This window comes from Oncorhynchus clarkii, chromosome 10 (genome assembly GCF_045791955.1).
Source record: "Oncorhynchus clarkii lewisi isolate Uvic-CL-2024 chromosome 10, UVic_Ocla_1.0, whole genome shotgun sequence".
NCBI lineage: Eukaryota > Metazoa > Chordata > Actinopteri > Salmoniformes > Salmonidae > Oncorhynchus > Oncorhynchus clarkii.
The window spans coordinates 53,778,298-53,844,660 of NC_092156.1; the positions used below are offsets into that span (position 1 = coordinate 53,778,298).

General features: G+C 42.8%; 3 protein-coding genes, 2 non-coding genes and 1 pseudogene across 6 annotated transcripts; 3 read left to right on the forward strand and 3 right to left on the reverse strand.

Moving 5' to 3' along the window:
• Positions 1 to 6,833: 6,833 nt before the first annotated feature.
• On the reverse strand, positions 6,834 to 7,948 carry LOC139419659 (glycoprotein hormones alpha chain 2). The gene is made up of 4 exons (XM_071169643.1): positions 7,857 to 7,948; positions 7,613 to 7,725; positions 7,188 to 7,363; positions 6,834 to 6,979 (listed from the first exon to the last, which is right to left on the reverse strand). The coding sequence occupies exons 1-4, from the start codon at positions 7,946 to 7,948 to the stop codon at positions 6,902 to 6,904; spliced, it is 459 nt and encodes a 152-aa protein (XP_071025744.1). The 3' UTR covers positions 6,834 to 6,901.
• A 3,269-nt stretch (positions 7,949 to 11,217) lies between these two features.
• LOC139419270 (secretory calcium-binding phosphoprotein 1) lies at positions 11,218 to 16,094 on the forward strand. The gene is made up of 9 exons (XM_071169224.1): positions 11,218 to 11,288; positions 11,641 to 11,695; positions 11,832 to 11,882; positions 12,239 to 12,307; positions 12,520 to 12,549; positions 12,850 to 12,891; positions 14,054 to 14,104; positions 14,241 to 14,309; positions 15,474 to 16,094. Exons 2-9 carry the CDS (start codon positions 11,642 to 11,644, stop codon positions 16,092 to 16,094), a joined length of 987 nt encoding a protein of 328 aa, XP_071025325.1. The 5' UTR covers positions 11,218 to 11,288; position 11,641.
• On the reverse strand, positions 13,460 to 13,512 carry LOC139419833 (U7 small nuclear RNA). The gene has a single exon (XR_011635447.1). It is a non-coding gene; the product is annotated as a U7 small nuclear RNA (small nuclear RNA).
• A 5,565-nt stretch (positions 16,095 to 21,659) lies between the features above and the next one.
• Positions 21,660 to 21,733, forward strand: trnai-aau (transfer RNA isoleucine (anticodon AAU)). The gene has a single exon. It is a non-coding gene; the product is annotated as a tRNA-Ile (tRNA).
• Positions 21,734 to 22,120: 387 nt separating this feature from the next.
• On the forward strand, positions 22,121 to 29,956 carry LOC139418785 (TNFAIP3-interacting protein 2-like; annotated as a pseudogene).
• A 7,247-nt stretch (positions 29,957 to 37,203) lies between these two features.
• On the reverse strand, positions 37,204 to 65,756 carry LOC139418786 (protein FAM193A-like). 2 transcript variants are annotated; one of them, XM_071168485.1, is made up of 23 exons: positions 65,367 to 65,756; positions 63,197 to 63,271; positions 62,560 to 62,814; positions 60,778 to 60,962; positions 58,357 to 58,524; positions 57,543 to 57,774; positions 55,636 to 55,760; positions 55,223 to 55,370; positions 54,931 to 55,005; positions 54,606 to 54,680; positions 54,377 to 54,489; positions 53,694 to 53,948; positions 52,823 to 52,976; positions 52,234 to 52,386; positions 51,673 to 51,957; positions 48,221 to 48,437; positions 46,808 to 47,095; positions 45,662 to 45,968; positions 40,724 to 40,910; positions 40,107 to 40,358; positions 38,882 to 39,767; positions 38,634 to 38,715; positions 37,204 to 38,213 (listed from the first exon to the last, which is right to left on the reverse strand). In XM_071168485.1, the coding sequence occupies exons 1-23, from the start codon at positions 65,592 to 65,594 to the stop codon at positions 38,120 to 38,122; spliced, it is 4,839 nt and encodes a 1,612-aa protein (XP_071024586.1). In that variant the 5' UTR covers positions 65,595 to 65,756; the 3' UTR covers positions 37,204 to 38,119. The 2 variants fall into 2 exon arrangements, with proteins under 2 accessions (XP_071024586.1, XP_071024585.1); XM_071168484.1 differs by having other exon boundaries at positions 46,763 to 47,095.
• Between the last annotated feature and the right edge of the window lie 607 nt (positions 65,757 to 66,363).

Sequence of the window (66,363 nt, forward strand, 5' to 3'; positions counted from 1 at the left end):
ATTAGATGGGGGAGGAGAGTAGTTGGGGGGCCCACGTGGGTAACTGGGGGTCCTGCCTTGATTGGGTAACTTATTAATAAAAAGTAAAAAGAATAAACTGCAAAATAAGTACAATTAACTGGTCAATTGTGTGAGTCATGTGTCATTCATAATCAAATCAGAAAGCTGTTACCAAATATGGCATAGGACATCTTGCTAGCTAGCCTGCCTACTGAAAATGTGGGCAAAAGTGATAGTGGCCTGAGTGGGGCCCAGAAAATAAAATTACAGAAAATAAATCAACAGCACGAGCAACAACTTAAACAATACCCAAACTGACAGGTTATTTTCTGAGCAAAATAAAGGCACAACAACCAAAATGCCTGCAATCAAGCATATGAGAGATCAGCCCATTGGCAGAGTGGGTACCTTGCACTGCACATACTCTGAATTTGGTTGGGGTAAATATTGTAAACTGCTGCCTTGACACATTTGTTTTTCATGCAGTCAGTATTTAACTTCAGCCCCAAATCCACTTGGCGATGGCAGATTATTACATCAGGTTTACAACCAAATGAAAACAGTTGAATTGAAACCCACAAAACTCTTTCTGGTATGATGTGGTCTGCCCATGCACAAGCCACAATTATGCCAATGTTAGTCAGTCTCTTCTACAATAACCTAAGGACGAAAATCACACTCTGGCCATGTGTAACAAGGCTCTAACGCACTATACCCAACTGGATAAACTTGTGATTGCTTTACAGTGTAACTTGTGGAACACAATACTCCAACGTTTTAAGAATATAAGCAGTGCACTTCAGGCATTCCGACTGAACCTCTCTAACGCTGTTCATTTGGTGGCCTCGAGATATTTTGTTGCTGGGCTCCGGGATCAGTTTGATAGCTTTGAGGCAAAAGGAATACTCCCAGACTGTTTAGTGATTTGCTCTCAAATGTAGGCCAAGCAAGTACCGGTAGACCCCTCAAAGGATTGAGAGGACCCAGCATCCCAGTTAGCAGACACGGGGGTTTGCTATGCTAGGGGAGGTGCGGGACCCCTTTCAATTCAAGCGGAAGGTTTTCGTTGAGGAACAACGGAAGGACCCTACCATGGCCCCTCTGATCGATACCGCATCATCGCTCAAGGAGAGTCAGGAGATAGAAGAGGGGTGTAATGGTGTCCGAGCTGTGTGTTGGTAGTTTAAACAGACAGCTCGGTGCATTCAGCATGTCAATACTTCTCACAAAAACAAATGATTTGTATCCTATTCCCCGGCTGGAGGATTACATCGATCGGATTGGGAAAGCTCAGTGTGTCTCAAAGTTTTATTTGCTGAAAGGATACTGGCAGGTGTCCCTGTCAAAACATGTTAAAGAGGTATCTGCCTTTGTGAAACCAGAGGGCTTGTATCGGTGTCAGGTTCTTCCGTTTGGGATGAAAAATGCCCTAGCCACATTCCAACGTTTGATAAATACAGTGACAGCAGGGTTGAACAATGTGGTCCCTTACATTGACGAAGTGGTAGTGTACAGCGACTCATGAGCAGAGTATGTGGACCATATATGTGGATGGTTGCAGTGTTTGGAAGGGGCAGGGTTGGTGGTAAACTTACCCAAGTGTGAGATCGCACAACCCCAAGGTGAATTTTTGGGTCATGTGGTAGGGTTGGGGAAGGTGAAGCCAAGGACAGCCAAGATCCAGGCCATACTTGACTTGCCGGTGCCACAGACACGGAAGCAGATGTTGAGAGTTCTGACAATGAGTGGGTTCGATCAGAGATTTTTACCCAACTTCGCAGCAGTGACTGAACCCCTGACAAATCTGTTGAAAAAAAGGGGCTAGGGTTTGCTGGACGGAGCAGTGTGAGCAGGCACTGGAACAGGCCAAGGCCATCTTATCATGTGAGCCAGTGTATGGGGCACCACATTTCACAGTACCATTCAAGCTGGCGGCTGAGGCACGTGATGTGGGGGTAGGGGCTGTGTTGCTGAAGAAGAACTCGTCTGGGGTCGAATAGCTTATTAACAGTGGTTACCAACCAGTCTAGCTCGATCGACTGGTCGGCTTTCCTAGGCTTTCCTATTCGATCGCCAAACTTTTCTGTAAAAATCCCAACAATAAAGCTTTACGTTCCTATTTTTGTATTTGTTTCACACTGTTTGCTGTAGGGCCACTTGATTCAGCAGCCCTGCCCATCAGGTAGTCAAGTGTCCCATTTTTAACCATTTTGACTGGTACAAACTCTACATACTCAGTGGGCTCAGAGAGCAAATCAAGTACGCCTATAGGCCTACCGCTGGCCAATGAGATAGCTCAGATCACCGTGTCTGATGCTTCCATGAGCTCACAGCAAAGTTGACTCTACTGTGTGAGATTTCAAGAGAGACTATAGAGAGACTGTCAACGAGTACAGCAAAGTTCTGCTGTCATGAGTCTGTTAATGTTTAAGGTGTTATTCAGCACTGTCAACATTTTATTCATAATTTTTATAAGCCATAAAACGTCGTCTCCCTATCCACTTGTGCTACAAAGTGTATTGATAGACTTGCATTGTTATTAACGGCTTGTGTCTTTCTAATATCAAAGAGTATTTCATACAAGTAAGGGTAAAAACATAAATTAATGCCAGAGTCAGAAATAATCAAGTGCGACTTGAATTTCGCCATCAGCTGGAAGACAGTTTCTCCTTTTTGGTCAGTCTGTGGAGAGAGGAGCGGAGAGAGGAAGAGCTGAGGGATGGTGGGAGGCAGTGTCTCTCTCCCTCCCTCTCCCCCTCCTTCCATCTGCTGCGACTGACTATCAGAAGAATGGTACTGACCGCTAAGCACTTTAAAGTGTATGTGTCCTGGGTGGGCGCGGATTTGGTTGTATATACAGATAATAATCCGCTCACGTTCTTGGAGAAAAGTTCAAGATTAACAATCAGTGGTTGTTCCGCTGGAGTTCGGCTTTGAAGCCGAATAATCTGGTTATTTGTCATGTAGGAGGCAAGGATAACGTGATAGCCGATGCCTTGTCCCGAGTTGGGAGTGACCGATAGGAAAAAGGGGAGGCCTACTGTTTACGCCAGTCAGGTCTAGTTAAGGTCTACAGTGTTATACATGTCATAGGAACATACTGTAGTTGTAAAAATGGCCAGCTCATCTCCTTTGCAAGAACCTAACTTTCTTTTGTTTTTTTTTTATGAAAAAGGTCACGCCAAATCATCATAATTTTATTAGCCGATCAGCAACCTTTTTTCCTGGGACTTAAGTGTAAAATCCGACCAAGCAGGGCTTCAGGCAGTCTGTAGTTTCCATTCTGACCAACCGGTTTTACTCTCCTGCTTTTTCTATCTCCTTAGAAATATGTTGTTATTACTGATGTTTTATTGTATGTGCAGCTAAATGTAAATTCCAAAATCCTGATGTCTTGTTGTTTGGAGCTAAATAGTGTCTGTTGTAAATATGTACCATTTGTGTTAAACTTGCTAGCTATCATTAGCATTAGCATTGTCATCCAGAATGCATTACTATTTAGCATGCTTATCAGCGATTAGAATTTGTCTGTGGTGCTAGGTTATTTTCGGTTGCAGATCGCTCATGCTTATGTTTTATAATGTGTAGATGTTTCTACATTGCTCTATTGTTTCTCTGTGCATCAAGCATGTGTTTGGCTCCACATAGTTTGTTAACATGCAAATAGGCATATTTTTCCAGTACTGTGCTAGAGCCTAAGTTCTCTTTTCTTTACAGAACCACAATTAATATCAGAGAGAGTGGTGTTGTATGTGTGTGTGTGTGTGTGGATCTTCATGAAACCATGAACTGGAACTACTGCTTCCTCATGTTTTGAACATACATGGTGTGGTGGTTGCTGTAAGTGGAACTAATTACTCTCACAACAAGACCAGCTGCAGCTACCCTCCTGTACAAGATGAGAGAGAAACCGGTTCTTCTTTCAAAACAGTCATAACGCGCCTGAAGCTGATAGGAGAGGAAACTGTGGAGTTGACACGGGAGATACTGGAGCTATCGGAAGAGCTAAATTCAACCGCTTAAATGGATCCCCAACAGTCTCTTCCCAGTCTGACCCACAACAGTGAGGATGGAGCCTCACCTTCATCGGTTGCCAACTCACCGGCCCCCCCATAGCACGCGCACCTTCAACTAGAGATCGGAACAGCTGGTGACAACCAGAGATGATAAACTGCAGTCACAAAGGCAGCGTGATAAGAGAACAGCTCATTTAAACCTTGGGATCAGCCTACACCTGATCGAAAACATCAGCCTTCAACTAACCGCTGCGGTCAGCCTACACTGATCGCCATTGTCAACCCACACCTGACAGTCAAGTCTACTTACCTGACCGTTACGGTTAGCCTACATCTGATCACCATCATCAGCTCATACCTGACTGTCGCCACCGCAACTACTCACCTGACCGCTGCGGTCGGCCCGCACCTGATTACCGTCGTAAACCCTCAGCTGATTGCCATTGTCAGCCCACACCTGACTGTCGCCGCCATGACTTCTCACCTGACCGTTGTCATCAGGCCTTACCTGACCATCGCTGATGCGACTACTTGCCTGACCATCGCCACCGGGCCTAATGTAGACCAACTCGTACCATCCCCAACTGAACCCATGGAGATAGGGGTCACACACCTCCCCGCGGCAGAGTGATATCGCCTGAGACAGATGGGGCTGTGTCCCTATTGTGGCCAAGAAGAACCTTTTGGTGGCAATTTTCAGAGCCAAGAACCCTAAGGTTCTTCGAGAAACATCTAGGATCTTAGAAGAACCCTTGTTGGATCCCTAACTTTTAGAACATAGAGAGCCTAGACTTTGCGAGTATGGTGTAATTGTAGGTTTGTCTAATTGATTCCGTATAACAATTGTATTACGTCATTCGATTGAAGATTAACAATAGAACAGCTGGACTTCCGCTTTATGCTGGTTGTTGTTCTCTTGTTTCAACTCATGTATTACACCTACTTTAACCAACAGTGGAGCAGGAAAGTGAACACGGGTAGCTGGCGTGAAAGGCAAACTCCCTATACATCACGCCAATAGGGTTAACTCAATTTGTGAGAATTCTAACGTGGCTAATATAGCAAAGATTGCTACACTGCCCACTCCGAACAGGGAAGGCGCATCCCACTCTGACGCCAAAGTAGCAAACAGCTGGACAGGAAAGCAAACCAGGTCGCTAAAGTGAAAGGCAAACACCCTATGCAGCACACCAGGGAATTATAACATGGCTCATATAGCGAGGATGAAGTGTTGATGTTGCCACTTTGCACCACTAGATGTCCATATGTATCAAGTTCCTCAGTCACCCTGAAAGTAAGTGGGTCAGCTAAGAAAGTTTCCTTACATTCCATTTAATATAATTCAGTAATTAGTTTTGTGCAATCTTCATTTGGTGATAGTGGCAACTATCAATATGTGATAGTTTTGGGGCCTGTAAAAAATATAAAATGGATTTCTCTCAAAATGGGGTTGGTCAATACAGGTAATCTACATGGGTAAAAATGGATTCTTACAATAAGAGAACTGTTTCCAAAGGGTGTGTGCCGACATGTTTAGCTAAAATGTTTAATTAGGTTGTTTACCAAAGAGACCAAAATAAAATAGATTTTGTGAGCTGTGGGTTTTTTGCCCCCCCCCCCACCTCCACCCTAAACTAAACCACGTTGCCTACACAAGCCACAGCCAGACACACACATGCATGCATGCACGTGCACACCCATACACACACAAACATATGCTTGAACACCCACAAACACACACCCATGGTGTGGTGAGAGACAAAAGGCTCTCTCCCAGAATAGTGCACTGTTCTGAGAATCAGTCCCCTCCCCACACACATGGAATTCCATAGGCCAATTTAGGATGAGCCAAATATGGATATCCAGGAAAGAATTTATTACATGAGCTTCTAGAGGAAAGTGACTGTAGTCAGCATTTAGACCGACTGTGCTATGTTTATAGCATGAGAATTCCACTCATATCCATCGTGTTACTGTGTATGACTCATATTATATGCGTTAAATAATGTACTTCCGACATTCAGAAAGAAAACAATACACTTGAAGTAAAATTGTCTGTCCAAAAATGTTGAGATATGTACAATGATTTTGGTATCCTCATCATAACAACAAGTATGAACGTATAATCCACCCTCTCATCTACACTGAGACAGGCTCATGGCTGGAATGATGATCTATGTATGTTCAGTGTGTGTTTACTGTATTTCTTTGAGGAAATTGAATAGTTTCACAGAAAGGAGACATGTTCTTATTTGACCTTCCGTCTTCCGTTCCAGGAGTGGGCACGCTTGTTTTTACAAGAAGCTGCCCACCCTATAGTTTAGCATCCTAAATTATATTGACTTAAGTCAGTGAGGGGGAGGAGGTAGAAGAAGAAAGACTGAATGGAGTAACTCTTGGAAGCACGCATGTGTTTGTGTGTGTGTGTTTGTGTGTGTGTGTGTGTGTGTGTGTGTGTGTGTGTGTGTGTGTGTGTGTGTGTGTGTGTGTGTGTGTGTGTGTGTGTGTGTGTGTGTGTGTGTGTGTGTGTGTGTGTGTGTGTGTGTGTGTGCATTCAGCATCCGACACCAATACAGTGATGAAGCTGAGTTGGCTAGGAGGAAGTGATGCAATCATGTTAATTGGCATTTTAATCAGTATTCAATTCATACAGTAAAGTCTACACTGATTAACACAGTACAGGAATACAACTTTATATCATTGCTACCATAAGAGCACTATAAATATTATCCGTAGAATATTATATTTTGTGGATCACAATGATTTCCTAATATGTGATTTCTCTTAAAACACAAGGAACTTCAGGAATAAGTTGTGCAAAATATATGATCTTTTGCCAAGCTTTTACTTCTACAACAAGGAGATTTCCAACCCGTACAGACAGCTTATGATTTATGGTAATAGCAGGTGCTGCAGTGACACTCTGTGTGGTTCGTCACCGGGAAGCCATCCTTGGTGGTGACCTGAGAGAGGAGAAGGAGAGAAAGAATCAAGTGAGAGAGAGACGGTTTAAAATAAAATAAAAACATTCAGGTTAATTGGAGTTGTTGTTAAATGATACGTTTAGACGTTATGTGCGTTACACTAGGAATGTCGTCAGGTCAGATGATCAAACTTTCGGTGGTAGAGAATATCATTCCCAACTACTTTATTAGCTAAATATTGTCTTACCCTTTCCCCTTCTTTTGCAACGCAGCACGTGGCTTCAGAGGTGATGTTCTTGGGGACCAGCATGGTTTGCTTGGACCGTAGTGGGGTTGGATAAGCTCTGGAGAAGCAGCAGCCTGTACACTGCATGATGTTGGTGAAGATTGTGTTCGGCTTCAGTGTGCATTCCTCACAGCCCACTGTGAAGATAATGACATACATTCATTGAGAATCTATTGAATAGTCTGATCTTAAGCTTGGTGCACTATTCATCACCAATGTGTGGCTCTCTTCCTTGTAAACACACCATTTGGGAATAAGGAGGTAGTATACCAATTTATATTCTCTCTCTCTCTCTCTCTCTGTAATGACAACAGAACTCACTGCTAATTTTGTTCCCAGAACATATAAACCATCAACAAAAACAGTTATTGAAATGTAAAACTTACTGTTTGTCTTGTCACTGTTTGGATAAGAGTCTGCGATGACTAGAAGTGCGGACAGGATGAGGAATAGTCCAGTTGATTTCAACAAGCACATTTTAGTGACGGGTGGCAATATCCTGACAGGAAACATGAACAAAACCATTCAAAACCAGCATATTCATCTCAGAAGTTGAAAACTCATAAACACAAAACACAGCAGTGAAACAATACATTGGAAACACAACACAGTGAATGGGAAAAGTATTACCTGCGTATGTTGTGTATCTTGGTGGAAGCCTGGTCAGTGTTCAGTGTGTAGACCCTATTGCTCCCTCCATTAACTTTTATACCTCTGCCCATGTGCTCGACTGGGATTAAGTAAACCCCTCCAACCTTATCAGTGATATCTGTGAGGCATTGGCCACTTGACTACCTGCTCTAATCCTTTAAATGAAAAAAGGAACTGCACACATGGTCGAAAGTCAAAACACGCTTCCATCCTTCCATCCTGACTATGGATGGAAGCTTCTAATCCCTTAAACAGGTGGGATGTTGCTAGGTAACTGCTGTTATGTCATGCAGAAGGCAAGGCAAGGTCATTGGTTCATTAGTTTAACTTATGTTCATGGTCTTTTGCTTTGTAAATCAATACATCTAAAGACAAGTTTAATACTTTGAATATCTGATTCATCTTTCCATGCTGAATTATATCTCCCAAAAATAAGTAAATATGTAAGCTACACAGAAAAGTGAAATATTTCAAATGAAATAAATGGGGTTTCTTATATAAACCATGAGGACTAGTCCCAGGCCATGCTTTATTATCATCTGGGGCAGTGCTAACATGAGTGCAAGCAATGAATACGGTATATGAAATAATACTATCCTCTCAGAGATCCAAACAGATACACTACATGGCCAATGGTATGTGGACACCTCTTCCAACTAGTGGATTCGGCTATTTCAGCCACACCTGTTGCTGACAGGTGTATATAATTGAGCACACTTCAATGCAATCTCCATAGACAAACATTGGCAGTAGAACGGCCTTACTGAAAAGCTCAGTGACTTTCAACATGGCATCATCATAGGATGCCACCTTTCCAACAAGTCAGTTCGTCAAATTTCTGCCCTGCTAGAGCTGCCCCGGTCAACTGTAAGTTGTGTTATTGTGAAGCGGAATTGTCTAGGAGCTCACAGAACGGGACCGCCAAGTGCTGAAGTGAGTAGCGCGTAAAAATCATCTGTCCTCAGTTGAAACACTCACTACCCAGTTCCAAACTGCCTCTGGACGCAACGTTAGCACGAAAACTGTTTTTTGGGAGCTTCATAAAACGGTTTTTCATTGTCGAGTGGTGTAAACCTCGCCGTCATTGGACTCTGGAGCAGTGGAAACGCGTTTTCTGGAGTGATTAATCACGCTTCACCATCTGGCAGTCTGACAGACGAATATGGGTTTGGCGAATGCCAGGAGAACGCTACCTGCCCCAATGCATAGTGCCAACTGTAAAGATTGGTGGAGGAGGAATAATGGTCTGGGGCTGTTTTTCATGGTTCCAGAGAAGGGAAATCTTAAAGCTACAGCATACAATGACATTCTAGGCAACTTTGTGGGAATAGTTTGGGAAAGGCCCTTTCCTGTTTCATTATGCCAGTGCCTCCTTGCACAAACCGAGGTCCATACAGAAATGGTTTGTTGAAATCGGTGTGGAAGAACTTGACTGGCCTGCACAGAGCCCTGACCTCAACACCTTTGGGGATGAATTGGAACGCCGACTGCGAGCCGGGCCTAATTGCCCAACATCTGTGCCTGACCTCACTAATGCTCTTGTGGCAGCAATGTTCCAACATCTAGTGGAAAGCTTTCCCAGAAGAGTAGAGCTTGTTATAACAACAAGGAGGACCAACTCCATATTATGTGGTGGTCATGTCGTGTATTTCCCTCAGAGATGCAGAGCAATGATATGTTTATATTCATGTAATAACATTAATGAGTCGGTGTATCCTCAATTAAATTAGAGGTATGCTAATGAATGTGTACTCTAAATTAAAGGTACACTATGCAGAAATCTGTCAGGTGGATGGATTATTTTCACAAAGGAGAAATGCTCACTAACAGTGATGCAAACAAATGTGTTCACCAAATTTTTTTGAAAAGCGTTTTTTTTGTGGTATGGACATTTTCAGGGATTGTTTATTTTAGCTCAAGAAACATGGGACCAACACTTTATACATGATAAGACACACACTCTACACACATGAGATGTTGTATTGTAAATATGTAAATATGTGATAGTGGAGGAGTGGCCTGAGGAAACACACTAAATGTATTTGGTGAAGTGGTAGGAAATGTCATGTCATGTAATATTTTAAACTGTATATAACTGTCTTAATGTTGCTGGACGCCAGAAAGAGTAGCTGCAGCCTTGGCAGCAGCTAATGGGGATCCTTAATAAATATTAAAACAAGATACGCATGTTGCGTTTATATTTTTTGATCAGTGTAAGAACAGCTACACCACAGTATCTTTTTATCTTTCCGTTTACCTATGTTTTAAAATTTCCCGACCTTGGTTGCATTGGAGACTAGACCCAGGCAGGTGTAACTCAATATGCATGGAGGATGGTACATGAAATCTCAGAGATTTAAAGGCTTATGGTGCAACCATGTCATGAGCAATAACTGCTCTTCAATCCTGCACTCTTAGTGTAATTGTATTTCTCCATTCAAAATGGCAATTGTATAGCCTACTGTAAAACATTAAGACTAATTGCAACGGTGTTTTTTTATTGATGTTTTCATTAACAAAAAGAGGAAAAGATGAAAACCATATTGTCAACTAAATGCATTCTCAAATAAAAATATGTGGGTAAACACTGATCGCCAGTCAGTGTGAGTAAAGTAATGTTCACTTTACTTTCAATGCATTTTTCTGCAAAAGGTAGGTACACGCATGTGCAAAATAATTTGCATATGAACAGCATTTGTGTGCATTTACCCTCCACTACACCACTGGTAACATTCTGTAAATGATCTGTTATATACTCTTCTCTAATACCGCTCTGGATAAAGGCAATCTACAATTTTCTAAGTACAAATGAAAAACGCTTTTATTCCCCCAAAATGTTGCCATTTTCTATGGTTTAGCATAGCATCTTTAATACATTGTTTACTTGCCGATTAACAATCAGTCCAGACATAGCCATCGAAAGCAGTCCTAGTGAAGCATTTGTGTGACGCGGTAGCTACTGAGGTAATTGTGGTTGCTGGCTCTGTTTGTGGTACAAGGTCCAGGCCGCGATGAAGATCCTGTAGTAGAAAATGAAGATGAGGCCATGGAGATGTAGAAGGCCCTGAAGGTGGAGGATATGGTGTGGCCGATGTGGTCATGCTCTTGTAATCACGTGTGGTGTGTGTGCGTTCGGTATCCGGCACCCATACACTTTCACAAAACGTGTGGTGAAGCTGAGTTGGCTGGGAGGAAGTGAGGCGATCATGTTAATTGAGGGTTCTGGTTAGTATATAGCCCTGTCTGTCTCCTCAACTCACCACATCCACTTAATCCCTCTCTTATTGTCTCAACATCCAGTGGGATAGTAGTGCCTGGCGTTCCAAACTACTACCGTACACAGTACACGGACTATTGGCAGAGTTGGGTTTACAGCTACAAACATCTGATTCTGGTGGAACTGGGGAAAAGGTAAAGAACCATGGTTGATTTCAACACATACACAATACACAGGTTTAGCACAGAATTTATACACTAAAGTGTATATAGTTGTAGTATATAGATTGGATATAGCTATAGTACATAAAATGTAAATGAAAAATCTGCATGTGGGAAATTAATTGAACTGCAACTGTCTCACTTGTTTGGGTTGGCAACATTTTTATGCTTTCCTTTTAACAGCACATCTAGGACAAACTATTGATGGTTTTATTCAGACGCTTGATACATGTTATTAGAAATACAAAAAATAATTCCAGTAGGCCTAATGCATCAATCCACAGTTACTATAATCAACCATGTTAATATTCTGTGTTCATTGTAGAATGAAGATTACAATAGTGATTTTTTGCTTGGTTGGGGCGGTTTATGCCAACCCAGTAAGTACCCTGTTTTTTTTATTGAACAATCTTAATTTATTCACAATAAAATGTAAATGATGAGTTGATATAGATTTAACACATCAGACTTTTGCATTATTTTGTGTTCTCCTACTGTATTTGTTTCTTTTGACAGATTCTGTACAAAGCTATTTTGGAGCAGAGCGAACTGGAATCATCAAACATGGTAAGTGAAGAAGCAATCAAAAGTATCTGCAGTTTGATTGTTGTGTTGGGGTGTGGGTCTGAAAAATGCACACAAACGCAAGCCTGTTGACTGCAATCACGTTGACAACCTCCACCACAGTCCATGTCAGAAAAGCTCACAGTTACGGTAGTTCCTCACTCCTGTGCCAAACCTCAAGTTTAGATTGTAGTCGAGGTAGAGGTCATTGCACTGTATACACCCATATTTATCCCTACAATGAGTTTTTTGGGCAATGGTGGACTTGTTAAGATTTTAAATAAGCATGATGATTGTTGATGCTGGCACACAGGTTGTCATTAAATGCATTGCGGATTTCTGCTGGCATTGTGTTTCAGACTCAAACGCAAAGGTTAAGTTCATCCGCCTCACAATCTCCGCATCAAAGTGACACTTCAGAGCTCAAGGTGGGTTGAATGGAATAATATTAAAATGTCAACAGGTGTAGAATGTAACACATACAATTGTAAGTGCATTGGCGAAAATCAGAATAGGTCTTTATCTAACACATATCCGTTACACTTTATAATTACTTGCATGAATAAGACATAAATGTACTATGCTTATTATTTGTAATACATATAAATGTTTATAATAACCCACATCTCTTTTCTTATAGAGCTCTGAAGAAAGTACCTCAGAGGACCAAGTAAGTTCATCTTTTTAAAAAAAGGCTCATTATTTTCTGCTCAAAAGTATTGACATTACAAGCAATGCCTAAATATATCTGGGGGCGTATTTACACAGCGTTTCAAAGCAGTAGTGCTGATCTAGGATCAGGTCCCCATTGTCCATGTAACCTTATTCATTAGGATCTACAAGACAAAACTGATCATAGATCAGCATACTCTGAGACGCTTGATACATACGCTTGATACAGACGCCCCTGTTCTCCTTTATCAAGTGGCTCTAATCTTTAATGTTCAATCTGTGTTAAATTGCGTTTCAGAGTTCAGAGTCTGAGTCCGAATCATTGGAATCCAATTCAGAGGTGAGTGACAACAACAGTATTCCTACTCCAGTATTATCCTTCCCACTTGAAAAAATACTGTATTATTAACTGGGTGGTTCGAGCCCTGAATGCTGATTGGCTGACAGCCGTGGTAAGCAGAGTATGACAAAACATATGTTTTTACTGCTCTAAATACATTGGTAACAAGTTTATAATAGGAATAAGACACCTCGGGGTTTATAGTACATGGCCATTATACCACGGCTAAGGGCTGTATCTAGCCACTCCGAGTCGCATCCTGCATAAGAACACCCCTTAGCCGTGTTATATTGGTCATATACCACACCCCCCCGGGCCTTATTGCTTAAGTATACTATGGTATAAATACTATATTATTCACTGTAGTTTTTACTGTAGTATACTGTAGTATTCACAGTAAAATATAGTACAAACACTGTAGTAAAATACATTTGTAGTATATACTATAGTAATTAATGTAGTGTTTTTGCGGACTGTAGTATACTGTAGTATTTACTGTTGTGTTTTTGCGGATATTAATATAGTATTTACTATAGTGTTTTAGTTGTATTATCTTTGACATAGAAGTGGAGGCTTTCTCCTTCAGGAAACCTACTGGAGAAATACTAAAAGAGCACATTTTCCATAACCTGTACGTAGGTAGGACTGGGGTCTGAACGGATAGTTCAGAGCTTCTGCTCTTTTCTATACCCTGTAGAGAACGCAATATATGTTCTATACTTGGCATGTAGGTTTCTGCTATATGGGGAGGGGAATAGGCAGAGTAAATGCAAATGAAATACTGTAATATAAAAAGTGCAGTATTTTGCACATTGTGGTGTTTTTGCAGACATTACTGTAGTATTTACTACGTAGCTTTTTTTTGCAGATAATACTGTAGTATTTACTATAGTATTCTACAGTATACTACAATGTTGTATAGTAAGTACTAGAAATGATTGAGGGACACTACAGTGTGTAGTATAGTATTCTACAGTATCCTACAGTTTACTATAGAATTCTATAGTAAGTATTGTAGTATTCTACAGTAAACTGTAGTATTGTATCTAATGTGAGTTCTTCTGGTTGTGCAAATACTAGGGCTGTTAGTCGATACAAAAATAAATACATTGAAAAATACCTCCTTGGTCCATTTTGTTGTAATCTGTTCCCCTTCACACAGTCTTCCGAGAGCCATTCTTTAGAGAGTGAGAGCCAATCACTGGAGGACAGGGTAAAGATCCTCAGATTTACATCATTTCACAGATTGCATATCAAAACAATAAAATGAGAAAGATGCAATCAATTTACAACATGTCGGGAAAATGACAATGGTTGCATTTACTGTATCTTCTGTTGGTTTGTTTCAGCAGACTGACTCCAATGCTATTGGGGATACAAGAGACAACAGCCAAGGCAGTGAAGAAAACGTTCGAAAGGTTCGTCTTGCACTTGTCATAATATCCTGTGTCCTGTTATGTCATGTACTTATAATAAGAACGCATTTTTACACAATGCTAAGCCTGTCAAAATCTTAGTTTGACATTTATATTTAGTCTGCACAGAGCACTTACTACATACAGTATGTGCTTACGAGTCATTCCCAAAAAAGCCCTCGAGCGCCAGAGAGGGTGAGCGGGAGCAGGCGTGACAGTCACATCTGGAGGAAACCTGGCACCATCCCTACAGTGAAGCACGGTGGTGGCAGCATCATGCTGTGAGGATGTTTTTCAGCGGCAGGGACTGGGAGACTCGTCAGGATCGAGGGAAACATGAACGAAGCACAGTTCAGAGAAATCCTTGATGAAAACCTGCTTCAGAGCACTCAGGACCTCAGACTGGGGTGAAGGTTCACCTTCCAATAGGACAACAACCCTAAGCACACAGCCAAGACAACACAGGAGTGGCTTCGGGACAGGTCTCTGAATGTCCTTGAGTGACCCATCCAGAGCCCTGACTTTAATCAGATCTAGCATCTCTGGAGAGACCTGAAAATAGCTGTGCAGCAACGCTCCCATCCAACCCGACAGAGCTTGAGAGGATCTGCAGAGAAGAATGTGAGAAACTCCCCAAATACAGGTGTGCCAAGCTTGTAGCGTCATACTCAAAAAGACTCGAGGCTGTAATAGCTGCCAAAGATGCTTCAACAAAGTCCTGAGTAAAGGGTCTGAAGACTTATGTAAATGTGATATTTCTGTTGTTGTTTTTTTATAAATTTGCAAAGAAATCTAAAAACCTGTTTTTGCTTTGTCATTATGGGGTATTGTGTGTAGATTGATGAGAAAAAAATTGACTTAATAAATGTTATAATAACACTGTAATGTAACAAAATGTGGAAAAAGTCAAGGGGTCTGAATACTTTCCGAATGCACTGTAGCTCCATTCTTGTGTATTTTATTTTATTCCGCTTGTGTTAGTTGCTATTTTTGAAACTCTGCATCGTTGGGAAAGGTTCGGGAAGCAAGAAATTTCACTGTACAGTCATATTCGGTGCATGTTATCAACAAAGTTTGATTTGATTTAAAATGAAGGATTACCATTCTGTATGAACTGACGACAACCAACCTTTATTTCACCCATCTGTGTCTTGTCCACTTCTCTAGAATTGGATCCGAGTGTTTGCCGTCCGAGTCTTGAGTGCAGAGGACAACAGCAGCTTTGAGGTCAAAGGGCAGCTGGACCTACCCACTAATCAGGGGGCAGTGAAACAGAGCACACTCTCTCCCACCACTTTGACAACCAACCACAGCCAGCCTGGCGATACAGTTCAGAGCAATGCAGCCTTGGCATTGGTAGAAAGCTTCCTCAAAGCCTCTGGTTCTCTCAGTGAGACCAGTGTCAGCATTGATACCAGTGACGTCAGTGCTGTTACTGGTAATGTCAGTACTGTTACCAGTGACGTCAGTACTGTTAACTTTGACATAAGAGACACAAGTAACATCAAGGATACCAGCGATAGTAGCGAAAGCAGTGAAAGTAGCGAGAGCAGTGACACTAGTGAGACCAGTGATAGCAGCAATACCAGTGACAGTAAAGAGAGTGATACCAGTGAGAGTGAGGAGAGACACCAGAGCCAAGCTACAGACTGCCAGCAGGGTGTCCACAGCACTGCCTGTGACAGTGAGGAGTATTTCATCCAAGATATAGGTGACGATGGTCATTATCCAATGGATGATTTGCTCATGCCTGAAGAGGAGCATAGAGAGTTGAGTTTACGGAGATAATGCTAACATCCCCCATTTGACTGTATCAGGTTGGATGCATTTCAAATTAAGCAAGGGGAGGGAGTACAGTGTAGATCAAGTAATATAGTATGACATTGACTTCTATGATTGGTTTTGATGTTGGCATGAAATAAAAAATTTAACAAACTGTTCGGCCTACTGCTTGGAAATATAGGTTTAAGTGTTGTAGTAGATGGTTTGAAGTCATGGTTGCAAATATTTTTCCTATTCATTTGCATTTTTCACTCATTTTCACGAAGAGTTTAATTCCAAAATGCTATATATCCATTTTCAGAAATGTTGGTAAATTATCTTTTATTGTTTATAGAAATTATGATAGAGATGGATGTGTTTTTTCACTATCTAATTATGGCATGGGGTTGTTCGACTCTGATCTGGATTACTGACCTCTGCCTGCCCTTGACCTGTTGTTTTGCCTGCCCCCTGTTCTAGTAATAAACTTTTGTTACTTCGACACTGCCTGCATCTGGGTCTTCCCTAAAACATGATAAATGCTATATATTTGCCTCAATCTCAGATAAATAGGTAGTAGTGCTAGGTTTTACACAGTCAAATATAACAAATATCTATTTTCTTTTATAAAGAACAGTACAAATTATACATATGGGTCCCAAATATATATATATACAGTACCAGTCAAAAAAATGTACACCTACTTATTCAAGGGTTTTTGTTTATTTGTACTATTTTCTACATTGTAGAATAATAGTGAAGACATCAAAACTATGAAATAACACATTAAATCATGTAGTAACCAAAAAAAGTGTTTAACAAATTAAATTATACTTTAGATTCTTCAAAGTACCCTACCTTGCCTTGATGACAGCTTTGCCCACTCTTGGCATTCGCTCAACCAACTGTGAGAACTCCTTCAAGACTGTTGCTTTTCCAGCAGTCTTGAAGGAGTTCCCACATATGCTGAGCACTTGTTGCTTTTCCTTCACTCCACTGTCAAACTCTTCCCAAACCATCTCAATTGGGTTGAGGTCGGGTGATTGTGGAGGCCAGGTCATCTGATTCAGCACTCCCTCACTCTCCTTCTTGGTGAAATAGCCCTTACACAGCCTGGAGGTGTGTTGGGTCATTGTCCTGTTGAAAAACAAATGATAGTCCCACTAAGTGAAAACCAGATTGGATGGTGTATTGCGGCAGAATATCGTGGTAGCCATGCTGGTTAAGTGTGCCTTGAATTCTAAATAAATCACAGACAGTGTCACCAGCAAAGCACCCCCACACCATCACACCTCCTCCTCCATGTTTCACGGTGGGAACCACACATGCAGAGACCATCCATTCACCTACTCTGCATCTCACAAAGACACAGCGGTTGGAACCAAATATCTCAAATTTGGACTCATTTAACCAAAGGACAGATTTTGACTGATCTAATGTCCATTGTTCGTGTTTCTTGGCCCAAGCAAGTCTCTTCTTATTATTGGTGTCCTTTGGTAGTGGTTTCTTTGCAGCAATTTGACCATGAAGGCCAGATTCACACAGTCTCCTCCGAACAGTTGATGTTGAGATGTGTATGTCTACTTCTGAGGCTGGTAACTCTTATGAATTTATCCTCTGCAGCAGATGTAACTCTGGGTCTTCCTTTCCTGTGGCGGTCCTAATGAGAGCCAGTTTCATCATAGTGCTTGATGGTTTTTGCGACTGCACTTGAAGAAACTTTCAAAGTTCTTGAAATGTTCCGTATTGACTGACATTCATGTCTTAAAGTAATGACGGACTGTCGTTTCTCTTTTCCTATTTGAGTTGTTCTTGCCATAAAATGGACTTGGTCTTTTACCAATTAGGGCTATCTTCTGTATACCACCCCTACCTTGTCACAACATAACGGACTGGCACAAACGCATTAAGAAGGAAAAAAATTCCACAAATGAACTTTTACCTAGGCACACCTGTTAATTTAAATGCATTCCAGGTGACTAACTCATGAAGCTGGTTGAGAGAATGCCAAGAGTGTGCAAAGTTGTCATCAAGGCAAAGGGTGGTGTAACGTTCGTCGTTGGGAGAGAGAGAGGAGGACCAAGGTGCAGCGTGGTAAGTATTCATATTCTCTTTTAATGAAAACGAATACTCGAACAAAAACAACAAAACACGAGAACGAAACGAAAACAGTCCTGAACGGTGAAATGCAAACACAGAACAGAAAATAAACACCCACGAAACACAAGTGGGAAAAGGCTACCTAAGTATGATTCTCAATCAGAGACAACTAACGACACCTGCCTCTGATTGAGAACCATCCCAGGCCAAACGCAAACACAACATAGAAAACGGAACATAGACAACCCACCCATCTCACGCCCTGACCATACTAAAACAAAGACAAATCAAAGGAACTAAGGTCAGAACGTGACAGTACCTCCCTCCCCAAAGGTGCGGACTCCGGTCGCAAAACCTGAATCTATAGGGTAGGGTCTGGGTGGGTGTCTGTCCGCGGTGGCGGCTCTGGCGCAGGATGTGGACCCCACTCCACCATAGTCTTTGTCCGCCTCCTCAACCACCTCCGGGGCCTCTATCGAGCGGCGACCCTCGCCGCCGACCTCGGACTGGGGACCCTAGCAATGGGTCCCGAATGGACAGGAGGTTCCGGCAGCACCGGACAGGCGGGAGTGAAGGACGACTCCGGCAGCACCAGAGTGACGGGCGATTCCGGCAGCTTCTGGCTGACGGATGGCTCTGGAAGCTCCTGGCTGACGGACGGCTCTGGAAGCTCCTGGCTGACGGACGGCTCTGGCAGCTCCTGGCTGACGGACGGCTCTGGCAGCTCCTGGCTGACGGACGGCTCTGGCAGCTCCTGGCTGACGTACGGCTCTGGCAGCTCCTGGCTGACGGACGGCTCTGGCAGCTCAGGACAGACGGGCGACTCTGGCAGCTCAGGACAGACGGGTGACTCTGGCAGCTCAGGACAGACAGGCGACTCTGGCAGCACAGGACAGACGGGAGACTCTGGCAGCACAGGACATACGGGAGACTCTGCAAGGCTCAGGACAGATGGGAAACTCTGGCAGCGCTGGGCATGAGGAAGACTCTGGCAGCACTGGACAGGCGGGAGCACCTGTAGGGAGGAGACGGAGAGACAGCCTGGTGCGAGGGGCTGCCACCGGAGGGCTGGTGCGTGGAGGCAGCACCAGATAGACCGGACAGTGGAGGCGCACTGCAGGTCTCGAGCACCGAGCCTGCCCAACCCTACCTGTCTGAATGCTCCCCGTAGCCAGGCCAGTGCGGCGAGGTGGAATAGCCCGCACTGGGCTGTGCTGGCGAACCGGGGACACCATGCATAGGGCTGGTGCCATGTACCCCGGCCCGAGGAGACGCACTGGAGACCAGATGCGCTGAGCCGGCTTCATGGCAACTGGCTTGATGCCCAACCTAGCCCGGCCGATACGAGGCGCTGCTATGTACCGCACCGGGCTATGCCTGCGCACCGGGGACACTGTGCGCCTCACGGCATAACACGGTGCCTGCCCGGTCCCTCTCTCTCCACGGTAAGCACGGGAAGTTGGCGCAGGTCTCCTACCTGACTTCGCCACACTCCCCATGTGCTCCCCCCAATAAATGTTTGGGTCTGCCTCTCGGGCTTCCAGCCGCGCTGCCGTGCTGCCTCCTCATACCACCGCCTCTCGGCTTTCGCTGCCTCCAGCTCAGCCTTGGGGCGGCGATATTCTCCAGCCTGTGCCCAGGGTCCCTTGCCGTCCAGAACCTCCTCCCATGTCCAGGAGTCCTGAGAGCGCTGCTGTTGCTGCTGCTGCCTGTTACCACGCTGCTTGGTCCTTTGGTGGTGGGTGTTTCTGTAACGTTCGTCGTTGGGAGAGAGAGAGGAGGACCAAGGTGCAGCGTGGTAAGTATTCATATTCTCTTTTAATGGAAACGAATACTCGAACAAAAACAACAAAACACGAGAACGAAACGAAAACAGTCCTGAACGGTGAAATACAAACACAGAACAGAAAATAAACACCCACGAAACACAAGTGGGAAAAGGCTACCTAAGTATGATTCTCAATCAGAGACAACTAACGACACCTGCCTCTGATTGAGAACCATACCAGGCCAAACGCAAACACAACATAGAAAACGGAACATAGACAACCCACCCAACTCACGCCCTGACCATACTAAAGCAAAGACAAATCAAAGGAACTAAGGTCAGAACGTGGCTACTTTGAAGAATCTCAAATCTAAAATATATTTTGATTTGTTTAACACTTTTTGTTAGCACATGATTCCATATGTGTTACTTCATAGTTTTGATGTCTTCACTATTATTATACAATGTAGAAAATATATTTGTTAATTAAGAAAGACCCTTGAATAAGTAGGTGTGTCCAAATTTGACTAGTACTGTATATATATATATATATATATATAGTTGTATTTGTATTTTGTTGTATTTTCTGTATTTTACATGCAATTTTCGAATTGTATTGCACTGTAATGAGAATGGTATTGATATTATTGTGTAATTTATCTAATAATCACTGATTAAAAATACAAATAATTACCAATCCATCAGTTTTCTTGCATAAACTTAACTTCATTAAAGAGCATTGGGATGCCATAATTCTCTCCACTTAGTGAGTTCTCAGTCATCTAACCTGATAAAATAATGGTCAATAAATAAATCTGTCTCTTGTCTGAACCAATGTTTTGACTCATTTTCGTGTTTATTTGAGTTCATAGCCTTGGGCAGTGGTGGAAAAAGTACTCAATTGTCATACTTAAAAAAAGGTAAAAATACCTTAATAGAAAATGACTCAAGTATAAGTGAAAGTCACCTAGTAAAATACTACTTGAGTAAAAGTCGAAAAGTATTTGGTTTTATGTATCAAAAGTAAATTGAATAGCTAAAATGTACTTAAGTATTAAAAGTATAAATCGTTTCAAATTCCTTTTATTAAGAAAACCAGACGGCACAATTTTTTATATTTTTTATTGATGGATAGCCAGGGACACACTTCAACACTCAGACATCATTTACAAACGAAGCATTTGTGTTTGATGAGTCTGCCAGATCAGAAGCAGCAGATGACCAGGGATGTTCTCTTGATAAGTATATGAATTGGACCATTTTCCTGTCAAAATGTAACGAGTACTTTAGGGTGTCCGGGAAAATGTATGGAGTAAAAAGTACATTGTTTTCTTTAGGAATGTAGTGAAGTACAAGTAAAAGTTGGCAAAAATAGAAATGGTAAAGTAAAGTACAGATACCCCAAAAAACTACTTAAGTAGTACTTTAAAGTCGTTTTACTTTAGTACTTTACACCACTGTCCTTCGGCAATAATTCTACCCATGGACCCCAGTGCCTAGAAAATTGTGATGAGCTGTTACCCACTCAGCTCTAACTTTCTTTAGGGCAGTGGCCTACATCGACACGGAAAATAAATGTGACATTGGTAACCGATTTTGTTACAATTGTATCATGATTTGTTACGCCTTGGAGCGACCTGCCGTTGTTACAATATATCATCATGAACTCGGCCTTAGGAGTGAACACATGTTATTTTTTATTTTCTCACTTTCTGGTCTCATCTGGCCGGTTAGCTCAGTTGGTTAGAGCGTCGTGCTAATAACGCGAAGGTCGCGGGTTCGATACCCGTACTGGCCATACATTTTTGGCTCGAGGTTCAATGCCTACGTTCATTGCCATTCATTGCCATAAACTCATTTATCACATCATGTTGAATACAACATCTGGTTTGTAAACAATTGAATTAAACACTAGATTAGGGGTACATAAATTAATTTAATTAAATTTATCGGAATTGTCATTCAGGAAAATAGAGCTACCGGCAACTCATTTACATTCCATCCGATAAAACAGTTGCTTCACGGATTTTTACCAAGGCGGATTACTCAAGCAAAGGCAGTTAGTTTAGAAACCGTCAAACCAGAATTGCATGATCTGTGGATTTACGCATGTCACAAGAGGGAGGTAACGTTAGCCTACTATGTTACCGGAAAAGTCGTACGCATGTGCAAATAGTTCAAGCAGCTGCGTTTTTTTATTTTGCTCCAGTCAAATTGTGTCAATTTAGTCCAGTGTCCTTTATTGTTAGAACATTAAGGAACGAAAGCATATAATTTAGATTGTTACTGGAATGGATGATTGATCAACTCGGAAAGGAGTTGTCAATTTACCCGACGTTGTTTAAAAGGTAAAGTACAAGAAAAATCCACCTATTGTGTCGGGGAAGCCCCTCTTGGAAATCCCCTGTAATTGTCGGAATTATATATTTCCAAATTCAGATGAGGCACATCCTTTAGGCTACATAGTTGACATCCTCCTCAACCTAATCTTGAAGACATGTTGCATAACCTACGAACACAAACTCTGTCGAACTAATAAACAGAATCATTTCAGAAGCTGATGGAATATTGAAGATTTTTCCCATCCACATCTGTCAGAAGCAACAGCGATAAATGACCTCTGGAATAAGGAACATGACTGGAATAAAGAACACGATGGATGTCGATTTGGATAATGATACGCTGAAATCAAAAATACGGAGCTGCCATACATTGACTACTTTCTACCACGAAACTCGGCTGGAGATTGACACATTAAGTAAGAAAATCAAGAAAAGGGACAATTTAATCGCAGATTTGAAGGCTAGGTTAGGCAAATACGAAAATACCTGTATCAATGTGGAAGGGTATGACCCTGTTGTCATAGCACCGGCCGAATCTTTGCTGGAAAGTTTATGCAAAGAAATCTGCAAACTGAAGCTAAAATTGAAAGACACAGAAATGAATGCGGTTCAGCAAGCAGAGTTGAGACAACAAGTGAGTAGAATTTACTGTATGTTATGTGTTCTTAATGTGTATCATGTGCATTTAATGTTTAGGCTAACCCTGTGAAACATAGTTGTGCTTTTTAATATTAGGTTATAGCCCTACTTAATTTCAAAGTCTGCTCTGCAAGTATTAAAACGATCATTGATGACAAATATATGTATTTTCTTTCTTTCATTTTCAATTTACACATTATGAAAGCAGGGTAGTTTAGGCCTACTGTAAATGGTCTTCTCTGAAAATAGCCACTAGCCTACACCATTCCTATACGCACTTGGTCTATTGGGAAGACTATTAGTGTAGGCCTAACCTACCACCAAACTTGCCAACCAGGCTTGATAAAAATGTCCCTGCTTCAAAACCACCTTGCAGTACAGAGAGGATGTTGCTTTTTCCATTTCAATGTGTACAACTGCAGCGGTGCAGGTGTCAGTGTTGTTTCGCCTTAACTTCATAAAACAAACACATCTGTGTCAGATACAAGTCATAATTCAATACAATAAAACATTCCAAAAAGCTATATTGTCCATCAATAATAATAATATATATTTTTTAAGTATCTTCTGCATTTGACACACATTTGACACTGAAGCCTATTCTATTCTTTTCTCCCACCCCTGAAGGAGATACAGAGGTTGCAGAAGCTGCTGAGGGAGATGGAGCGAGAGCTGGAGAGTGTGATCCGTCAATCAGACCACGAGAAGGACCAGGATATCCAGAGGCTCCGCTCTGCCCTGGCCGAGAGGGACCGTGCCCAGGCCACCCGTGCCGTCCTGTGCACCTCGCTGGCTGGAGAGGCCGACCAGCTCCGGGGCCAACTGGGAGCCACAGTCAGGGTGTGTCAGGAGTTACTGGGCCGACTAGAGAGAGAGAAGGGAGGAGAGAGAGTGACGGAGGAGGTGAAAATGCAGCAGAAGGCAAAAGAGGTGTGTATGAAGGTTGTATAATTAAGCAATAAGGCCCGAGGAGATGTGGTATAAGGCCAATATAGCACGGCTAAGGGCAGTTCTGGACACAGCCCTTAGCCGTGTTATATTGGCCATATACCACAAACCCCTGAGGTGCCTTATTGCTATTGCTATCTGCATTCAGGGCTCGACTCACCCAGTTTATAATAAGTGTGTAATAGCATAGTTATCAAGCACTTTTATGCAAGGCAAATTATAGTTAACCCCTTACACTCGTGGGAATTGGCCTAAAGATAGGGCTAAGTTGAAATGTTTCTTACAGAAGAAATGTGGAAAGCACATGCGTAAACAGGGTAGCAATCAAAAGGGGAACCGTTTGGAGATTATGGAAAAAATAAATATTAGACTAAAGGGTGAGGACAAAACAGTTAATCTGACACAAGACTGAATCCAAACATTACACTGTTGATTTTACGTGCGTTTTACATTTACTGTACTTTTCGCCGCAGTTGTTGAATACGAACTCTGAAAATGCTCTGGATACATTCAGTAACACGATAAGAACATTCACGGTAAAATTGGGGTAGGTGCAACATAAGACAAAGAAATGACAAGTGAGAGGTCTAGCTGGTGTCTCCATGTGGAAACACACCTCTCCAAAGTGTGCACAGTTCCTACGTAATATCCTACGTAATTGTTTACGCATTCAAAAATGGTCCATTCTAAATCGCAATCTGGTCAGGTGGGCATGATTTGAAAGCGTGTTCTATTGCTAGCTAAGTTACGAAATACGATCTTACAGTGTTAGGCTTTCACAAGGCAATTCAGAGAAGCAAATACTAATTTTGGTACGACTATAAAAGAATCACGAGTGCATTTAGATCCGTGTTTCCTGCCAAATTTCGTCACAATTCGCCATGTCATCTTGTAACTAACTGTACATCAAACATTGTGATCATAATCGTTGGCACTGTATTTTACATGAGTTTTATGATATGGAATGGGGAAGTGCACATTTGAACTAAGGGGTGTTTGGCTTGCTTGTGTGACATCAAAGTGGTATTATAATCCTCAATGTCTCATCTTTCAAAATACATTGAGTCCTCTTTATTTATAGCATTTCCCTCACTCAGACAACATTTGCGGGAGAGATGGGGGTAACTTATTGTCACGCGCGGTGTTCAAGTTCAGTCAAAACCAGTACTGCGCTGGGAAGCAGAGACCTTGCATTTTGACTTCACATATAGCATGTTACTGTACATTCACTGTGTTCCAATTTAGGCATTTATCATCACCCATATCTGCTATTTTGAACCTGTAGAGGGGTACGAGTGTAAATAGCTAACTCATATCCACAAACTGTGTATATACTGAATGTTATATTCAGTATATGTGGCCTATGCGGGAATCGAACCCAAAAGCCCACAATCCTGGGGTTGCAAGCACTAAACTCCAACTGAGAGAGGAGAACAGCAGTAGCTACATCCGAGCTACAACCCCATCGGCAAATTACGTATTTTCAATGTCTTGTGCTCACTGGGAAGAGCACTGTAACTGTCTTTCAAACATAACAAATGAAAGCAATGAAAAAGAGGTGTGTGTACTAAAGCATTTGGAATCGCTCTGTCTCTGCCATTATGTGCTTTTCAGCCAAGTTATTTGTGTTTGTTTCTGTTGGATTTCTAAATGGATAGTATCATTTTGAGCTCTTGTTTCCCCTTTTCATGGTCAGATATTGGATTATACGGAAGCTGGTCGCGTTGACATTCGAGTCAGCAAACTCCAAGAAGAGAACCAAAAGCTAACTCAAAGAGTGGAATATGTAAGCAGAAACACACTGTAGAAACCCCATTCTACCCACATGAAAAAATACTATAGTATACAATGGTATTCACTGTTTTTGTAGACTTTACAGCACTATGCACAGCAGTGTTTTTGCAAAAACACTACAGTGAATACTGTAGTATTGAATATACATGACTCTAGTATACTGTACTATTTACAGTTTATTAAAGTATAAATACTATAGTAAAGAAACTGTAGTACACATATACTGTAGTAATTACTGTCGTGTTTTTGCAGACTGTAGTTATCCAACATTGTCATAGCATATGGGCTATCAGAACCAAAGTTGAACATCCTTCTGTGTGTGTGTTTGTGTGAAGCTGTGTGTGCGCAAGTGTGTGTACATGTTTTTGACTAATGTCTCCCTCTTCCCCTCCCTCCCTCCTTCATTTTCCCAGGTGGAAGGTCTAAACTCCAAATGGCAAAAGTATGACTCGAGCAGGGAACAGTATGTGAGGTACCTGTGTCAGAAGCTGAATGAGTCTAGTGCCCTGGCTGTTTCCTCCAGCCCTGCTCCAGGTATGGGGCATATGTTAGGGCCCAGACCTACACAAGAGCCTGGGCCTGGCCTGGGCTTGTTCCCAGAGTTGGCCTCAGCCAAAGCTGGGTTGCTCCAGCAGGAGATAGCCAGGCTCAACGGCCTACTGGAGGAGAAGTTGGGGGACTGTGGGAGATTGGGGAGAGAGCTGGATGAGAGCAGGAGACGATACAAGGACCGCATCCAGATGCTAGAGCAACAGGTTAGTGTGGTCTAGGATCGTCTGACTCCTCTCTCTTTCAATTTCTCTTTCTTTCTCTCTCTCACGTTCTCTATCTTTATTTTTCTCTTTCAATCTCTCTGTTTGTTTGTCCCTCTGTCTCCCCACTCTTGCTCTCCCTCTTCCTTCTCTCTCTCTCTGACACATACACATCAGAAACATATCCCTCTCTCTTTCTCACACACACCCTCACCCTTTCCCTCTCTTCTTCACAGGTTCTCATCTACACAGATGACTTTAAGTCGGAGCGGGCAGACAGGGAGAGAGCGCAGGGCAGGATCCAGGACCTCCGAGAGGAAGTATCTCGACTACAGGAGCAGCTACACACACAGGCACAGGTAAGGCCACACACACACATAGTCATTACTAACATACATTACATACAAACGTGTTACAGTAGTAAAATAAATAGCCATGAAAGGAAGCTTTTGTGTCCCTCCCCTATTTGCCATTTATTGAGAATTGATGATACAATGACGTTTCGACAGACATGTTCTTCATACAGTTCGCTATCGGCTAATAAGATACAGTATTTGTATTTATTAGGGATCCCCATTAGCTGTTGCCAAGGCAGCAGCTACTCTTCCTGGAGGCAAAACACTCTAAGACACTTACATTACATATAAAGAAAATATAAAATAGTACATCATAAAACATTATTACACCACTACATATCTACAATACAAAATGTATAATACAACAATATTACAATGTACATGTGTGTAAAGTGGGTGTGCTAGCGCTTGTGTGCGTATGCGTGTGTACCTTCCGAGCTACTATGCCTGTTGTATCAATATATTTTGACGATAACAGTTTACAATCCTGGGTTACTCCAAGCAGTTTAGTCACCTCAACTTACTCAATTTCCACATTATTCATTACAAGATTTCGTTGAGGTTTAGGGTTTAGTGAATGACTTATCCCAATACAATGCTTTTAGTTGTAGAAATATTTAGGACTAACTTATTCCTTGCCACCCATTCTGAAACTCACTGCAGCTTTTTGTTAAGTGTTGCAGTCATTTCAGTCGCTGTAGTAGCTAACGCGTATAGTGTTGAGTCATCCGCATACATATACACACTGGTTTTACATGTCATTAGTAAAGATTGTGAAAAGTAAGGGGCCTAGACAGCTGCCCTGGGGAATTCCTGATTCTACCTGGATTATGTTGGAGATCTGGATTATGTGTTCTGTTAGACAGGTACCTCTTTATCCACAATATAGCAGGGGTTGTAAAGCCATAACACATGTTTTTCCAGCAGCAGACTATGATCGATAATGTCAAAAGCAGCACTGAAGTCTAACAAGACGGCCCTCACATTATTTTATCATCAATTTCTCTTAGACAATCATCAGTCATTTGTGTAAGTGCTGTGCTTGTTGAATGTCTTTCCCTATAAGCGTGCTGAAAGTCTGTTGTCAATTTGTTTACTGTAAAATAGCATTGTATCGGGTCAAAAAAGTTTACTAAGGTTTGGTAACAGGCTGATTGGTCAGCTATCACATTAGGGAACAACAAAGAGCACTTCCCTAAAATAATAATAATGCTATAATGATCATTTTATTTATTTGGAGTGTTTCATACATTATCCTCAAAGTGCTACTATGCCTAGTTAGGCTATGGGAAGGAACACTTTTACTCATGATCATCATTCATTTATCTTCCAGAGCCCTACTAGAGATGCCAACTCCACGTGCCGAGTCCATAAAGGACACCGGATCTCCCCACGCATGAGCACGGACTCGGCCGAATCACTGCTGAGGAACAGCGCCAATCCACCTGTGACAAAAATCAAAAACTAAAAGTGGGCCTTCACCTGGGGCGGCGTCAGCGGTAATTAGCACCCAGTCCCACCTGGACAAAGTGCCAGAGTTCGTCAGAACTCCAATGCCCAAGATGACATATGATGACACACATGCGGTGGAGTACCTCAAACACTGCATGGAGTGTGTCAGGCTATGAGCTCTGGCGTGAAGTTTCCCCTAGGTACAGCTATAGGATAATTTTCCGTTCCCCAATCCAAACCATAAAGTGGGGAAAATGCAAAACTGACCCAACATCTAGGGGCAACTTTGCCCTACTCCCAAGCTATGAGAGTTACTGCCCCTCCCACCCCATGGGGGTGTTAAGGCAAATATCGCTAACTGACGATAATTGAGCACTGAAAAAAAAGCACTACATGCACCCTAAGAAGGGTTGGGACCGGGGAGCTTAGAAAACTGACTAGTTCAACTGGGTTGTGTTCATTAGGCACTAAATGGAAGAAAATGGACTGAAACAGGGAGGTACTACCTGGACTTCAGACGCTGCCATGCTTTTTGGTTGTTAAAAGACTGAATTGAATAGATTAGCGATGCAGAGTTGGAGTGTCAGTACTAGCTTGGTGGTCGTAGTGGGAGAAATAGCGCTAGCACTTTATTTTACAGTACATAAAAGACCAGGTATTTACCAGGATACTACATGGTAAAATGATAACACAGTAGTGACTTTGAATTATCTGTTTCTTTCGGATTCGTAACAACAAACACCACTGGCCACCATTTGAATGGGTTGAGTTCCTTGAAGGAAATACCATAAAGTACCCATTGTTACCATATAATTTCTGATAAATAAGTAAATACCTGATAAATACCAGTGGAAAAAGTAAGTAAGTGTAAAATATTTTTGGGTGAAATACCTTTGGTTTGGCAAGATGAAGCGATTTCCAGTGCAAACCCCACTCATGTTTGACTACATGAACCATATGAATTATCACATGATACTGCATGGTTGTGTTTCTGTGTGGAGATGGTTGATTGCGTGGTCTGTAGAAAATCTAGATGGGAAATTGGATGTTAATCACGATATTTGAATGTCACATACCTCAATTCAATATTCAGGCATCAAATTGTTAACCTGTTGCACTTTCCTAACCTGTTTACCAAAGTAGTCATTAATGCACATATTTATTTTTTTAGATTTATTGAATTTGAAATACATAAGCTTCTTTCCGGTTGAAGATACTGTAATAACGTTGTCTGTCGTTAGCATGGCGCTATTTGTTGTACTGTATATTTGGATGTTGTTCACGTTTTGAGTAAGTCATCTATTTTAAATTTAACCTATATATGTTGACCTATGATATTTGTGCCTGGAAATATGTATTCACCGTATTATATATGATTGAATATTTATTTGCTATTAGTGGGGCTTTTTCAAATCTTTATAGTGCTGTATCAAAATGAATATCACATAATGTGTTTTGAGGTGTCGTCTGAATCCTGGTACACCTAAGCAGGATGTTTCCCACATCCTGGTAAGACAAGACAGTGTGGGAGACAAATTCTCCGCAACATGGCAACCTTAAAAAAAGTGCCATTTCAGATCTGACATTTGAAACTACATTTGGAGAAATTACCTCCGAACTGACACAAGTTTTATTTTTCTAGAAGCCATTGATTTATAAACATCAAAATGTGATTATCTGTTTTAACCTGTTTAATTGAAAATATATTTTTGTAATAAAATAAATGTTGTTTGACCAATCATGTGGAGTGTTTGTGATACAAACCAGACAACATCTCAGCTTGAGGAACTTTTGTTGGATTTTAGTTTGCTTGGTGGATGACTGCCAGTCAAGTTATAGTTTGGGGTGCAGAGTTAGGAGGAGTGACAGTGTGAGACAGCGAGGGGCTCTGACCATAGAAACTCAGGTCCCACAGTATGTGTGTGTGTGTGCATTTGTGTGACTGTGTATGTTCCTTGTCTGACTGTGTGTGTTCGTACACACTTTGGGAAACCCCTTCCCAGAGTAGCCTGAATGGGCACTCTGTCCTGTGTGTCTGTTCCACATTCCCAGCTGTCCTATGTGGCTGAAGTGAACACAGCAAGTGGTCTAGAGACCAGTGAGACAGAGGCTCTGGTTACATCCTGGCCCTAACATCTGATTTGGGATCAGTTGTCTTCAGACTAGTTCTCAAATCATTTTGAGTTAAACAACACAACAAGTCCAGGACCAGTTGTTACGGGTATAATATGGCCTTAGAGAACTGGACATTCCCTGTCAGAGAGTAGTTATTTAAAGGGGAGGCAGATGAAGCACCAAACAAGGTGTACTAAAGTAGTAGATCGCTGGATCATTAAGCTCCATTGTTTTGAGTTTTTATTTAGTGGGTAGATCAGCTTTAATATTGCAGAGCTCCATTGTTATTGGAGTCCCAGTGTATAGCAATCTTGAAAGCGAGACAGATCCATGTCACACTGTTCTGTGCTCTGGTATTATTTGAACACAATTTAAGTATTTAGCAATTCAAAGAGGTATAGATGTTACTTTGTTTATTGTACCTTTGTTTTTTCTATATTTGTATTGACGATTTAGCCTAATGGCTGATATAGTGTATTATGACTGCCTACAGAGGATTATAGTGTCACATACAGTATATACAATATGGTTTTAAGTCTGAAATAGGTATTATGTGGTGTAATATTGTACAATAACACAATATAATTCTAAACTCTAAACTTCAAAACTCTAAAAAGTGTCCTGAACAGCCTTTAATGATTATATCCTATATCCTGCCTCCAGTATTTATGCTGCAGTAGTTTATGTCGGGGGGCTAGGGTCAGTCTGTTATATCTGGAGAATTTCTCCTGTCTATCTGGTGTCCTGTGTGAATTTAAGTACGCTCTCTCTAATTCTCTCTTTCTTTTTCTCTCTCTCTCTCTTTCTTTCTCTCTTTCTTTTTTTCTCTCTCAGAGGACCTGAGCCCTAGGACCATGCCTCAGGATTACCTGGCCTGATGACTCCTGGCTGTCCCCAGTCCACCTGGTTGTGCTGCTGCTCCAGTTTCAACTGTTCTGCCTGCGGCTATGGAACACTGACCTGTTCACCGGACGTGCTACCCGTCCCGGACCTGCTGTTTTCAACTCCCAAGAGACAGCAGGAGCAGTAGAGATACTCTGAATGATAGGCTATGAAAAGCCAACTGACATTTACTCCTGAGGTGCTGACCTGTTGCACCCTCTACAACCACTGTGATCATTATTATTTGACCCTGCTGGTCATCTATGAACATTTGAATATCTTGGCCATGTTATAATCTCCACCCGGCACAGCCAGAAGAGGACTGGCTACCCCTCATAGCCTGGTTCCTCTCTAGGTCTCTTCGTAGGTTCTGGCCTTTCTAGGGAGTTTTTCCTAGCCACCGTGCTTCTACACCTGCATTGCTTGCTGTTTGGGGTTTTAGGCTGGGTTTCTGTACAGCACTTTGTGACATCAGCTGATGTAAGAAGGGCTTTATAAATACATTTGATTGATTGATTGATTGATTGATATATATAGAAGTAGAGTACAGACACTAGGTCATTGTTGCCGTACAGATGCAAATAGGGTCTCATTTATAGGAATTGTGACCTCCGTCAAAAAAGGCCTCGCTATAATTGTGTCAAGGGACTATAGCAGCCGAAAGAGTTAGAAACTCCATCAGAGGTTTCAAAGTCCTCCGAAGAGCCAAGTCACAGACTGTGTTCCAAATGGCACTCTATTCCCTATATAGTGCACTATTCCCTCAAAAATAATACACTAAATAGGGAATAGGGTGTCATTTGAGCCACAGTCTCGAGATGACATAGCACGCCGGATGCTCACCCACTCATATGCAGTCTGGGGAAGATGGATGCGGTTGGGCCAGTTCTTATCATTCTCACACATTTACATCTATTCAGTGAAAAGAGGGTGATTCTATGAGAAGTTTAGTTCAAGAATTCAATTAGTTGTGTTTCAGATTGTAGCTTTGTAAAGCAATCCTTATTTTACAGTTGCATAGAACAAACACACACACATAGTGTCACACACACACAGCCCACAGATAAACCATGGTTGGGGTTGACAGGAATTTACTCCCCAAACACCTACACAACTGCACGGTTGGTCTATATGTGAACGCACACACACAAAGCCCACCTTTATGGAGTGGAAAAATGTGGTATCTCGGCGACCTTTTGATAGAAACAATGTCTGACTACATACATTTACAAATCCATTCATTTCAAGTCAGATGACGTGGCAAAACAGTTCCTGGCGCCACTAGGTTTCCATTAACCGGGTGTTTACGAGATCAGTCCCTGTCTAGCACTTTATCAGCAATGGGAATACTTAGCCTGACACTTATCTAGACAGACTACAGAATGGATAGATGTGGCCTTTAATCTCATGTGTATCCAAAAATAATGGGAAATTCCCATAAAGGGAATTCCCAACACACACTGTATGCGAGCGCGGCAGCTCTATACTTGGTAGTTGTAGATCACTGTTAGTTATAGGGGGGTGGAGGTAGTTGTCATTATTGTCAATTTCCTTTGTTTTGTTTATTTTATAAGAAAGGCCAGTTCATTCGCTTAGAGTGGTTTTCCACTTGCTGGTACAAAACACCATTGTGAAGTATAATATGTGGGAAAGACTGGGGTCCCCCTCCCAATGTAAGTAGATGGTGGGTGTGTTTCTTCAATGCCTCAGGCACTCCACAATGAAAAAATCCCCCCCTACTGATTACAAGCTACAGGCCGCCATCTGAAAGTTCTGATCCCCTCTTATAACCCTATTGCCTCTCGCCCCTGTCATACTTAGAGCCCTGCCATGTGTACTGAAGACTCAGTGGCACCATGATATTTTTTAACCCCAGCCATCACTGGCTAGGGATAGAGGCCAAAGCGGAGGCCAAAGCCAAGGACTGTCAGATTTCTTCAAAGTAATAGTGATCCAGATAGGGTTTTTAAAATCATTTGGGGGGTTTTTATATGGAAAACGTAGAATCAGAGTAATGTCAAACATGTACCCATACAGTATGGCTCAGTTGTTAGAGCATGGCAATTGTACCGCCAGGGTTGTGGCTTCGATTCCTGGGGCCACCCATATGTAATGTATGCATGCATGACTGTAAGTTGCTTTGGGATAAAAGCGTCTGCTAAGTGGCATATATGATGATTCAAGCATGGTCATTTTCATGAGCTGAGGGATTCCTAAAAAAAAAAAGGAAATAAAGAATACTTTCATCAATGTATTAATGCATCATTTACAGTCATTTAAATGATGTTTCACAAATACCAGAGCAAATGTTAATGTCCTTGTCTGGTTCAGGTAGTATTTTCTTGCACATCCTCACTTACTCAAAAGCAGATGTCCATTTTTACATTGTTGATGACTGATAGCGAACACACTGTACAGGCATTTATTTTATTTAACCGTTATTTAACTAGGCAAGTCAGTTAAGAACAAATTGTTATTGATAATGACGGCCTACCAAAGGGCAAAAGGCCTCCTGCGGTAACAGGGGCTGGGATTAAAAATCTAATTCAAATAGAATATATAAATATAGGGCAAAACACACATCACGACAAGAGAGACAACACTACATAAAGAGAGACCTAAGACAACAGCATAGCATGGCAGCAACACATGAGAACACAGCATGGTAGCAACACAACATGACAACAACATGGTAGCAACACAACATGGTAGCAGCACAAAACATAGTACAAACATTATTGGGCACAGACAACAGCACAAAGGGCAAGAAGGTAGAGACAACAATACATCACGCAAAGCAGCCACAACTGTCAGTAAGGCAGACAGTCTGTCAGTAAAGCAGACAGTCAATTGGTCAGCTATTCATTACAGAAATAAACAATGACTAATTTCTCTTCAATCCATGCTGTTTTTACTTCTCTGCGTGATTAACATTTCCCGCATTTCTTTCATCCGATACATGTGTATGAATAGTTACTATTCATTGTGAAACCCATCTGTGATAAGAAAAGTTGATTCTTGAAAAATATGAGGAAGCAAGCAATAAGGGAGAATGTCCTACTGTTGATGTCATTGTTACTCAATTCCTCTTCAGCTTGATAAAGTCACTCCGATTTGTTTTACATTTATATTTGAGTAATTTAGCAGACGCTCTTATCCAGAGCGACTTACATTAGTGCATGAATCTTAAGATAGCTAGGTGAGACAACAACATATGACAATTGTAGCAAGTACATTTTCCCTCAACAAAGTAGTTATCATCAAAGTAGGAAAAGACAAGTGCTGTGGGATTTATTTAAGATACTCTTTAAAGAGGTAGGTAGTTTTAAGAGTTAAGTTTATGGGCTAAAATAACTGTATTTGATGAGTATATAATGTCATGAGAACACTTACTTACAATGCATTATAATGCAGTCATAATGCATTGTAAGACTTGTCATAAACATGTATGGTCCATTAGTTATTTAAGGCAGTTGAAAATTTGCTACAAAGATTGACATAACATATTTGTTATCCTTATAATACATCAAAAAGGCTCATACTATATTATAACAAGTTATAAAGCCTTATACCTGTCAGTTTTAAGTAGGTGCTACCAAACTGAACTGTAGCAGACACAAGTCTGCCTCACAGGAAGTACATTCTGGTTATTGTGTCACTGTGACCTCATTCCTGTGTGAACCCTTAGTGTAAATGTGCAGTCACTCATACAGTAAACAGTGAGCTTATCTACCTAATAAGTAGTTTGTCTATCTATTCATATGGAAATGAGCTCAGATGATCAAGCAATGTTGAATTAGTCTCGCTTGGTGTCATGTGACATCGAGGGTGCTTGCTCAACCGCGCACTGTGGCGCTTGGCAGGATGCGTAACAAAAGACAAAGGAAGTTCAGAAGATGACAGATAGCCTCAAAAAGTTCCCTTTTTGTAGGTGTCATTTGAAAGGGAAAAGAAAATGAATGGGGGTTGCCATTGGGGGTTTAAAATCATGTGGTTTATCATTTAAAGAGCACATCCTCCTGAGCCCCCTATGAATGTGCACTGCTTTTATTTTAGGTATGTTAACTGGACATATAGTGCCTTCAGAAAGTATTCATACCCATTGACTTATTCCCCATTTTGTTGTGTGACAGCTTTAATTGAAAATTGATTAAATTGTTTTTTCTTACCCATTTACACACAATACCCCATAATGACAAGGTGAAAACATGTTCTTATACATTACAGCGATTACAGCTGTGAGTCTTTCTGGATAAATCTCCAAGAGCTTTGCACACCTGGATTGTACATTATTTTCCCATTATTTTTTTCTAAATTCTTCAAGCTCTGTGAAATTGGTTGTTGATCATTGCTAGGCAACCATTTTCAAGTCTTGCCATACATTTTCGAGGAGATTTAACTCAGGAACATTCACTGTCTTCTTGGTAAGCAACTGCAGTGTAGATGTGGGTTTGTGTTTTGGGTTATTGTCCTCCTGAAAAGTGAATTCATCTCCCAGTGTCTGGTGGAAAGCAGACTGAACCAGGTTTTCCTCTAGGATTTAGCCTAGCACCAGTTTCTTTTTAATCCTGAAAAACTCCCCAGTCCTTAACAATTACAAGAATGCCCATAACATGATGCAGCCACCACTGTGCTTGAAAATATGGAGTGGTACTCAGTAATGCGTTTATGGAATCACCCCAAACACTATTAACAAAAAGCGAATTGCTTTGCCACATTTTTTGCAGTATTACTTTAGTGCCTTTTTGAAAACTGGATGCATGTTTTGTAATATGTGCTATTCTGTACAGGCTTCATTTTTTTCACTCTGTCAATTAGGTTAGTATTGTAGAGTAATTGCAATGTTGTTGATCCATCCTCAGTCTTCATTTACAGCAATTAAACTCTCTGTTTAAGGTCATTTTTACTCCTGTACTTTAGGCTTTCTATAAAAAAGGGGTTGAATACTTAACTCAAGACATTTCAGCTTTTAATTTGTAATCCATTTTAATAAAATTCTAAAAACTATTCCACTTTGTCATTATGGGATATTGTGTGTAGGCCAGTGACAAAAACAAATCTAAACTTAACCCATTTTAAATTCAGGACGAAACAACTAAATGTGGAAAAAGTCAGGGGTGTGAATACTTTCTTAAGGCATGTTCCCACATAAAACTACATTTAGAGTAAATATAGTAAGAGGCTCAGACAATGCCAACAGTCTCATACATTAGTTTGGTATGTAGGCATCTAGGACCTTCATTTCTACCAGACTACCACATTATTCCACAAACACACATCACCCATTATACCCTCCAAAGGAAAACCTTCATCAACCACATTTTCCCCAGGGTTCTGTGAGCATCGAGGAGTCAGAGCAACTTATGTGGAGGACTGAGGGCAAATAACCCGCACTCACATTTCACCACTGACTGACATGACAGTCAAGTCCCTTACCTTTTCAGTCACTGCTACGAGAACAAGGGGTCCCACAGGACTGTCATAGCTCCACTACCAATTGATCATGTGACTGACTGACTACAATCAGTGGTGGATAACCCGGAAAGCACCCGGTCCTCCAGGTGACTCACTGTCCCATCATCTAGTGGGGCTGCACACCCCAAATGGAGAAGCATGAGTGATGTCTTTATAGGCCAAACATTCCCTGAAAGCACAACCAGTAAATATTACTCACCTTGGGGTAGAAGGTATTGGTGAACAGTTAAAAGTCACTTAGTATCGAAGGGATGATAGTGCTACAGCATCTTCTTACTTCACCAATAAGCCTACACCTCTCAAGAATATATTTCGGTGTATAATGAGCAGATGGATATGATTTACAATCCAGGTACAACGGGGAGAATGGACCTCCTCTATAAATTTGGGGAACATTTTAAATGACAAAAATACTCCTAAATGGAACTATACTAAATACACCCCCCCATCCACTGTATTAAAGATGCACCACCAATGAAATAAGCACAGACACAAGACACACACATCCTGCCATACTACTGTATTCCATCTTTCAAAAAAGAAAGATAAGATTTTAATATTACTTAACAATATGTTAAAAGGTAGCCAGTTTGGCTTCAGTGTTAATACAATATACACTCTATAACAGTTTGATAGTGTGCATTGTTCTTTTCTTCAATTTCATTCTGAAAGTATTGTGATACAAGCTGGATACAAGTCAAAAATAGGAAAGAAAACAAAATAAAAACTAACTGGTACACTTACTTATCGGTTGTGTTAAATGAAATTGAAAAAATAAAAATAAAAAAAGAACGTTGTCAAGTATTAAGCCAAGTTCCTCTCAGTCAAGTGAGAGTTGTTGGGGCAGGGGAGAGTATGGCAGACCATGCCCATTCATTCCCTTGTCAGTTATCTGAATGAGATGCCGTGCTAGGAATCGTGGGTAACAAGGGGATAGTAAGCCACAGTAACTGAATGAAAAGCTTTAATTCATCAGATATCTTTTTTTTCTCAGAATTTTTTCCATGTGTGTCTGTTTTCACAAGGCATACATAGTAAGGATCTTTTGCCTAAGAGTCAGACAAAAAAAAAGAGAAAATTAATTTCAGAACATGGCTTTTTAAGTCAAGAGAAATGCCCCTCAGACTAAAAACACACAAACGAGCAATAAAAACAAAACCAGGTAGAAAGTAGCATTTTGTGATTATTCTTTTGTGTGTGTCATTTAATGTCATTTTTTTTCTCTCAGAGTTCTGCTTGAGGATCAGACCGGAGGATGGGTTCATGGTAGAACCGCACAGCAACAAAGAACAAGGCGAAGGCAGCGTGAGTGTGCACCATTTGGGCACAGCAGGGCTACGGGATCGGTGGTAGCAGTTTGAGTGGGGGGTGGGGGGGTGCTGATTGCTTTCTGCCACAGTCTCTTTTCTTTGTCTTACGCGAGGCCCCATCAGTGGGCGGCGAACGTTGCTTTCTTCAAGCTAAAGTTGGACCAGTTGATGGACAGCCGTTGTCGGGTCTGCCTGGCGGAATCCAGGCAGAACCTGGGGAGGGAGGGAGAGAAATGGGGAGTTAAAGATCCACTCCATGCAACGCTTTTCACTAGGGGCATCTGGAGGGAAGGAAGTACGCTCAAGCCAATTATCTTTCCTTCCCCCCAAAGTTTGCATTTGTTCTCTTCCCTTCACGGATTTGAAAGGACTCCACCAATGCTTTTAAATTTGTGGGAAGTAGTGAACAAGTGCACACTTCAGGGGAAAATATATATTATTGGGTACACCCCTAGTCCTCTTCACACCCATAATCATAAGCTTAGGAATACAAGTAATTTGTTTTAATAATTTAATGACAAATTGATTCATATAATAGATTCTGCATATAAAGCATCCAACTTCAATTTAAACACTTTTTCTAATTAAAAAAAAAAAAAAAGTCAATGCAAAGCAAGAGTCAAGTGCCAGTACCTTTTGAAATACTCCACCTCCCTCTCAGTCTCGTCCATGTCAGTACTGTCCAGATCAATGTCTTTGGGCAAGAAAACGTCATCTGCAATAAGAGAACACCCGGTCACAAAATGCCAACTTAACAAATGTAAATGTCCCCGTCTCAATATTATCTCTGTATGTGCCAGAAACACTTCTGCAGCCCTGAAACTAACCATCCTACAGGGATAAATAAAACTGCACAGCATAACCTAGCATAGCATGCTGACCTATTGAGTTGTTTGTCTTGTCGGCCTTCTTCTTCTTGTTCTTCTTGGCCTTGGCCTTGGGCTGGGGGGATTCTGCGCTGAGGGGTTTGCCATTCTGCTGGGGCTGATCTGTCTGCGAGGCAGGGGAGGGCTCCAACAAGGGTCGGCTCCTCTCATCTTTCACCTGGCTCACCGACTGCTGATGGTGCTGCCTTTTCCCGTTGTTCCTCTCCTCCTTTCTGGGTCCCAGTGCCAGAGGGACGACCGGGTCTTCAGCGGGAAGCCTGGGCCGGGTCACTTTGACATCTGGTGGTAGTTGTTGTGTAATGTTAGTGGTGGTCGCCTCTGGGGCTTTCTTGACCATCGTTGTCCCACTGGCGGTTGGCCTGATTGGCTGCTGCTGTTTTGGCTTGGCTTTGCCATTGGCCTCCGTCGGTTGGGGTGCAACGGAGGTGCCGTTGAGAAGGAAGGGGGCTGGGGAGTTGGGGGCATTTGGGGTGAAGGGGGCCGGAGTAGGGGCTTTCTCCCTGCTGTTCTTTGGACTATGCTGTGAGGGGGGAGGCCGGGGCTGGGGTCGGTGCTCCACTCTGGGATCCTTGTGGCCAGGGAGGTGCATGAGACTGTGCAGGAGCTGGCTCTTGCCGTTGCGGAGGTTCTCTAGGACGTTCTGGGCCGTCTGTTTGAGGGGCTGGGGGTTGTTCTGAGGTACGGGGGCAGCGAGCTCCTTGGCTTTCTCCTTTTTCTTCTTGGCGGAGCGGAGGTGCTGCAGCTCTTGCAGGCGGAGGAGTTCCCGTTGGAGGGCCTCCTCCTCCTCCTCCCGCCGCCGTTGCTCCTCCTCCAGGAGCAGCTGCACCTGCTCTTCCTCCCGCTCGCGGGCCTCCGCCTCCAGACGCACCTTCTCCTCCATCTGAGACACACACACAGTTCACACACACAGTTCATATCCTGTAGGTCCTTTGCTTAATTTAGTAACAAGAAAATACAACTCTGGTTTGACCCAACTCCCTATTTGAACTAAGTCCTTAGCACCAATGTTAACATTACACCTTGAAGGGTTATAGTTCAGCCCAAAATCAAATACTAAAACATATCATGTCTGGATTATCAGTGCAACTATAGACCACTTTTGAGGTCTGCTGGGGTGAACTATTACTTTCAAAGTGACATTTTAAATCACAACACTGTCGTCGAAACAAAAAGGGGTAACACTTCAAACAGAATGTTGTAAAACGCTTTAAACCACTACCTTCTTCTGTTTGTGGCGGGCCCGCTTTGCAGCCTTGGAGCTGGAGGCAGGCTTGTTGTCACTGGCGCTGTTGATGAACTGCAGCAGGTCCTCCACCCGCCGGTGGTCCTCTATGCCGTCGGCGCCACTGTCGCGCTCCACCACGGCCGGCTGCTCCTCCCTCTTGGGCTGCTCCTCCTTCCGCTTGGTCAGCCTTAGGCGCAGCTTCTCCCGCATTTCCGCGTAGTTGCGGCTGGTGGGAGCCGCCGGGGGCTTGGGGAGGAAACAAGGAAATAGGGTTTAGATTATTCTGGTAGTTTGAGTTGAATTGTGTGTTGAATATCATCAGAGCACCCAATACTATCTGGGGTGAGTTTCCGCTATACAATGTAAAATGTGTTGGGGACCTAATCAGAAGTGCTATTTAAAGTGCCATCTCTCCAGACTAGGCTCGTTCAGCTGCTGGCTAGACAGTGTCCAACAGGACGTTCTAGTAAAGATGTAGACTCTGTATTCCACAAAATGTCAGACTACATCATAAAACACTTTTACAGACTTCTGTTGCTCACTTTTCCACAAGTTGATACATAGTAATATACTCATATTAGTACGAGTATATGCATGTGCGCATGTCTTACCCCGCCGTGGCCGAAGAACTCGCAGTAGCAGCAGTCGCAGTACTTCCCTTCCTTCTGGTTGGTGGAGGTGGAGGTGGAAGAGCTGTGCTCCGAGCAGCTATCCTCGTCCTGGCTCTCCTCGCCGTCGTAGCCCTGGTGGTCGTACGCCCCGTTTCCCTCGCAGCGGTGGCCCTCACACTCGGGGTCACTAGAAGGGGACAAAACGCCAAGGTCAAAATGTCAATGTCATGCCAATATGTAGTAGTTGAAATACTGGCAGGTGAAGTTCACCCAATAAATATTTGGAGCTTTCTGTACTGTCAAATAAACTGGTTCCAATTGTGGCAAGTCGGATAAGATAGATGTATAGTAAACATATAAACAACGTTCACACATGACTGATACAAATGCTTACAAGGCAAGATAAATGTAAGGCACAAACATCAATTTCATTAAAGAGCAGTGCTAAACAAGATAAACATACTGTAAGTCACACAAATACATTTTTCACTGAAAAGCAGTACTGATACAAAACTGTTAGTCTGACTTGCCTATGTGAGGGAGTCAAACCAGGCAACAACACTAAATGTTAAGACGGTCCCAAAACAATCTGTAAAAGGACTAAAACAGATTTACATTAGGCCTTCTAAGTTTACGAAGGAAGTACAGTCCGGATTGATATTTAGATAACACTGGCCCACAGTTGGCTCCAAAGTTCAGCTTGTTATTAACTACTGTACCGATGGTGATTGACTCGGAGCAATCAGCTTGATGGTTGTTTCCCAAAGTCTATGATTAGGTCTTTGGTCATTCAGATTTCAGCACCAGATGTCAAACTTGTCCACTGTGGACTGAATCAGGTCATCAGAATCAGATGTGCCAAGATTAGCAGTGTCATCTGAGTATTTTATGTACCGTATGTTCTCAGGGCAGGTGCTCCTACAGTCATCTGTATAGCGTAAACAGGACAGGAGAGCTGATTGAGCCCTGTCCTGCACTCACCAATGAATCCCACCCATGGTGGTCTATTTGACAGAAAATATAAAATCCACAGAATGAGTTTTGGACTTAGGTTCATAGTCAAAAGTTTGACCCATTAGATATGGCTGTATACTGCTAAAAGTAGGGGTCGACAGATTAATCGTAATGGCCGATTAATTTGGGCCGATTTCAAGTTTTCATAACAATCGGTAATCGGTATTTTTGGACACCGATTTGCCTATTTATTTATTTTTGTACACCATTATTTAACTCAGCAAGTCAGTTAAGAACACATTCTTATTTTCAATGGCCTAGGAACGGTGGGTTAACTGCCTTGTTCAGGGGCAGAATGACAGATTTTTACCTTGTCAGCTCGGGGATTCGTTTTTGCAACCTTCCGGTTACTAGTTCAGTGCTCTAACCACCTGCCTTACATTGCACTCCACGAGGAGCCTGTGTGGCAGGCTGACTACCTGTTACGCGAGGGCAGCAAGGAGCCACAGTAAGTTGCTAGCTAGCATTAAACTTATCTTATAAAAAAAAAAACAATCAATCTTAACATAATCACTAGTTAACTACACATGGTCGATGATATTACTAGTTTATCTAGCGTGCCCTGCATTAAATATATAATCGATGCGGTGCCTGTTAATTTCTCATCGAATCACAGCCTACTTTGACAAACGGGTGATGATTTAACAAGCACATTTGCTGTAATTGTCATTATTGCAAAAAAATAAATACATTTTTTTTTTTTTTAAATTGGCCGATTAATCGGTATCGTCATTTTTTGGTCCTCCAATAATCAGTATCGGTGTTGAAAAATCATAATCGGTCAACCTCTAGCTAAAAGCACTGGAAAAGGCCACAAACACCATCTAGGCATTGGACTTGGCAATGTGTAGTACAGTAGGAACAAGAACATTGTCCACTCCGTTGCTTGTAGGCAAATTGAAGGGGGTCTACAATGCCTCAAACATAATTTTGTATGTGGGAGAGAACCAAACACTCAAAACTTTTCATTATGACAGGCGTTAATGCAATAAGGGCTCCCGAGTGGCACAGCCATCTAATTCACTGCAGTCCCTGGTTTGAATCCAGGCTGCATCACATCCAGTCGTGATTGGGAGTCCCAAAGGGCGGCCCGCAATTGGCCCAGCATCTTCCGGGTTTGGCCGGGGTAGGCCGTCATTTTAAATAAGAATGTTCTTAACTGACTTGCCAAGTTAAATAAAAGGTTCAATAAAAGCAAATAAAAAAAACAAAGGTGGTAATCGCTGATGACAGCAGAGCGGATCTTCTTGGGTACTGGGCATACGATGGATGATTTCTACAGAGCTGGTACTGTATGCTCCCTCAGTGAGCGTTTTAACAGCTCACAGAACACACCTGACGATTCCTTGTGACAGGATTTAAGTTGGAGATGTTATCTGGGGCATATTAGATGTAATATCCTATCAACATCTACTTCCTCTATAAACAAATCAGCTTCCCTTTGTGCTAAAGATAACATTTCACAACAGCTCATCCTCCTCGGTACTAAAGTCCAGACTACCAAACCTAGAATAAAAAGAGCTCAAATTCTCGGCAAACTCAATAGAGTGTTCTATTGAGCTCAGTGTGGTTAGTTGATAGTCTAGAGGAGTTTTAGACCCTTCCAAGGAGCCCTCATCTTTCCATCCGGGAATAGTCCTTCACCTCTCTCTCTGTAACCCTTTTTGCTTATTTAGAAGGGACCACTTTATCCTCACATGTATGTAATCAGACAAAGCCTCGACAGTTTCATCCAGTGTGGCATTTTCTGAGAACACAGTCCAATCGGTACTGTCAAAGCAGTCTTGCAGCACTGCACTGGATGTGTCATTCCACTGTTTTGACTGATTTATAGATTACTCCCTCTCTTTGTAGTTTATTTGGTGCTACCCCTTGTTGCACATGAAACATATTGCTGATAAGAAGGAAGAGTCTTTTTGAGAGTACAGCTGTTGAAAACCACCCAGTATAAAATAAAATCAGAGTCAGGTGATTTTGACAATGCGCATGACGTGATTACATATGCTGTGCAAGTAATATTGGTTGTGGGTAGTACCTTAACAAGAATGATAAAGAACTGATCAAATTCACGGGGCCGGTACTTTGGTGTGAAGGAGAGGGATAGCAGCACCACATCTGATGAGCAGTGCGATTTCAGAGTAGTACAATATACGACGATGGAAGCTAGATCTACTCAGGCTTTTATAAAGCTAGCCAACTTCAGTTAGCCTCACATTCCAGCTGAGACGTCAGTCATACTACGATAGTGGATATTGCGCTCGTCTGCCTGCTGCTAACTCTAGGCTTGTAACAGTGGATGCATGTCGCACGCCGAACTCTTGATTGAGACAATGCTAAAAAATCTAAATCAATGAGAGTCAAGTTCTCGCAAATTCAGCAGGCTCTAGTGTGAAATTGGCCGCTAGAAGTGCTGTCGGTCTTTTATTACGCATTGTAACGACGATTTAATGTCGTTTTTGGTGTGCTTATCAATGTTAACATTACTATATTTTTTAACACAAAAAAACATTGATTAATACAATATTTACTCAGTCATCTACAAATTATTTTTTTTATTTAACTAGGCAAGTCAGGTTAAGAACAAATTCTTATTTACAATGAAGGCCTACCCAGCCAAACCCCGACGACGCTGGGCCAATTGTACGCTGCCCTATGGGCCTCCCAATCACGGCCGGATGTGATACAGCCTGGATTCGAACCAGTGACTGTAGTGACACCTCTTGCAATGAGATGCAGTGCCTTAGACTGGGAGCCAAGGGGATGATGATGCAATCTTTCAGAGAGGGAGGGAATATATGATTTCATTGGTCCTCCAACCACACTTCATTCAGAGTAAATGGAGTTAGCCTGACCCGGAGCAAGTTAGTTCTGAAGGACTCGTTGCCATAGAAATGTACATGGCTAAAAGCTGAGCCACATTCATATGACCGGTTATTTACAGTTGAACTCAGTTGACCAAAGTTGCCTCACTAACTCCTCAAACCTCATTCAAAGTATAGAGCTCAGGATATTGGCAGATCTGCTGTATGCTTTGTTGACATAAATGCAAACCCGGCCTCCGTGCTTTTCCCCATGTCAATGTCATGCCTGTATGGTGTTCTGAATCCGACAAAGCTCAGTTCTGAGTCAATGACATGTCATCTAACCAAGTTTCAGTAAGACTGATCAGTTTGGCCTCTCGGTATGCCCATTGGAAAGTAACGTTGACATACATTTTATGGAGTATTGAAGGGAGCGATGGGCTTCCAATGTTCTGGTTATGTGTAAGACCTCGTTGTTTAGAAGCACACTCAAAGCATCAGTAGGTGGTTTCAATTCAATGCTCTCCAATAGCCATGGAGAGGTAGTTGGCAGATGTTTTGCCTAATCAACTGATACAGGATCAGATTTCAATTCATGGGCAATATTAAAAATAAAAGCTTGCAGCACGCTCAGTGCTCCGTTGACATTTCACAGAGATATGCTTGTTTAACGCTGTTAATATGAACAGTGTATACTAAAATATGAAAGTACTACATGCCATGTCTCAAATTCAATATACATCATACCTATATTGTTTAACGTCCTCCGGATTTGAGAAGAAAGATGAATGTCATTAGCCTGTCAAGGTAGCCTTAATTCCCGCACAGCATCCAGCCTAGCTGACACAAAGCTATTTTCCAAATTCTTGACCACCTTTTTTTCATCTGGCCTCCACTGATTTAGTCGCCCAAATGTCTTACCTTTCTTCACAGAGATGATGATAGAGACATAAGGTTTGGCCCATTGTTTTTCTTAGAGGATTATCTACTAATGTGTTTTTGATTGGACACACTATACAGGCCTTGATATTTTCTCATCGCTCTACTGGTCAATGTTAGTATCAGGAGTAGGTTAATCTGATCTTAGATTTGTGATAAAAGAAAACTTAAACAAGGGACTGACCTGCACACGCTGGGCGGGGCGCTAATGGCCCCGTCGACTGGGGCGGCGTCAGGTGGCTCGGCTGGGGACAAGCACATGCCCTGGTGGTGGGCCTCCATGAATCCTGGGGCCGTGGTGGGAGTCGTTGGGAAGGGCTGCGAGCCCATGCTGGGGTAGTGATGCTGGGCGGTGGGGCGAGGGGCAGGAGGCAGGGCTGGGCCAGACGAGAGCTGAGGGAGGGAGGCCAGGCCTGTGGGGCTATTCCTAGGGGCGATGGGGCCAGGTTGTTGCCTATGGTCCTCTTTGCCTATATTGTGAAATACATCACCTGGCAGACATAAGAAAAAAACAAATGCATATGAAATTATGCACAGTCAGCAGCTGGTCAGTGAAGATCGGAGACAATTCACAAGAAGTCATCTTAAATGCCTCAATGAAGAAAATACATTTACAATCTATTTACACTAAGTCAGACCCATGTTTTTGGGTCATCAGGTATATTCTGACCTCTGCTTGTCTGTTCTGTATTTGGAACATGTTAAACTACAATCATTGCTGCAAACACAACACTTTCCCTTTCTCAGGCAGCTTTCCTGTCACATCAGTACAGATCAAGGAGAAGAAGCTAATTCAGGCCATTGAGACGCAGCCTTGCGGCTGGCTAGTGACTGCTAGCTGGAAGCACCCCCACATTTTATCACATAATTACAAAACTAAGTCGGTAGCCGAAGTCTACACCCCAAAAGTCTTTGCTGTCCTTCTACGACATACTTTTCATTGAGTAATATTCCACCAAACATCTTAGTTAAATATACAATTGCGCAACTAAGACCTTCTCTGCAAAAATATCCAAATGAATGACAGATTTTTTGAGTTAGATTAATTCTGACTACTGTGTCTCAAAAAGGACAAACCATACGTACTACGGCTGCATAAATTTATGTTCAAGCGAAGGTCTTTTAAAGGAGCACACGAGCACACTAGTTTGGTTATGAAGCATGCTGACACCTTTAGAATGAACCAAATGTATCAGGCATGTGGTGGTGTGCTAGTATGGATATTGGAGCGTAGCAGTGTTCCATCAGGCTAGCCCTAAGCTGCGCTCCTCCTCCTCAGTTTTACCTAAGGAGTTGGGTCTTTTAGATGAAACTTGGATGTGATTATTACTTGACTGGACAGTGGTTGCCGTGCAGGAGACTGAGGCGGTGGAGGCAGAGGTGGCCATCACCACTTTGTTGGCCTCCAGGAAGGCATCTTGGAAATTGTAGAGACATTTCTTCTTGGCGCCGTTCTTCCTCTCCCTGGGCAGGGGCTGTTGCTGCTCCGACGGCGAGGGTGGGAGGAGGTGAAGGGGGGTGGGTTCGGCCGAGGCAGTGTGGGCGTGGTCACCATAGTTGGAGGAGGAGGGTGGGGGGAGGGGCACGTCAGGGTGGTGGGGTGATCCCAGCATGTCCCCTGGAGATGAAGACAACCATTGAATTTGTATTTATTTTGCCTTTATTTAACCAGGCAAGTCAATTAAGAACAAATTCTTATTTACAAGGACAGCCTGGCGAAAAACATTTGAAGAACAAGAGTTAGCTGCATGTGTAAGATCCTGTGTAAATCTAAAGATTTAGATGGGTGAGAAGGAACATCAGACACAAACAATAAGGATGGCTCTCACTGTATACAGAGTTCAAGTGTACATTGAATTCTATGGCACGAGGGAGGAACAATTCTACTTCATAGAGCCAAAACACACAACACTGAACCTTGTTCGGGCCAATCCTTGTATAAACTACAGAGACCAAGTCACACCACACCCCTCGGACAAAGACACTGATCCGACAGAAGGAGGAGGAGCTGGGGGAAGGAGGCTGAAATGGGAGTGGAATGGGGCCTCAAACTACAAGAGCAGACATGTACATATTACCATAGCTACCTACATGTACATATTACCTCAACTAACCGGTGCCCCAGCACATTGACTCTGTACCGGTACCGGTAACCCCTGTATATAGGGGTATATATATACCCTGCTTGTTATTTTACTTCTGTTTAATTATTCATTAATTTCACTTCTCATTTAATATTTATCTAATTTAAAGCATTGTTGGTTAAGGGCTTGTAATTAAGCATTTCACTGTAAGGTTTACATCTGTTGTATTTGGCGGATTTGACAAATACAATTTAATTTGGTTTGATGCAGTTGCAGGCAATGGAGCTGAAATAAAATGAGCAGCTCCTCCTTTAGCCTACATTAGGGATGGATGAATCATCTTCCTCTTGGAGAACTACTTGGTATGAAGGCTTTTAGCTAATTAAGATGACTTATTCTTTGTGAGCAGCTGATTAGTAGAATCAGGTGGGCTATATTAGGTTTTGTAGTGAAAGTCTACAGTATGATAGCTAGCTCTGTGGTGAAGTTCCCTAACAGATCTAGGATCAGCTTCCCTTCCTCCAATCTTAACTGTAACCATTTGTGTGGAAAATGCAAAACGGACTCAGTACCAGCGTCAAGGGGCAATTTCACCCTACACCAGCTCTCCAGGAGGAAGGTTGGTCGTCCATGGGCTAGATGAAGAGATATGTTCTCACCTGGCAGGGGCTCCTGCAGCAGCACTGATGGGTTCCAATTCTTCATCATGGCAGCGTCGCAGATGTTCTCGAACTTGAGCGAGAGGCACTGCAGCGAGCTGTTCCAGTCGCCAGCGCCGCCACCAAAGCAGTTCTGGTAGACGTGGTCCGGTAGGGAGGGGCTGAAGGCCTGCTGCTTGGGCCCTGTGTGGCTCGACGTGGGGGCAAGGGGAATAGGCTAGGAACAGAATAAAAGAGTTCTATGTTTGATCTGACAATCTTGATGGTCGTACAGTCGTCTCAAATACAACTGAAGGACCTCGGCGTTACTCTGGATCCTGACTTCTCTTATGAAGAACATGTCAAGAATATTTCAAGGGCAGCTTTTTTTCCATCTTCCTAACATAGCAAAAATCTGAAACTTTGTCCAAAAAATTATACAGAAACGCTAATTTGTGTCACTTCTAGATTAGACTACTGCAATGCTCTACTCTCAGGCTAACCGGATAAAGCACTAAATAAACTTCAGTTAGTGTCAAACACGGCTGCCAGAATCTTGGCTAGAACAAAAACATTTGATCATATTATCTAGTGCTAGCCTCTCTACACTGGCTTCCTGTTAAGACTAGGGCTGATTTCAAGGTTTTACTGCTAACCTACAAAGCACTACATGGGCTCCTACCGTACGCTACAGTCACAAGACGCAGGCCTCCTTATTGTACGTACAATTTCTAAGCAAACAACTGGAGGCAGGGCTTCCTCCTATAGAGTCTTTACTGAAGACTCATCTCTTCAGAAGGTCCTATGAATAAGTGTAGCATGGCTCAGGGATGCGAAGGTGAATGGCAAGACACTGGAGTGACGAACCGCCCTTGCAGTCTCCGGACAAAAAAACCCACCTATGTGAGAATGCTGTTCATTGACTACAGCACAGATTTCAACACCATAGTACCCACGAAGCTCATCACAAAGCTAAGGACCCTGGGACTAAACACCTCCCTCTGCAACTGGTTCCTGGACTTCCAGATGGGCCGCCGCAGGTGGTAATGGTAGGCAACAACACCTCTGCCATGCTGACCCTCAACACTGGGGCCCCTCAAGGGTGTGTACTTAGTCCCCTCCTGTACACCCTGTTCACCCACAACTGCGTAGCCTAACACAACTCCAACACCATCATTAAGTTTGCTGACGACACAACAGTGGTAGGCCTGATCACAGACAACGATGAGACAGTATACAGGAAGGAGGTTAGGGAACTGGCAGTGTGGTGCCAGGACAACAACCTCTCCCTCAATGTGAGCAAGACAAAAGGAGTTGATCGTGGACTACAGGAAAAGGCGGACCGAACAGGCCCCCATTAACATCAACGGGGCTGTAGTGGAGCGGGTCGAGAGTTTCAAGTTCCACATCCAAGTGTCCACATCACCAACGAACTACCATGGTCCAAACACATCAAGACTGAAGAAGGCACGACAAAACCTCTTCCCCCTCAGGAGACTGAAAATATTTGGCATGGGTCCCCAAATCCTCAAAAAGTTATACAACAGCACCATCGAGAGCATCCTGACCAGTTGCATCACCGCCTGGTATGGCAATTGCTCGGCATCTGACCATTAGGCGCTACAGAAGGTAGTGCGTATGGCCCAGTACATCACTAAGGCCAACCTTCCTGCCATCCAGGACCTATATAATAGGCGGTGTCAGAGGAAAGCCCATAAAATTGTCAGAGACTCCAGTCACCCAAGTCATAGACTGTTCTCTCTTCTACCACATGGCAAGAGGTAGAGTCTAGGTCCACAATACTTTTTAACAGCTTCTACCTCTAAGCCATAAGACTGCTGAACAATTAATCAAAATGGCCACCGGACTAATTACATTGACACCCCCCCCTAATTTGTTTTGTACACTGCTGCTACTCACTTTTTATTATCTATGCAGAGTCACGTCACCCCTACCTACATGTACAAATTACTTAAACTAACCTGTACCCACTCACACTGACTCAGTACCGGTACCCCCTGTATATAGCCTCATTATTGTTATTTTATTGTGTTACTTTTTACTTTCGTTTATTTGGTAAATATTTTCATAACTCTTCTTGAACTGCACTGTTGGTTAAGGGCTTGTAAGTAAGCGTTTCACAGTAAGGTCTACACTTGTGGTATTCGGCGCATGTGACAAAGTTTGATTTGATTGTGTCTGGCCAGCTCCCTTCACTGGGATTCTCTGCCTCTCACCCTATTGGACTCCTAGTCTCTCAACATATTTTCAATAGTGACAGCTTTTTACAACACCCGTGCTTCTACACCTGCATTGCTTGCTGTTTGGGGTTTTAGGCTGGGTTTCTGTACAGCACTTTGACATCAGCTGATGTAAGAAGGGATTTATAAATACATTTGATTGATTGGCATAACCAAGCTGCAATCCCTCATAGTAGATATGAGCTCATTTGAAACAGTGCGACCTAGTGTGGTATATCCATGTAATTGCAGATAAATAATAAATAATAATAATAAACCAGAAAAGGTATAACAGAGTTGAATCACTTCCTTGTGACGTTGGTGTAAATCCCCTGAAGGGAATGTATCAATGGGCAAATTCGATTTGTTGGGTGATATTTAGATTTCACTTAAGGACCAATGGAATGGTCTAAAATGCAAAAACTCCGCCTACCCAGGGTACCGGGCCATGCAAAATGCAAAAATTGCCAGTTAAGAGGGGACCACTCAAATCATATCCTGAAACTTAAATCATGTAAATCCCCATCAATTGCATAGACAAAGTATAGCCAATACAGTGTAACTAGGGCTGTGACAATTATTGCATTTTGGTTAATTGTCATGCAAATGACCACGGTTACTCATAATTGTAATTGTGTTTAAAAATATTTTGAGCTTATAATGCATCTTTGAAAGATTTCTACAACATACCTAATGAATATAACACAGCTTTGGTGACACAGCTATCTAAAAAAAACAAATGGTTTTGACTGCTTGGAACATTCGTAAATGCAGCTTCTCCTCCAGACTGCTTGTAAAATGATGACCAACTTTACCCACTTCATGTAAAAATGCAATTGGGTAAACTATACATAGTTCAATCCCCCATTCTCCTAAAATGAATGTACTAATACGATTATAATTTTTGTAGGTCATTGTCCATAATCATACGATAACCGTGCCAGCCCTATCTGTAAGTGACTATGGCTGTATCCCAATACCCATAAATGACTTCCAATTGTCTCCTCTCCCTCAAGACTGTTGAAATGGCTTTCACCTATCAACATCCTTACAGAGCAGTGGTAAGATCAGTAAGGGACACAAGGAAGCCTTTCAAGACTATTGGGGCACAGCCTGTATCTGTCAAGCATTCAGGAGGAGTTAATAGAAGCTGCCCTTAACCACTGACACAGGGTCAGATTTCATCTACCTCAAGCTAGTACAGTTGTTAGTGGTATGTGTGTGTTAACTCACCGTGCTGTGTGAAAGGGGGGGGCTGGGGTAGAGTGTGGGGTGCTGCAGGGGCCGGGGCAAGTGGGTGAGGTTATGCAAGGGCAGGTGGCCGTGGATGTGGGGGTAGAGGTGGAGGGCCGGGTGGCTGGGGGTCTGGTTGTCACCCCCAGTGAAGAACTGGTGGTGGTGGCCGGAGGGGGGTGTGTGGATCCGTCTGGGGGAGAGGGGGGGGGCTGGGCCCAGGGGGGCAAGGGAGGAGGACAGGTCCTGGTTGCACACGTGGCACTCGCAGGCATGCTGTTCCACCTGGAATGAGAGAGGAACAAGATGGCTACCGTGAGTTGTCCTTCATGTCTACCAGTGTTGCTGGTCTTTTTTTCTCCTCCTTTCAGCATTAAGACTACTGTGCAAGCATTTTGAGCTAGATGGCGACATACACAACCGGCTGTGTGCAGTCTGTGTGCCCCATGCATTGGAATCCATTCAAACTGAACATAATCTTTCTCTAGGTATTCTATATCTCAGTAGGTTAAACCTGATTCAAATTCTACCTCAAGCCCTAGTTGTGTAGTGTGGTTGTACCTGTTGCTGTGGGTAGTAGGGCGGAGGGCTGTTGTTGTTCTTCCCTGGCGAAAGCTCCCCCCGCTGGCCCGGAGGCTCCCCGCCGCTCTCCTCGTCAGCCTCCTCCTCGTCACCCTCCGACGAACTACTGCTGCTGCTGCTCCCTCCAGGAGACTGGACAGAGAGAGAGAAGGGGGAGAGCAAAAAAATCAGAGGAAGAGGGGAGAGGGGGGAGAATGGAAAGAGAGAGGGGGGGGTGGGGCAGAGGATGAGAGGGAGAGAAAACAGAGGGAAAGAGGAGAGTGAGGAGGATGGAGATGGGAGAGAGAAAGAGAGAAATGCAGCAGGAATGAGTCAGAGTCAAAGTACATTTCCGTAATCAAATCTGTCCCAGTCCAGGAACTTCGCACAGAGAAATTCAGCAGAGAAACATGCCAAACTTGCATCAAGGGCACTGTCACACACGGTGTAGTGTGAAGTTGCCCCAGATGCTGATCTTGGGCCAGTTTAGCATTTTCCCCACTAATGGCTAAGGTTAGGTTTGGGGAAGCTGATCCTAGATCTGTAACTAGGGTAAACGTCACCCCGCAGCCGTCAACCACCCACACACCTCATCTTTGAGCGCCATGTTCTCCCCGCCACCATTGAGCTCGCTGTGCAGGCCGTTCATCCTGGCCACCACCCCTGGGTCCTCGTAGCCCCCCATGGGGTAGATGTCTGCAAACTTGCCCAACAGCGGAGGCACTTCGTCCTCGTCGCTACCACTACGAGGAGAGGAGGGAGAGCGAGGGAGGGAAAGAGAAAATAATGAAGGTGAATACCAAAACAGGAGTGGCCATGTTTTCATGATAAAAATCATTATAGGAAATGACATTACATGATTGGAGAGGACATACCTGATAAAATAGTTATAACTACATATACCACTAGAGTAACCATAACCACAACAAATACAACCATACCCACATCAACTAGATATTGAGATAAATCCTACTGGTAGCATGAACTAGTCCCGGGCGATCTGGACAAAAAAAATCCACATCACGATAAATTGGATGAATCACAAGAATGATAAATTGAACAATACATTTACAACATGAATGTGTAACAGTTATTTTGTTGTAATATTACCCTTAAAACTACTACTTTGAATGTTGTAGCTATCAATTGTCCCATTAACAATTACCCGTATTAGCAAACTTGTTTCATACTTCACATTTCTCTAGGAGGGCCCTATAGGTTATTTATAGTAATGATCGATATCAGCAAAATGTTCACGATAAGTGGTCAGTGTTGATCATTGATCAAAATAACATTACATTATTGTAATGTATTGCTTTTTTTGTATGTTTCTTCTATGATATTTTATTGCTTTACATTATATACTCAAGTCTTGTTTGGAAGATACATTTGCTATGATCTCCTGAATAAATAAATAAATATTTTTACAACAAAGAACACGCCACCCCTGGTGGACTTACAAGGTGGTGGCGACCCCTTCTGGCAGGATGAGGCGCGAGTGCTGCTGTATGGTGATGGGCGAGCTGGAGGCCGAAGCAGAGGCTGAGCTGCCCCCGGAGGACAGACTGGGGGGGTGCACCTCGGCCAGGTAGTCCCGGTGCTGTGGGGGCTCCGTGGCCTGAAGCGGCAGCTTGATGTGGAGGTCCTCGGCAATGGGCGAGTCCATGATGCCGCATGTCAGGATGTGGGAGAGGCTGCAGTCGTCGCAGGTGCATCTGAAAGAGGAGGGATGGTTGTTAATTTTAAAATGTGGTTTCGCAAAGGTTGGGTTGCAGATGGCCAGTGGTGGTGTTCCAGGTCATCGTTTTTGTGGTTGAGCTGAAAATCTCAGAAGGCTGATATATTATATTGATGTGGTTCATGATATGCTAAACACTTGTATACCCCATTTCCTTTCGGGTCACTGAATAACACTGGGTACTGGCTAGAAACATGGGTTTGTCTTACTTTGGGTTGATAAATGAGGATTAAAAACATACCCGCACACAAAGTTTGAATATCTCATTGGACTTGTCATCCACATCGGTAAAAAAATATATTTAAAAAATGGTTTAAAAAATAGGAAGTATTTTATTTAGACACGCTGCAAATAAACAAACACACCATCTGTAAATTGCAAGCAAAATGAATCCTCCAAACTCACCGTCTTCGATAATTGCAATTTGGACAGTCTGGAATGCTGAGACGAGAGGAGAGCATTCTCATCGTGTCTGTAAAGTTACTGTCACCAGCTAAAGATTTCTTACTGTTGGTTAACTGCAAAGACAAAATCAAATTAATGTACAGCAGATTAAAAGGGTACACCGTCAAAATATGTCTGACCAGTTTCACAAATAAATCAACTATTTCTATAGACTATTTGTACATCATACCTGTTCTTCTATAAACCTCCTCTGTTTAAAGAATTCCCAGTCTTCCTTCAGCATCCGTTGTTTTGTTTTCAAAGTCTGTAAATAGGTAGACTTCAATTATGAGCTTTGACAGATTGAGGTCAAAACATGTCAGCTTTTTAATAAGTAACAGTACCTAAACGTACCTAAAAGTAGTACCTAAATCACCTTTTCTCTGTTGGACTATAGAAATAATATGACATACATAATAGGGGTAAGTGTTAGGGAATGAAAAGATAGACAATGCTGATAACTACAGTAATTATCTTATACTACTTGCAATTTAGTTGCGTGATAAACCACTTACATTTTTGCTAATTAAAGACTTATGTGGTTCTGTCCGTTGATTTGTGAGATTCTGACCCTCCACCTTAAAAAGCAGCTGCCAGAAAGAGAAAAACAAATTGCTAAGCATCAGAGAGACCAAAAGAAAACCATTCAAAGGAGATGCATTCGTTAAAAACCTTCAGGACATCACAATATGTAATTGACATTTATTTAAGTTCCATTGTCACACACAAGGAACAGCCCGTGGAGTGTAGCAAAGACAGGGATATTGTGTGTGTATGTGAGGTGTTTCTCTCGGTCTGTGTGTGTACCTGTTCGTCGACGTAGTCGTCGATCCTCTTCTCACACTCCTGCCACTCGGCCGCCACGGCGGCCATCTCCTGCTCCAGCTGCTGGTAGCTCTCCAGCAGGGTCCTGTACATGTCCTCGCTGTACGAGTCGTGGGAGGCCGTGCCGTGCCTAATCAGAAATTGCATTATTTTTTAAAGAAAACATTGGAAACACACAGCTAGACCAGTTTATCATACCAATGGCCTATTTAGGCTTGAGGATAGACCACGTTTAATGATGTTGCTATACTAAGTCAAACAAAAAGGGATTATATAGGGAGACTATAAAAAAATGTAAAAAAAGATACAATAATCCTCAAAGAAGCATACACCTCAATAACATCATGGAGAAATCTTCTTCTTAATGGCTGTTTTGTCATTCGACTCAGTCTTACCTCAGCTGTGCAACCAGTGCAGGTAAACTGCTGTGCAGGATGGGCTCGGAGAACACCAGGTTCTCAAAAAGGTGCTTGTTGTGCAGCTCCCACGTCACCTGGAACTTCTGCAGGTGTTCGTTCTCCTGTGGAACCCAGACAAGAAGAGAGTTAGAAACCAAGTTTATGCGGCCTGGCCGGTCTAGCGGTAATGCCGCAGCCTCCGGCACACGTCTACTGTGTTTACATAGGGTGGAATCCGGCCGTTTGACATAACCTCTCTGTCTTTCCCCACTATCATCCTCTAATATATACAAAACTGAAAATCCTTTGACAGTGCGGTCCAAAATGATTGACACCCTTGATAAATATAAGAAAAATAACTATAAAATAATTCAAATACTCTGCTATATTGTATGCTCAAAAACACAAAGAAATGCTTAGTTGGTCACAAAATCTACATTTTGCAATGGCCATCTCAGTCGCCGGACTTGAAACACATTGAAAACCTGTGGCTTGAATTGAAAAGGACAGTCCATAAGCACAGACAAAGGATATCAAGGATCTGGAAAGATTTTGTATGGAGGAATGGTCTAGCATCCCTCACAATGTGTTCGCCAACTCATGAATGTAAAAATCTAAAACTCAGTGCAGTTATCCACAAAAGGTGAAGTATTGAAACATTAATCATTTTGACCCCTACCTTTTGAGAGAATGAGAAGAGAAATTATATTACTTGATAAACAAAATTGGTTTCTCTGAACAGCCCAGTACATCACTGGGACCAAGCTTCCTGCCATCCAGGACCTATATAATAGGTGGTGTCAGAGGAAAGCCCATAAAATTGTCAGAGACTCCAGTCACCCAAGTTATAGAGGGTTTTCTCTGCTACGGCAAGGCAAGCGGTTCCGGAGCACCAAGTCTAGGACCAAAAGGCTCCCCTACTTGTACACTGCTGCTACTTGCTGTTTGTTTGTTTGTTTGTTACCTATGCATAGTCACTTCGACCCCACCTACATGTACAGATTACCTCAACTAGCCTGTACCCCTGCACACTGACTCGGTACCGGTGCCCCCTGTATATAGCCTCGTTATTGTGTTACTTATTATTATTACTTTTTTATTTTAGCCTACTTGGTAAATATTTCCTTCTTCTTGAACTGCACTGTTGGTTAAGGGCTTGTAAGTAAGCATTTCACGGTGAAGTCTACACTTGTTGTATTCGGCGCATGTGGCAAATAAAGTTTGATTTGATTTGTATTGGTATAAAATATAATTTAACATATTTCTTTAAGCATAAAATGTAGCTCAGTATGTAAATTATTTATTTGTATACAGTCATTTCTGCACATCTATAACAAGGGTGTCAATAATCTGGACCCCACTGTGTGTGTGTGTGTGTGTGTGTATAGCCACAGCAGTGGCAGCTGTCTAGGCTGAAGCTAAGGTGACAACTTTCAGACAAACCTCTGTACTGCTTCCAAAAAGTATGAGTCATTCTGTGACACCGTCCGTGGCTTGTCCCTGTGTTCTGGGGAAATTCTAAAGCCTATGTTAATCCTGTGCGAGTTACTGAGGCAACGATACTTTTTAGCCTTCATGTATTGGGGGCAAGTCTGGTTTAACTCACGTTGTCGCCAAAACTCAGGCTAAACCTCTAAAAGAGACAGTGAGCAGCACTAGGCATTTTCCCTCTGTGCTAGTCTGATGCTAACAAAATGGCTAACACAAAGGTAACCGTAAAGGTAACCACAAAGGCTAACGCAAAACATAATGGAAAGGCCAACAGTAAGGCTAACATTAATGCTAGCGCAAATGCCAACCCTGAAAGTTATTGCGCAAGACTGTTTGTTAGCCACTGGTCTAAGACTAAGCTAATGCTAACATGAGGCAATCTTTAATGCTATTGCTAACAGAGGAAGACTGACCAGGGTGAGGAGGAAGCTGCTGATGGTGCGCGCAGCCTGGCAGAGGGCGCTGTACTCCTCCAGGAGCAGCGAGATGAACTGGTGGGCCTGTGGGGGGCCCTGGGCGGCGGCGGCCGCAGCCTTGGAGCCGGTCGAAAGGTGCTTGAGCAGGCGCACCTTCATTTCTAGGACGTACTCGCGGGCCTGCTGCTCCAGCCTCTGGTAGAGCTGGTACGGGTCCTTCTCGCACAGCCTGAACAGGAGGTGGGCAAGATGGACGTCACAAGACCCAGTGTACAATAGGCTAATATAATAGCAAAATATGCTAATACTTGTAGGGATTATCTATGGTGGTCAGTCCTGGGTCAAATGCATATCAAACACTTTCAAATAACTAAATCAAACTCAGGTTTTCCTGGTACAACGTAACAGATGGCCTAGCCCCAAGTAGTAGCACAAAGGAAGGTTTAACCTCCGAAATGGCTAACCATTTTCTGAAGGTAATCTCTTATCTAGCAAAATTGGACAAGGGAAAGTGAGATAACCATTCAATGATTACTCTGGTACTCTTGTCAGATAACTGATCATCTTGAAGATGGAAGTGAAAAGAGGATGGTAGGGATGGGAGAGAGCATGGAGGGCAAAAGGAAAGAAAGGAATGAGACAGGAAGCAGCGAGAGATGGAGGGTAGGAAGGAGAGGGTGTATAGGAATGTAGGAGGGAAGGAAAAATGGAAGGAGGAAGGAATAGAAAGAGGGGGGAAAGGAGGAATGCAGAGGCAGACTGAGGGAAAGAGGGTGGAAAACAAGCTGCCTTTTCTCTAGCTTAGTCTTACCTGTCCACCAGCTCCTTCATGCCCTCCTTGTCGCGGTCAAGGGGCTGGTCGTGGTCGTCGGCCAGCGGCGTGCCTGTCTGGCGGTAGATGCACCGCACTAGGTAGCGAACCTCCGACCAGTGGTTCTGCAGCAGCTGGGACTCACGCTCTGACTCGGCCAAAATCTCCCTGGAGGGGGTGAAGGCCAAAAGAGGTAATTGTGATGCATCAGTGAGAGGACACTGGGTGCGCTTATACAAGGGGTCATGTTCATTAGGGCAAGCAACAGAAAACACTTTAAAACATTGACACAAAAAAACTAAATGAGCATTTCCTACTTCATTTACTATATGAATACAACCCATATAGTAGAAGTATTAGTGCGTCTGTGCATCCATGTTCCTCTTTTAAAGGGCTGATATCCAGTCCCTCCAGGATTCCAAAATTCTGCGATCGCATAATTTAAAAAAAAAATCAACGAATCCACAAATTTATGGAAGAGCTCGCAATTTTGACCAATCACTGCACAAGTGTCCAATCAAAAGAGGGTTAGCAATTTAGATCACTATTACCATGGAAAACAGCCCAATAACACATCAACAAACCACATTACAAACAAAACACACATGCTTCGTTTGTAAATTTTGTCTGAGTGTTGGGAGTATGCCCCTGGTTAAAAAAAAAACAAGAAAATGGTGCAGCCTGTTGTGCCTTATGTAAGGAGTTTGAAATTATTTATAATTTTCCTTTTGATGCTTAAGTATATTTTAGAAATTACATTTACTTTTGATACTTAAGAATATTTAAAACCAAATACTTTGACTTTTACTCAAGGAGTATTTTACTGGGTGACTTTCACTTGAGTCATTTTCCATTAAGGTATCATTACTTTTACTAAAGTATGACAATTGGGTACTTTTTCCACCACTGTGTACAGGTAGTAAGTACACCATCATGCTTTTGTGATTCCACAAAGATTATTTAGTTGTGGACACTACATCACCGTCCTCCCTCTCAGTCCGCATCTTTGTAAGTCACCTTGATTTATCAGTTTCTTTATGAAAATATTTAATGAACTCCATCACAGTAGCTAAAGCGGCACACAAGTAGACTACAAATGAATCCTGGGCCGGCATGCCCTGAGCTGGTGAAGTGAGCGCTACTGGAGCGAAATTGGAGCTGGTGAGAAGGCCGAAGCTCCAGCCTTTGGGAATCTCGCACCAGTCAAATTGGGTACGCTACGCTCCAGCTACGCTCACATACTCTGGTCCGAACAGCCACCACAGCAGACGCAGATCACCATGACCGAAGCAAAAGCAAGGAAATCTGTGGTAGTGATGTGCAGATCGCAAACGAGTCGTTCTTTTTAAATGACTTGACTGATTTGAGAATCATTTTTATTTTGATTGAACTGCTGGCTGGAGTAAAATAAATTAATTGCAGTGAAGGATTGATACACGCTCCTCCGTCTCATAGCCGTGTTCAGACCAGCAACTGTTTATCATATGTGCGCACAAGAAAATAGATCATGCTGCAGGCTGAGCACATATGACTTTTTATTGCTTCATATTAAATGAACATGACAAACAAAACTCTTCGCCAAATTTAATTGAAAGCCTCTGAAAAAAATCAAGAATTGTTGGCCACAGATAAAAATACTTCACAGATCTTGGAGGGACTGGATATCAGTCATTGGTTAAAGTGGAAAAGTGTAACTTTTTGGGCACCCCAACCAAATTCACATAGAAATCTGAGTTATAGATCTACCATTCATTGACTTTCGGTTTTGTACACCAGCTTCAAACAGCTAAAACAACATGTTTTGATTATGGAAGATATATTTCACAGTGGTTTAGATGGTACAATGATTCTCTACACTATACTAGCTTATTTTGTCGCATAAACTGAAATTAGGTGAACTATTCGAGTTTTAGCAAACAGGAAATGGCGGAGCGATTTCTGCATTGTGCGACTTTAAAATAGTATTTGCATTCATTGAAATGTTGAGCATTTCATTGAGCCTGCCTGGAGTGCTAGATGGGCGGTGTTTGCACTTTTGAGACTATCCCATTGGTTCCATATCCTCAGGCAAGCTCAATCTAGTGCAGTTAAAGTATTTGAAAGAAAAAGAAACAAGATGCTGATGGACAGAGATCAGCCAATAAAACCAGCGGTTGTTAAGTCCATCAATTTACAGTCAAGTCCCGTTCTGAGGCGCTGTGAAACCAGACTGTTAGAGAGAAAGATAGAGCTGGCTGGTGGATGTGATTAGTTATTATCTGACAATGCTAAAAAGGATGGTAGCACAAGTGGCGGCTTCTAGAAACTTCCTGAACACATAGTTGATATACTTGGCTAGCTCAATATGTCAAACGATAGACACTTTCGTCCTTTCTAGCGTGGTCGTTTAGTGACCACCACAAATGCGCCCATCCAGCTCACCGTCTCTCGTTGCAGGCCTCACAACTGCACACGGTGTCAGCGGTCATAGGGGTGGTGAGGTCTGGGACGGGGAGAGTGGGGAGGGTTGGGGGTGTGCCACCATTGGTCAGTCTGCCCCCTGCAGCGGGCAGCTCCTGGCCCAAGCCTCCGTTACCCACAGGCATGTGCAACAGGAAGTCTTGGCTCTGGGGGAATAAGAAATTACAGGGCATCAGAACATGCAAAAAAGCAATGATAATGCAACCAAGAGCGACCATAAAGGTGACTTAACGTTACCAACTGTTGCCTTAGGTCTGTACTCTGAAGTATTTAATTGCAGCAAAGTGCACAGAGATCGATGCTCATTATACTAGACTAGAGACAAAATTCCAGAACAGGAGAGAAATTAGAGAACGTAATCAAGCAAAATAGTAGAAAAAGGGAAAGGAAAAACAAGCGCATTCCAGGCCAGAGGGACACTCCAGGAATTGTCAGGCTCTTCCCAACTTTCAAATTCAATTAGCCTAGCAATTAGCTGCTAGACGTCACCAACACAGAGTGGCTCTTAGGAGTGAGGCAAGGCAGTGTATGCGGAACAGCCACTAACATGTCATCAGCAAGAGAGACGTCTAAACACTGGTGTGGCTTTCTGTCTGAGGTTATTATCTCCCGCTGATGGCAAAGGAGGAGCCAAAGCCTCTATAATGCTGAGTCATCGGACAGAGGGAAACTAATGTTTTACAATGTGTGTGTTTGGTCAGGACTCAGGTGTTTCTGCTCCTTGTTACAGTCCACCTGTAGCTTGCCTGTTTCCTCCGCTTTCTCTGTGTGTGGTACGCCTCTGTGTGGTATGGGTCGGTCTGTCTCTCTTTGGCCGTGTTCAAGAGCATCAAATCGGTGATGCATTGTGATAAATGGTGACTGACTAATCTACAAATAATGAGGAGTTATTTATGACACAAGGTCATTTGTAGGTCAGTCAGTGGGCAGTCACAAGCCCTCAACCTCTTTATTCCTTGTTGTAATCTACTTTTAGTATACCTGTCGCCATCTCTCTCTTTTGCGCCGACTCTATGGATGTGTTCGAGCAGTAACGCTAACAAAGCCGACTGTAGAAGAAAGTTGGCAAGGCTCAGATCAACATGGAAGTGTCAACATAGCTGCTATTGTTCATAAAAATGTTCTTTATAAAATGTCTAAATAAAAATGTCTATACCCTCATATCACACTCACAAACTGAAAACATAACTTGTGTAAAATGTATTGATTACAGAGGTCTCATATCACTTTCGTTTGGATCTCCTGTTTCTTTAGAATCGCAGTAAAGTTGGTTCCTGTTTCAGTCACATCTTTGGTCACATTCGCGTGGTTCAACCAAAAACACCCTAATGATTGGTTGACAAATAGTGCCTCCCACAACGCAGGTGATGAATGCATGGTGCAGTTGGTGAGAAGCAACTACAGCGACTTGAAGGCGACTTCATAAAAAAACTGCATGACCTTTGATCACATGGTTTTGTGAAGTTCATGTAGTCAACCTGGAGGTGCAAGTCAGAAAATGTTTATCCTCATAATGCAACACACGTTGAAAGGCCTAGACTAAATGTTTCTGTTACTTGATATAATCCACCAATGCCTGCCTGCATCTATCTAGGGCTTGGCTATCCACTAAATGTACACAAACATCCACTTAAACAGCCATTGTCATTCAGTTCATTGGTCCAGCATCACCTTTTCACCACCATACTTCTCCCTCCCTCCCTCCACCCACCCACACCCCTCCACCAGCCTGTGGTGACTCACCACCAGCGACTGCTCCAGGGAGGCGTGGCGGTCCTCCTTCTCCACCGTGCGCCGGCAGTCGGGGCACACCCACAGGGGCAGCTGCAGAGCGCTGGGGGACTTGGGGGGCTGTGCCATACCGTTCGGTCCCGCCCCGGGGAGCATCGCGTCAGTATGGAGGGTGCTGTCTGGCTTGCGCTCACTCCGGCACAGGAGGCAGCGGTCGCCGGTGGTGGAATATGGGGCCCTCTGGCTCAGGCCAAATGTGAATGGGGTCTGGTGGTTGGAGACGGAGTGGATGTCAGAGTGTGTGTAGCACTACTGTAGTGGCAGTAACCAGTAGCTAAGCTACTAACTAGTGCTCCAATATGTAGCCTACCCAGGCAGGTTCTAAAGTTAAGACAGGGTCACGGGCAGTAAGCACAAACAGGTGGAAAAAAATGTAGAATTGGAAACTGATTTGTAAAGTTATTATTGGTCATAACGTTTAGGATGGGCCTTTCCCATTTCAAAACTTTTTCATACATTTTGTGCCTACTGAATGCCACCTGGGGCTTTTCAGTCCACCCAGTGATACTCACAACAGATAAGCTGATGCTGATCTATGTTACCGTAGGGCTAACAGGAGTAGCTGCAGAGACAGTGAGTGATGCATTACCTGAAGGACTCCAGAGAAGTCGGAATTCACCGGCCCCTCCGAAAACTGTGGTGTAACGTTACCGTTCATAGAGACCTGGAGGACACAAAGGGCCCGACATAAACCAACACCTCCGGAGTCACCCCTCTCATTAGCACCGATGCCAAGCGTCTATTACAAGGCTATCTGAAGCATGTTAGCACTTGACCTGGCTGGGGGCTACTTGGCCACACACAATTAAGGTTTGTCTCCGAATTATGTTATTTGAACATCAAATAAAACACAAAGCAGTTGATGATATGTCCTGGCCGATATTGCAAAGAACATATGCAGATATTACTTTTCATATTAATGCTCGGCGCAGCAGTATATTGACGGGGCCAGCAAGTTCACCTGCTGTTTCTGTCTTCAACAGACAATCTTTACATAAGCAGAGTGTAGTCTCGATTTGTATGCACTTTGCAAAGATTTTGTAAACATCTGAAGAATGAATCAAAACACACTGATTAGTTAAACAAAAGGTTATGAGAATATTATATTACTTCTTAGATGGAAATAATAGCCCTGACTAGTGTAAATGCTGATCTAGGCAAATTCCTTCCACAATAAGTAGCCTGTCCTAGGCAATAAGTTAAGCTCATCTTGAGCTTTCAAAGAAACAAACATTAAGACCACTGTCACAACTCTGATGTTGGTAGGCCTATATTCTGGGGCTTACATCCGTTCTATAGATGGATCATAGCAATTTATAAGAATCGCGATCAAGGGTTCACAAAGTAAAAATTTGCCACAATCAGTATTCACAATATGCGTTCTTCTCCTGATTTATTTTCTGCAACCTTTGTCTACATCCCAAATGATGGGGAAACTGTCTGGCATATAGGCTAGCTAGGCTAATGAAACTGAGTGAGTGCAATACAATGCGTTGTATTTAGCTCAAATCAGACTTTCCTTGGATTTGCTTAGACAGTGACTAAGTATTAACAAGTCTGCATTATGGACTTTTTTGGGACAATTGGCTCATCATATGAGGAAGTCCTTCAGCCCTAAAGATGATAAACCTAGTCGCGGCCAATGTGACGTACACATGATAGGCCTAGTCTTTGGTGATTAGTGGATGTTGTTTCCCTGGCTACTGTTGTGATATAGAGAAGACTGACAAGGCATAGCTGCAATATACGGAGACGAGACAAGAAACCATGAGTAAAGCAAGACACTCAATATACCATTTGACAGCCAAGTATGTAATGTTGCAATGTTTGCTATACCATTGGTATATTGCAGGATCGTGGTTGTGGAAGTAATTTGGCTCACTTGGCTGTGTGACAGTAGTCTTGCAGTTGTCTGTCTTACACATTATTATTGTGTCTGTAAACACCGTGGACGACCTAACTAGTAATGACCTTCCTATTAAATAATTGGTATGAGTAAACAAACTATAGGCCTACTGTTACTTAGCAGGCTAATCCGATGACACTGACAGACTCGACTGAGACTTCATGTTTGTAAACAGTACAGTAACGTTAATCTGGTGAGCTACTACTCCTGCTAAAATTGTGAATATGAAAACATTAGATAAGAAATTAAAGGCCAACTGGCTGTCCAAATTGTTGCGCATTGTTAACAAGCTACATACTGTACCTAGCTGCTAGTCAGGAACAAGAGACACTTCAGTTTAAGGACACAGTGCAGTGGCGATGGTCAGTTTGGTCATAGTTAACGTTAGCGTGTAAACTAACGTTAGTATCCATTTAGCAAGTAACAAACATCCACTCCCACAACGTCGCGAACAGTTAGATAATAAGATAACGACTGTCGTGTAAGCAAAATCGGCTATTTTCGGTCTGTCAACATTGTGGTTGTCGAGTAACGTTAGCTAGAACAAGATAGCTAGAAACGTCAGCCGGTCTAGTTTATTTTCAAATTGAGCAAGTAGCTAACGTTATAACTAACGCGTTACCGTATATAGAAAGGTTACTAACGTAGTTAGTCAGCTAAACTAACTTGTTGGCTGTTGTCGACGTCAGGTTCCCATTTCCCGAGTTAGCTAACGTTAGCTAACTAACGTTAACTAACTAGCTTCCTCGGTAGCTGGGCTAGCTACTGAAGAATGTCAGGCCTCAAATGTCTGTCGATTATGTGTAATCAAAATCTCTGACGTTAGTGTTCAACACGTCAACTGTATATTCACCTCTCCGTTCAGGCCTGTTATAGAGCCCATGTTCCCATTTCCAGAGCTCCCTGATGTCAGAAAGCCCATGGTAGACACGGGTGTTGCCGTGGCTTGAAGACTCAGGTCCGTGGCTGAAACCCCGGCCTTGCCACTGGTACTGCAGACAGTACTACTGCAGCTACTGCTGCCACCGCCCCGCTTGTTCTTCCTGCGTTTAGCACCTCGTTTAGCATCGGTTGGACTCATTATCCCACAAAAGTCAGAGACAACTTGCCGTCCAGTACAGGCAGAGTCTCAGGTGGAATGTCTGGCTCAAATCCCTCTGGTATAAATAGACGATATTTTAAAGACTTCCAGTTAGACAACCACCCAGTACCTTCAGAGTACTTAGACTTCAGATTTCAATATGGCCACTGGACAGGAATTGGCTGCTCGAGCTTGCGCTGCAACAGTACGTCCTTCTCTCTTTGAGGATTCATGGGAAATGATGTTTTTCTCATTAGTGCTGGTGAGGTCATGGGTGAGATGGATGATGACAAACTGGTTTTCTGACTCTATCCCCAAAATTGTGAAGAACACCAGAAGTGACCATTCATGATCTCATTCATAACCATTCCTGTTCATCAATGCAAGTGGCCATTTGTAGGCTATTGGTATGTGCAATCACGTGTCCTCAAGGGGGAGTGGGCAAGTATTTCAGGAGTCTTATGGCTTGGGGGTAGAAGCTGTTAAGAAGCCTTTTGGACCTAGACTTGAAGCTCCGGTACCGCTTGCTGTGCGGTAGCAGAGAATAGTCTATGATTAGGGTGGCTGGAGTCTTTGACAATTTTTAGGGCCTTCCTCTGACACCGCCTGGTATAGAGGTCCTGGATGGCAGGAAGCTTGGCCCCAGTGATGTACTGGGCCATACGCACTACCCTCTGTAGGGACTTGCGGTCGGAGGCCGCGCAGTTGCCATACCAGGCAGTGATGCAACCAGGTGCAGCTGTAGAACTTTTTGAGAATCTGAGGACCC

Coding starts and splice junctions, on each gene's coding strand:
- LOC139419659 (XM_071169643.1), bottom strand. CDS start 7,948: ATGGGCAGAGGTATAAAAGTTAATGGAGGGAGCAATAGGGTCTACACA. Junction 7,364..7,612: donor AAACAGTGACAAGACAAACA/GTAAGTTTTACA, acceptor TTATCTTCACAG/TGGGCTGTGAGGAATGCACA. Junction 6,980..7,187: donor TTGCAAAAGAAGGGGAAAGG/GTAAGACAATAT, acceptor CTCCTCTCTCAG/GTCACCACCAAGGATGGCTT.
- LOC139419270 (XM_071169224.1), top strand. CDS start 11,642: ATGAAGATTACAATAGTGATTTTTTGCTTGGTTGGGGCGGTTTATGCC. Junction 11,696..11,831: donor GGGCGGTTTATGCCAACCCA/GTAAGTACCCTG, acceptor TTCTTTTGACAG/ATTCTGTACAAAGCTATTTT. Junction 14,310..15,473: donor GTGAAGAAAACGTTCGAAAG/GTTCGTCTTGCA, acceptor CCACTTCTCTAG/AATTGGATCCGAGTGTTTGC.
- LOC139418786 (XM_071168484.1), bottom strand. CDS start 65,594: ATGAGTCCAACCGATGCTAAACGAGGTGCTAAACGCAGGAAGAACAAG. Junction 55,761..57,542: donor GCAGCTTCCTCCTCACCCTG/GTCAGTCTTCCT, acceptor TGGGTTCCACAG/GAGAACGAACACCTGCAGAA. Junction 55,006..55,222: donor ACGACTACGTCGACGAACAG/GTACACACACAG, acceptor TCTTTCTGGCAG/CTGCTTTTTAAGGTGGAGGG.